At 40.3% G+C, this 66737-nt stretch overlaps 11 protein-coding genes across 29 annotated transcripts in view; 6 read left to right on the top strand and 5 right to left on the bottom strand.

Moving 5' to 3' along the window:
- Positions 1-44: 44 nt before the first annotated feature.
- Positions 45-2029, bottom strand: LOC122526800 (choline/ethanolamine kinase; the record flags this gene model as incomplete). The annotated part of the gene is made up of 3 exons (XM_043650342.1): positions 1917-2029; positions 411-890; positions 45-291 (listed from the first exon to the last, which is right to left on the bottom strand). Coding segments are annotated over exons 1-3 (840 nt in total), but the record flags the coding sequence as incomplete, so codon positions are not given.
- Positions 2030-6030: 4001 nt separating this feature from the next.
- Positions 6031-8846, top strand: LOC122539190 (galactose mutarotase). 2 transcript variants are annotated; one of them, XM_043673892.1, is made up of 6 exons: positions 6031-6449; positions 6690-6844; positions 7331-7539; positions 7673-8043; positions 8138-8563; positions 8684-8846. In XM_043673892.1, the coding sequence occupies exons 2-6, from the start codon at positions 6798-6800 to the stop codon at positions 8762-8764; spliced, it is 1134 nt and encodes a 377-aa protein (XP_043529827.1). In that variant the 5' UTR covers positions 6031-6449; positions 6690-6797; the 3' UTR covers positions 8765-8846. The 2 variants fall into 2 exon arrangements, with proteins under 2 accessions (XP_043529827.1, XP_043529828.1); XM_043673893.1 differs by lacking the exon at positions 6031-6449 and having other exon boundaries at positions 6797-6898.
- A 2948-nt stretch (positions 8847-11794) lies between these two features.
- Positions 11795-24699, bottom strand: LOC122539182 (tau-tubulin kinase homolog Asator). Of its 11 annotated transcripts, none has more exons than XM_043673870.1 (15): positions 24529-24699; positions 20464-20599; positions 20157-20304; positions 19801-20015; positions 19246-19515; positions 18956-19042; positions 18539-18820; positions 18259-18430; positions 17863-18173; positions 17459-17755; positions 16419-16706; positions 16065-16332; positions 15287-15664; positions 14026-14428; positions 11795-13890 (listed from the first exon to the last, which is right to left on the bottom strand). In XM_043673870.1, exons 1-15 carry the CDS (start codon positions 24534-24536, stop codon positions 13836-13838), a joined length of 3318 nt encoding a protein of 1105 aa, XP_043529805.1. In that variant the 5' UTR covers positions 24537-24699; the 3' UTR covers positions 11795-13835. The 11 variants fall into 11 exon arrangements, with proteins under 11 accessions (XP_043529805.1, XP_043529812.1, XP_043529814.1 ...); XM_043673877.1 differs by lacking the exon at positions 24529-24699 and adding an exon at positions 21868-22233; XM_043673879.1 differs by lacking the exon at positions 24529-24699 and adding an exon at positions 21734-21752.
- A 2338-nt stretch (positions 24700-27037) lies between these two features.
- LOC122539187 (phosphoglycerate kinase) lies at positions 27038-29375 on the top strand. The gene is made up of 5 exons (XM_043673889.1): positions 27038-27285; positions 27445-27793; positions 27886-28224; positions 28294-28513; positions 28627-29375. Exons 1-5 carry the CDS (start codon positions 27224-27226, stop codon positions 28902-28904), a joined length of 1248 nt encoding a protein of 415 aa, XP_043529824.1. The 5' UTR covers positions 27038-27223; the 3' UTR covers positions 28905-29375.
- A 591-nt stretch (positions 29376-29966) lies between these two features.
- On the bottom strand, positions 29967-31759 carry LOC122539195 (peroxisomal biogenesis factor 19). 2 transcript variants are annotated; one of them, XM_043673905.1, is made up of 5 exons: positions 31534-31759; positions 30986-31168; positions 30765-30922; positions 30448-30678; positions 29967-30370 (listed from the first exon to the last, which is right to left on the bottom strand). In XM_043673905.1, the coding sequence occupies exons 1-5, from the start codon at positions 31592-31594 to the stop codon at positions 30143-30145; spliced, it is 861 nt and encodes a 286-aa protein (XP_043529840.1). In that variant the 5' UTR covers positions 31595-31759; the 3' UTR covers positions 29967-30142. The 2 variants fall into 2 exon arrangements, with proteins under 2 accessions (XP_043529840.1, XP_043529839.1); XM_043673904.1 differs by having other exon boundaries at positions 30765-30928; positions 31534-31755.
- A 400-nt stretch (positions 31760-32159) lies between these two features.
- On the bottom strand, positions 32160-33875 carry LOC122539191 (hsp70-binding protein 1). Its single transcript, XM_043673895.1, has 5 exons — positions 33670-33875; positions 33343-33583; positions 32861-33263; positions 32528-32765; positions 32160-32468 (listed from the first exon to the last, which is right to left on the bottom strand). The coding sequence occupies exons 1-5, from the start codon at positions 33699-33701 to the stop codon at positions 32258-32260; spliced, it is 1125 nt and encodes a 374-aa protein (XP_043529830.1). The 5' UTR covers positions 33702-33875; the 3' UTR covers positions 32160-32257.
- Positions 33876-34252: 377 nt separating this feature from the next.
- On the bottom strand, positions 34253-35079 carry LOC122539196 (DNA-directed RNA polymerase II subunit RPB9). Its single transcript, XM_043673906.1, has 4 exons — positions 34957-35079; positions 34727-34874; positions 34576-34649; positions 34253-34459 (listed from the first exon to the last, which is right to left on the bottom strand). Exons 1-4 carry the CDS (start codon positions 34965-34967, stop codon positions 34270-34272), a joined length of 423 nt encoding a protein of 140 aa, XP_043529841.1. The 5' UTR covers positions 34968-35079; the 3' UTR covers positions 34253-34269.
- An 86-nt stretch (positions 35080-35165) lies between these two features.
- LOC122539193 (broad-complex core protein isoforms 1/2/3/4/5-like) lies at positions 35166-39958 on the top strand. Of its 4 annotated transcripts, XM_043673896.1 has the most exons (5): positions 35166-35881; positions 35972-36144; positions 37391-37791; positions 37907-38357; positions 38721-39957. In XM_043673896.1, the coding sequence occupies exons 3-5, from the start codon at positions 37417-37419 to the stop codon at positions 38996-38998; spliced, it is 1104 nt and encodes a 367-aa protein (XP_043529831.1). In that variant the 5' UTR covers positions 35166-35881; positions 35972-36144; positions 37391-37416; the 3' UTR covers positions 38999-39957. The 4 variants fall into 4 exon arrangements, with proteins under 4 accessions (XP_043529831.1, XP_043529833.1, XP_043529832.1 ...); XM_043673898.1 differs by lacking the exon at positions 35972-36144 and having other exon boundaries at positions 38721-39958; XM_043673897.1 differs by lacking the exon at positions 35166-35881 and having other exon boundaries at positions 35935-36144.
- Positions 39959-46156: 6198 nt separating this feature from the next.
- On the top strand, positions 46157-50097 carry LOC122539189 (ankyrin-3-like). Its single transcript, XM_043673891.1, has 5 exons — positions 46157-46395; positions 47153-47496; positions 48109-48349; positions 48457-48700; positions 48860-50097. Exons 1-5 carry the CDS (start codon positions 46369-46371, stop codon positions 49411-49413), a joined length of 1410 nt encoding a protein of 469 aa, XP_043529826.1. The 5' UTR covers positions 46157-46368; the 3' UTR covers positions 49414-50097.
- Positions 50098-51697: 1600 nt separating this feature from the next.
- LOC122539188 (NADH-ubiquinone oxidoreductase 49 kDa subunit) lies at positions 51698-53949 on the top strand. The gene is made up of 4 exons (XM_043673890.1): positions 51698-52053; positions 52182-52636; positions 52774-53245; positions 53368-53949. The coding sequence occupies exons 1-4, from the start codon at positions 51944-51946 to the stop codon at positions 53771-53773; spliced, it is 1443 nt and encodes a 480-aa protein (XP_043529825.1). The 5' UTR covers positions 51698-51943; the 3' UTR covers positions 53774-53949.
- A 1688-nt stretch (positions 53950-55637) lies between these two features.
- The window catches only part of LOC122539185 (scavenger receptor class B member 1), an 11908-nt gene continuing 808 nt past the window's right edge, over positions 55638-66737 (top strand). The window contains exons 1-7 of one of the 4 annotated variants that reach the window (XM_043673884.1): positions 55638-56003; positions 56204-56809; positions 60804-61141; positions 64074-64571; positions 64741-64939; positions 65876-66084; positions 66697-66737. The exon at positions 66697-66737 is cut by the window's right edge and continues 808 nt beyond it. In XM_043673884.1, the coding sequence (XP_043529819.1) occupies positions 56752-56809; positions 60804-61141; positions 64074-64571; positions 64741-64939; positions 65876-66084; positions 66697-66737 (1343 nt within the window). In that variant the 5' untranslated portion in view covers positions 55638-56003; positions 56204-56751. Of the gene's footprint in view, positions 56810-57679; positions 58008-60803; positions 61142-64073; positions 64572-64740; positions 64940-65875; positions 66085-66696 lie in introns of those variants that run through there. The other 3 variants (XM_043673885.1, XM_043673886.1, XM_043673887.1) reach the window with 3 other exon arrangements.

Genomic DNA, 66737 nt, shown 5'->3' with positions numbered 1-66737 from the left:
TTTTTTTGCAAATGTTTCGACAGATAGCATTCTCCAACACTTACCTTTTGCTCCTTCGTAGGACCAGATCCTGCACGTTCATGAAAGAAAGGATATTCCGCTGCTGTATAATCGTACTGCCATTCCACAAAATGATTTGCTATGTCAAAAGCTCGATAATTATAAGAGCAGTATTCAAAATCGATAAGAACTAGTTCTGGTTTCCGCGTATTTTGTCGTAGCAATATATTACCCTCTTGCATATCATTGTGACAGAAAACAACCGGATATTTATGTCGGGTTGCGAGAGATCTGAAAAAGAAAAAAGAAAAAAAGGTTTCTTGCCATAGAATGTACACAATGTACACATGTGTATGTATGCAAGTCGTGTACAGGACATGGCGATATTTTATTTCTCCGTCTTCTCTCACCTGAACCAGTTAATCTCGTGATCTAGGTCGATCGCTCGTACTATGTTGACGTTTTTCAAATGTCGAACATCAATGTCTTCGATATTTTCTAATATATCAGTAGCCGTGTCCAACCATTTGGCCATAGTATCCCAGAGCCAAGTTGGTTCTTTGCTTATCGGAACTTGCATGTTGTGTATCTGAGCCATTTTCTCGGCTATCATGGAGCTTAAAGTCGGATCGGCCAATTCTTTGGTAAGCAACGGTCTCGCAGGTATATATTCCTCTATTCGACCGCCAGGGAAGATGCCGTGTAACTTGGGTCCGAGTCGTCTTTCCGACAGTAACGTAAAGATGACCGACTCGGTGATTAGTCCTTCCAAAGCTCTCTCCCCGTGTATTTGACCGTACAGTCGCAACAAAACTTGCCGTGGTTCGCCTCGGATCGGAACAGTGCCGTCGGGCAACTGGACATTATATAACCAATTGCTCAATCCGCCGCTGTAAAATATCGAATAATATTTAATTCAGCTTACGTATGTTTTGTCATATCTCACTAATACGACATATCTCATATTTCGTCACAATATAGTTCGTTACAATGACATATACATACTATGCGATGTGATGATATATTCCGTCATCGCGAACTGTGTGACGACGTGTGTCACACATCTTGTGGAGAGTGTATATAGTGTACAATACAAACATAGCTACCTCGGAACGGAAAAATTAGGCGGTTGAGGAGTTAATTATTAAAATCAACTGTAATCAACTGTATGTGTACCAATGCTGTATGTAATTGTATTATGGAACCTCGAAGCGAGTTTCGAGCGTACTGAATGAAATAAAAATATATACCACTGTTATCACAAGGCATTTCTCGAAGTATTGATTAATATTTTCAGTTATGTACATCACATTTCAAATTACAGCCGCAAGTTACGTATTCTTACATTTTATATCTAGTTTAATTCCTATGAATTTTTGTAAACTGAGTACATCTGTGCACGTTTGATTATCCGAACAATTTCATCTTTCGAATCACTTTGGAATCCCAATTTCCCGATTCGGATAATGTATCGTATTTACAAATATACACGTGATTCGAGTAGGTACATATGTAGTATTTTGGAAAGATGCACATGTTACGCAACGATACGGTGAAATATGAAAAACAATTGGTCAACTTCATCGCGATGTTTAATTGCTCGACACTTCACGACCGATCAGAATCTCAATGTTTCCCTTTTGAGTTGTAAGTAGGGGAGCAGATTACAAATTACAAGAGGTCTGGTGCAGGCATCAGAGAATTAAGGCAACATTGCAATGCCAAAGTGATCGGAAAGTGAGAAGAGTGTCGTCGAAAGGTGATGCGGCAAAAAAAAAATATTGAGTTTAGGTCTCAATGGGCCGCGAAGTTTGCCCTGCGTCAAAGTGAAGAGAATGATCAATTCCGATTAAATCTGAAAAAGATTTGGGCAGGAGAGACTGAGAGACGTTGGAGCTATGTGAGTAATGACTAACCTGATACGTTTCAACGTGATGTTCTCCATGGTAACGTGCTTCCAAACTCCGTAAAGGTAATCGCGGCATATGCGCGCTGCCATTTCCCGCATCTCTGGATTCTCTTCGGACATCTGGTGTAAAAGACAAAGACGTTGAATCATTATCGGCGACGAATGTTTCTTTCCATAATTTGATAATAATTCGGAATACATACATACACACATACATATGTACATATGGAAATGACATTTCATGGGAACGAAATCGTGAATCCGTGAAATCGTGATCTAACCGACTGACTGATCGGATTTATGCTTAAACGTGGACATGATCACAATCGGGTTAATGATACGCCTATTACGCATATTACGTAAAAATACATATGTATACTACGTATATATATATATATATATATATATATATATATATATATATATATATATATGTACACGATATACATATGTATATCTTTGAGGGAACGTGATTCTTTTGTGCTTTATTCCGTTCATTCCTCGACAGATGATGCTCTGATAACCTGATTAATTATGAAAATACGTAATTAAAAACGTGAAAGATTCAGCCAGTTACCGTACCCACAACAAGGGTCGCCCTTTTTCCTTTCTCTTTCGTCGTTCTCCTTCCAAGGAAGAACACGCCCCCGGAAGGTCTAGATTCGTGAAACGCGACGTTTCGACGGGATACCGTCGCGGACGCGACACAATTTCGAAACTGTCGATACCTTCGGATGCAATTACTTATCGTCGTAAAACATCTAGTACAAAACTGGACGTGCAAACGCATCCAGCGCGGTGTATCACATCGTAATCACCATCGCCCACCGGCCGACCCAGTCCACGTTGATGCGAGACTTGCGCGAAAATAACGATCGATATTTCGTACTATATAGTATTTCGTACGTGTTATTTCGCCAAGTGATCGTTTTATCGTTTCTTCCCGACACGATTAACGTGCGAAACATCTATGCACATACGTACATTGAGTATAAACGCGTGAAACGAAAAAGAGAGACATGATAGATAAATAGATTACACATTTATTCGTGTTCGTTCGTCACATACATTTCAACATAAATATATACGTGCATACACACACACACGCGCGCGCGCGCGCGCGCGCATACATACACATATATTGACAAACAAACTATTCGATCGTGCTAAACAACTTGTTTTACGCGACGCGCTAAACTTCATCGAGCACGTTCTTTTCGTGTGAATCAACTTGTTTCGTAATGACTCATTGTCAAGATTATAGAAATTGGAAAAATACTGTGGTCGTACGTCATCGGGTCTACGGAACAGATTTTTCCTTAAAGAGAAAATCATTATAATTTTTATCTCACATCAACTAACCTTTCTCCATGTTAAACACGAGTGTACATCTAACGGAGATAATGTGATAACAAAATGTGATAATTCTGAGTAATTTTAAAATAGTAAAAGACGAGGGATGGATAACATCCAATTTTGGAAATTAACGCATTAGACGCTTTTCGTAAAAATTAAACACGTTTGTTTTATTGCTGCAGTGTACATAATTACCTACATGTACATATATTATTATGTTACCTACCGTTCCTGTTCCTACCATCTGTGGATAATTTTACTTTCATCGAGTTTCACGAATAGAAAAATTTATTTAAATTTCAAACATAACGATCATCGATGTATACCCATTTACGTAAATTTAATCAATTTAATCGTCCGATACAAAACTTTTGAAAACAGTTTTGCTGCAATTGGCAAGCAAATTTTCAATTATATAATGACTGAACGCAGTCAGTGAGTCGTTAAGATTCAAGATAAAGAGAATTATTGTTCGTTAGAAGCATCGCGGTAACTATTGTTCTAGATCAAACTAGTGTAAAGCTATAAAACTTTGAAACATGTAAAATTACAAACGTATCGAACAAAAATGATTGCTGGATTCCTTTTAAACGATCGTCGTCTGGAGAAATATCACGTTACAATGACATATTAATTAATCAACTGTTGCGTTGCAAGACAGAAAACAAAAGGGGGAACAATAGAAAGCAAATTTTTTGATTGCGCGTTCTGCACTGATCTACGGAAACAAATTTTTATCTTTGCATGTATTTTTTCTTTCCCTGTCTGTGTCCAATTATGGATTTTAATCAATTTTATTCTATTGTATTCAGTTTTCAAACAACTTGCTCCAACTCCTCGATAATATATATGTAAATACATACGTCTAGCTCGCTCCGTTTTTAAGAGTTATCTATCTTACCTCATAAGTTTTGCCAATTTACTAGTTTATATCTTTCATATATTTATTGAAAAATTGAAAACTAAACGTACTGATTGGATACATACGTGTGTATACTCCGTCTTTGTGCATAAAGTTTATCATCTACATCGCTGCAATTGCATTTATGCATTTAGAAAAAAAAAGATAAAATCGAGTTTGTGTCATTGCATTTCGACATACATATCGTGGTGCAATGAATACGCGAAGATACGTAAAAGCTTAACTACATAGCTTCAAATTCGGACATTATGGAAAATATAATGGCCAGTTATAAGAGACCAGAACAATCACATCTTGGCACAAACATAATTGTAGATATTATATACGCACCTTGTTTCCTAAACCCATCTTATCAATTGTTACTCGAAAAATTTGCAGTGTCAATAAATCTTGCGCAAATGGTTGATTCCCACTACTTTATTAACAGGCTAAATTTTGCTTGAAAGCTCAGCTAATCAACTCTCGATACTTTGGTGCTCGATACTTTGTGAACGTAGAACGAAACTGATGTTCGGATCGTGGTACACTATCGCACGAGTATCAAAAAAAAAAATAGATGGAAAAAAGGAGAGGACAGGCAGAGAGAGAGAGAGAAATTCACTGGCGCTCCGAACACTATTTTACAATTTCGACGATTGGTCGAGTTACCGTCGCTTATGTTGCCACGTATAAAACTTGAGGTGATGATCGATCGATCGGTTCGATTTACTTTGAAATTAATTATTATTGAAAAAAATTGCAATGGATAACAGTTATATTGACAAATTAAAAAATGCTACTAATATTTACTCCTGTTATATAGAAGAAAGTTTATAATTTTATCAACGTTGAACAAGCTTTGTACGCTACTTTGTACGCGTATCTTTCGTGATTTTTATTTTAAATACACTAAAACATAGAACAGTGAAGAAATAACTCGCTCGCGTATATTCCTGCACACAATCGACACAAATATGCGACACAGCTTAAGAAAAACGTTGCGGCACGTGATATACGCGACCAATACCATTCAGAGTTCCCCTACTTTTCTGTTACATTTAAACGATGACAGCGCCACTACGCGGTACAATTTCGTTCTTGTCGTCGCACTATGTATGCATGTACGATACGAAACATTTGTTTACACCAGTGATGCGTAGACTGAACATATTTCGGCTTTTAAACATATTTCTTCTCTAAGAACTCGATTATCTTGATTTAGAAAAATGTAGCCATGGAATAACTTCGACTTGCTGGTGGCAAGGCACGAAGAATTCGAATACACCGACCAAGGTCAATTCTGAATATGTACATGCGAAAAGTAGAAACAAATGTTAGTGATCAATCCAAGTAAGCTTTGAATTTTGTCAAGATTCTTCATTCCACTCCTCTGTTTCTAGATTAATATAATTTTGAAACATTATTTTAAACACCGCATTTTAAACAGCGAAAAGATGTATATTGTATAAGTATATACTATATAGTTTAGCATACGCTATTTTATCACATAGAAACGCACACAAAGAAATGATGCAAGAGACACTCCACCTGGCTGTACACAACGTCATTCGGTTATCATTAAACTGTTCTTGCTATAGATATGTAGAAATGTTAATATGAATACTAATACTTGAGATTAAGAAACAACAAACTTCTCTTGAACAAAGTTATTATATTTTCTATTTTTGTATTTCTTCCTTTCATAATTTTAATCGAATTTTCAATGATCTAAAATCTAAAGCCATCTTAAATTCTTTTCCACACGTATACAAAAACGTATCTACGTACATATACATATAGATACTTAGTATAGTGCATGCTACTCATAGTGTACTATATATAGATGCAACGTACGAGTCTGAATGTAGAAAGAACATGAAACTGTGATGACGTTTTGACAAATTATTTTCAGAAACTAGCGATAACCGATGAATTAATTATTAAAATATGTAAAATGTTTCCATTACTGCGACAACGGCCCGACTCTACTGTAATTAATCATGGAAAACAAAATAAACACATGTTATTTTAAATAACAATTTGAAGAAGCCACTGAAAATAAACCACGATAACGAGATGCTATGCGATACAACAAAAAAATATACCAGTTTTGTATAATCTACCTATTAAGATGTCTGATTTTTTTCCATAATTTCGACGAGCGTGATACAACTGGAATTTTAATTGCGAAAGGGATTTCAATGATGTAACAATTAAATTACCTATGAACAAGATTTTAGTATTTTAAAATGCAGATGGAAAGAATTATTACGTAAAGATATCGTAAGTACACGTCGATATTTCTCGATAAGATTAGATAAATTTTTTACTTTTCCACGATCATACAATCTGTACTCGATCGTGTATTGCGTCGAAATAATATAAATTACTACAATATTATATAAAAAGTAACACTTTCTAGTAATGTTGTTATAAATTTAACTACTGCAAATGTACTTTTATTCGCTTTTACATATTGAGTTTACAAGTAGAGAAAAATATTTAGTCATTTATTTCTTTCAGCCATGGCAATAATGTAGAAGGTTTATACAACGCAATGCATCACGAACATTGCGAGGAAGGAATAAGTTGATTACGGTGCTGCGATAGTATCGTGCCATTGCTATCATCATGCAGCTTTCTCATTACGTAGCCATAATAGCTTGTCTGTTATTCAAGTAAGATTACATACATTTACCCTTAAAAATAAAACAAAACTTGAGTCACGAATTGTAAGTAACTTGTATAATATTGAATCACGTTCTTTTTCCAACGAGCATACATTAAAAGTGTACATTTTGAATGAGAGAAATTCGCTCAATTAGTCTATGTACATCCTAGTTCTCTGGAAATAATTATGGGTGACAATTTGATCATTAACGAGATAGTCAAATTTTGAGACAAGACTGCTACTATAAATCTTTTCCTATTGAGCTTTGCTTGTGCACCTATCTGTTTGTTTTTTTCTTTCTTTCACTTCTATAATCTTTCCAATCAAGCAGCCTTACCAATCTTATCTGCTGTATACACGATTTGACGATCTACTTATATTCGTATATGGTATACATATACGTATATATATAGGAGCATAAATATCGTAGTCACTCTACTCGACAAACTTTATGTTTGGTAGGTATAATTTCATATAATTGTGTGTCCATTAGATCAATTATGGGTTCGGATGGTGAACAATTAATATCTGTTGTAAAATGGGGATCTATCAATGGCCAAAGCGTTGAAAAGTACACTTTGAAAAACAAATTGGGTCAAGAAGTGGACATCGTAACATATGGTGCAACGATAACATCTATCAGAATCCCAGACAAACACGGAAAAATAGCAGACATTGTATTAGGTTTTGATAACGTAGAAGGTACAATTAAATTTTTCCAACGGCCTTTGTACAAGCCATACTTTCAAATTATATATATATATACATATTCATCCTTTTGTCTTTCTCTCTCTTTTTTTTTTGAACAATTATGTTCGACTTGATCTTTTTGCAGATTATTCGTCCACTGTTTATAACCCGTATTTTGGTGCAACGATAGGAAGAGTAGCAAACCGTATAAAAAATGGACAGTTTACCCTGAACGGGAGAAAGTATCATTTAGCTAAAAATGTGGGGCAAAATACGCTTCACGGTGGTTTTAAAGGGTGGAATTCAAAAATATGGAATGCCGCTATTCAATGTAATCAACTTGTACTCTCTCTACTAAGCGAAGACGGTGACGAAGGTTTTCCTGGAGACGCGATAGCTTCGGTCATTTTTCAATTAACGACCGATGGCGAGTTACGCATCGAGATGAAAGTTTTCGTTACCAAAGCTACACCTGTTAACTTGACTAACCATAGTTACTTCAATCTAGCTGGTCATGTTCGTAAACCAATATTTAGAAATTTGTCATCTTCTTTATCTTTGGCAACGTTCGCGCAAAATGCGTAATTAACTCCGATCGGATGGGTTTCAGGATGGCAACGCAAAAGAACTATACAAGCATCAGTTTACTTTAAACGCAGATCGTTGGACTGTCACAGACGCAGAAAGTATTCCAACTGGAGAAATACGATCGGTTCTCGATACTGTGATGGACTTGAGAAACTCGACTATACTTGGAGATGTCATTGACAAAGTACCAGGTGGTGGTTACGACCATAATTTTTGTTTAAGGGTAAACGATACCACAAACGAAACAAACCTTGTTGCCAGGGTTTCACATCCTACTTCTGGAAGATATTTACAAGTCTTTTCAAATCAACCTGGAGTACAATTTTATACGGCTAACTTTTTGCCTGAACGCGACAGCGTGAGTGTTCGAGGAAAGAATGGAACCGCATATTTCAAACATGGTGCGTTCTGTTTAGAAACGCAAAATTACCCGGACGCAGTTAATCATGTAAGTATAAATTAAAATTTTAAACTAAATGACACTTTTCTGTTGTAAATGACTAAAATATAAATAATACATGCTTCTTTATATTATTTGAAGTTAATATCACTGCATTGATGCTTACAGGAAAATTTTCCTAATAGTATACTCGAACCTGGCCAAGTTTATTATCACATTGTTATATACAAGTTTGGAGTAGTTGCATAAAAATTATCCATCCTACTTTGCCGATACTACTGGTTTGGCAAATTATAATAATTTCATATTAATAAAATATGACATTACATTATTTTCTGTTTTATATTCTAATAGTTAAGCCAAACATCCTTGTGTACTACATTTTGCCCTAATACACACCTAAACAGTTATACAGATAAGGAGGGTGAAAGGTTCACTTCCAATGGAGAATGTTTCTTTTCATCAGGTATAGAATTTATATCAGCTAGTAGCCTTTCTTCACGTTGCTCCATTACTGGCGCAGTTGGGGGTGTATAACGGTTGGATATAAGTCCTTCTAAATAATATCCGACAGCGGCAAAAGGGATACATAACACTCGAAAAAAAAGTCTATTAAAAAGAATCATGATCTGAAATAAAAGCATACGTCGAATACATATTTCGCTATTTTATATAGTAAATATACAGATCAGAATCTAGCTGATTTTGATAACTTTCAAATATGCTGTAAAAATCAGTACTTTGAACAATTTTTTTCTTGTACATGAACACCCTGCTTTTGGATTTAGTTTCTGAGATATTCATGAAAAAGCTTTTGATATTTTTACTTTGAAATGGGCTATATGTCTCCTGAATTTGAGTTAAGTTTATCTGTGAGCACAATTATACTAGAAGCTCCCGAAACTTCTAAGAGTTTTTGTTTCATATTTCAGTTTGTAAATACAAGAGATGGAACTTGTCGCAAATAAAATTGATGGCCGACTGGTTTCACAGTGTTGGCGACTGGATTTAGAACAATATTGTCCCAAACCTTGTACATATATATAAAAACCATCGAGTTGGCTAAGAATTAAATAAGTTAGATTCGTGGTAATAGTAATTTCAATCCGCTCGCTCAACACTCAATCTGAGCCTGAGTTTACTGACTTGATTCAGATTCGGATTAGGTTAGGATCGGTAATAAATGAAAAAGCAATTTTACAATAAATTATTATTTGCACTAAGTGAGAAGATTTCAACCGTAGCATCGAAAAAGTGTAATTATTTGACTGTCGTACTAAACTAAACTAAATTGTGCAAGTTACATTTCATTCTGACTTGCTGTATTAAAATTTTAGCGAAACATATAAATTCATTGCGGCACGGGTACGCAACATTTTATGCTTTGAGATAAGTCTAATCTAAATCTACATAAGCGGTAAGTAACCTACATCAAAATAAAAATGTTACATTTTGACGAATATCTTGAAAACTAAAGCCCAGCAAGGGTTATGTATAGTATGTATAGGAAAGAGTTGTTCAAAAATTACTTTTTACAACGTATTTGAAAATCGTCGAAATCGATGAGCTCTCATCCATATAATTATTTTGCCACGTTACTTTTACTTTTCTCACCTTTTACACTTCCAATGAAAAAGGTTATGTTATTCTGTTTGACGTATACGTGTACTGATCAACTTGACGTTTCAAATACGAAACGTTTAATAACGTTCAACATTTAAGCACGCATCTCCGTCGCACTTCTACTCAAATTGCTGTAAATGTTTATACAAACTATCTACTTGTTACTGTTCTATCAGGTAATACGATGATAGACGAAATTTTAAGGTTATCACGTGTAAACTTGTAAACTTCAAAAAGAACGTGTATACGTATGTATATATCAACATATTTATATCGATGGAACATAAATCTCACTAACAGATGCTCTTAATGATTAGATGAATAGAAAGCAGTATTATATAAAAAGGATATATATACAGTTGTCATTTATAATACTAATAAATAAATAAAAAAAAAATATATATATATATATATATAAACTAAATGCATGATACAGACGATAAGAACACAATCAATAAAATAGGTAGTGTAATGTAACCGATTTTAGATTTCTCATCCGTTTAATTATCATCTAGTCTATTTAATATTATTCATCGACTAAACTTTGATATTAACTGTGAATTAATAGCTATCAGTCACTAAAAATAAAAAGTTGGTAGTTTTCCTTTTATTTGTACTTATTTCTCTGCTTTCAATTGTCGTTCTGTTATGTAATTAACGCAACAATCTCTGAAATATATTTACGTATTTATGTGGTGTGTGTTACGCATTTTACTTAGTTCCACCAGTTTATTTATTTCTCTTTGTAATTTATTGAGAGTTGCGAAGTAAATCAAAGAATCTGATTCGACATCTATGGAAAATATTTGTTTACACGGAACAAATATCCGTGGATATTACGCTCGAAATTCGTGGTTTTCCAATGCGTCCTGCAAGTTCTTCAACTTTCAATTAAATACAGTGAATCAAAAAACTATCGACACATCTAACTTTTTTGCGATACTTTGTGAAAACAAGTGATGTATTATCTGTTTTCATAAGTAGTTTACTACGTACAAACGTAATGTGCATAGTGGCAATTTCAGTAGTACAAGAAATATAAAAATTCGAGAGTCAAAAAAGTATTAACATCGCCTGTAATTCCTGAATCGACGTTATAATGGTACTATATTTAACGTTAGAAGAGCTGCGAAATATCCTTTTACAAGTACTGGAATGTTATCGAATGACATCACGTCAAAATCACGCGAAAGGAAGCGATTGTCTCTTCAATGAATCATTGGAAATATTTCATATCCTGCTCAAATAATAATAGTATAGCTGCAAGGAAATAAACATCTCGTAAATTATAAGAAATTTAATTCAATTGAAGCAAGATTTGTTCGTGCAAATTTTTTTTCCTTGCAGCTCTGCGATATCATTCCAGTACTTATAGAAGGATGTTTTGCAGCTTCTTTTTTTTTTAATAACATTTCGCCATTAAATGTAGATTAAGCAATGGAATTACAGGTGTGTTACAATATTTTCTTGATCCACTGTATATCGTGTTTGTTGCAAATAATGCGTCAATGATGAATTGCCAACTTTTATGTAGTTCTGAAAATACAGCAGACTGTTTCTTTATTTTTACGATAGTGCGAACTTTTAAAATAAATGGTGTAAGTAAATTACGGTACTTTCCTATTATAGATAAGAGATACATTCAAATATAGTAGATTAGAGATACATCCAATGAGCTGTATTATGCGTGTTTGTTTACATTCAAACGTACACTTGATCTTCGGTTACAGATTCATTATCAATTTACACACAGTATATTCATCGCTGGCGTTTTTTTCCGTTGTAAAGTTACGTACGTTCGCACAAAAAATTTTCGGATGAGTTTTATTTTAATTTTAAGTTTGGAAACACGAGTGCACGGACAGATGTGGCGTAACATATACACAGGCGTGTACGTATACATGTATGTATACGTAATCGCGTGTATACGTACACAGATTAATAAGCACTCGTACAGACTTATGTATGTATCACCCCGTTGCTCGTTTCGTCTACAGTCTACGATAGTTCCGTAGTTTTTGCTCGCGCATACTGCACACTTTTGTTTTTATATCGCAAGATTCATTCCCGCAATGTTAACTTAAAGCTATCGTTAACGTTATTTCGATCATTGCACAAAATAACCCTAAACTATTTTGTACAAGTATAATATATATATATATATATATATATATATATATATAATTCTATACGCAAATTTGGTTTCATTAGAATAGAATACTAAAGGATTCTACTTGACTAGTTTTATGCATCACTATGTTGGTTTCGATCGCGGATTTGCAACTGTTTGGAAAAATCGCGTTATCGAGAAGTGCAAGACAAATACGCGTGATTATATGTAATCTAGCTGTAACATTCTCTTCGAATACTTGTTCATTCGTACACGTTGTTTCGTCGCTTAAATCTTGATGATGAAAAATTTATCAACCAATCGAAGAAGGTTTGCTTATATTGACAAGTGGCATAAATCGCGATCTCTTCTATCTTTCTTCTATTCTTGATACAAGCGGTTCGCTAATACGTTACACATCCATGAAACGGTAATTCGGACAAGATATACAATTGCTCGAGAATATAATTGTTACTTTAATGTTTTACGATTCTCTCTTGCTATCTCTTGTTGATTTTAATGTGGTGGTTTTTCAAAGAGTAAATACCGTCACCTTGATAACTCATGAAAATTTGAATCTACGAAACTACTGTTTAAAACATGTACCATGTAATATTGATTTCAATCGTCTACGTACGTTTCTTTTGTACGAAAAATATCATGGAAATGTTTGCTCAATTGGTAAAAGTTACATATGTTATTGGCTTTATACATAAATTTCTCTTTACACTGGATGCATAATCGATAAGAGCGTACTTAAAACAGTCTCTTCTTAGATTGAAGAGAAACCAAAATTTTGCAATGTAGTTTCTTGCGAAGTGCAGATAATGAAAATTTGGGACAGCAGGAAATTAGGAAATAAGAAGAAGTGTCTGTAGAAATGACTGTACGTAAGACAACAAAAGGTGAGAAAAGTGGGAAGACGGTTAAGAGAAGAATGAGGGACAAGGAGGAGAAATAAGAATAGAGAAGAAACAGTGGTGAATGTAGAGGATAGGGAGAGCGACGGCAACGAGAGAAACTTCTTTTTGAAACAATAAGTCGTTCCGCGATCTCTAATTAATTGCATCTAACGTGCATCTATCCGATAAATATTTAGTGAGCTTTATCGTATCGTCTCGTACGTTTGTAGACTAGGAAGTATATTCTTTGAAGCACCACCAATGCGTATAATTTTTGTAACAGAGCCTTACAGCTGAATGAAATACACACTTGCGAATAATCTAGAAAAATTATTAACTTATTTGACGGAACTTGAAACATTCCATCGCGTTCCTTCTTCAAGATATATTCAGTTTTCCTTAGCATTTAACGTCTTTACCAAAATTGTTTTACCTAAGAAAGCAATGGTTTCTCGCGCGATACGATCTTTCCCACCTTTCCCTCTCTTTCCTTTCCTTTTCCCTATGGAAAAGTTAATAACCCTTACGCAACACCTTGGATCAAATCGTCGTACAATCAATATTCTTCCCTTCTCTCGCACAGAAAGAAAGAAAGATTCCACAGATTTGAACGAGCAGATCGCAAAGCTTCTATCGATCGTTGATACAAACAGATACCTGAATACGCCTTCGTAGATAGTATATCTCACCATTCTTTGCTGATTATTGTCCCGTCTGATATAGGTCGAAATCTACGGCATCTGCAACGAATTGAAACGAATTTGTAAACGAATTACAACTATATAATAATAATAATAATAGGACAATAAATAATAATCAAACACAATTTGTTGTATACACAATTATGTAAAGCATCACCGCAGTCGCTTAAATACCTAGCATTATTTTCTGCAACGTGAGGAGGCAGAGATGTAGGTGGTGGCGGAGGTTGAGCATTTGGTGGACCACTGTTGTCAGAGTCATTGTCGCTGCTCTCGTCGGTACGTTTAGCTGTCTCTCCTAAAAGATGCGAGGGCACTCCTCTAGGAGAAAATTTGGATAATACTTCAGAATGGGACCTGATCCTGCGCTGCGGTCTTTGAAATCGCAGGTTCAATTGGCTTGCGTCGGTCACGTATTTTTCGCTTTGCCTTCGGCGACGTAACGCAGGAGTACATCCAGTTAGATTTTCATCTTCTGTCGAATTAGCCGATGTTAAAGATGAAAAGATCGATGGTTCATCGGGTAATGCCAAGCAGCGTCTCAATACCTCCACTGTCAAGCGTTTGCCTTTGACAGCTAAAATTTGGCAATATTAGTATCGCTAAGAAGCTATACCCAATCTTAATCGCGATAAATTGCCGTCCAAAACACGAAAAATGCAATTTTTCATTCTCTTTCCCTCCCTTCTCGTCTCTCGATTACTCGAGACGATCAAAATCTGTTTTCATTTAATAGCGCGTATATATATATGTATGTATATACTCTTGGAATCTTCAACACATGATCTATCAAACAACAGATATGTGAGTGTGTGTGTGTGTCACATACACGCATACGTGCACGCACGCGCATGTCATAGAAGTGTTCAAAGAAAGGAGAGGAATATGTATGTAGTAGTTGAACGAAAGATGTGCGATTTTCCAACGATAGTGTGTCTCTGTAGACTGCGAGTGTCTTTAACCGGGGAGCTACTTTTGAGCGTAAGAGGGGAAGCAAAAAAGAGGCAATCAAACAATTCGCAACAAGTTGAGTACAACGATGACTTTTAAACTACGATTAAATACGATTATAAACATTTTTCCTTACGACCACTTACTTTTTTTCTTTTTTTTTTTTTTCATTGTAATCTCTTTGAATTGCTTTGAGATGCTTTTCGATCCTTTGTTGAAGTTGTGTGTTCAAAAAAATCACGTCACGTCGTATGTAAACTAAATACGAATCAGAAATTGAACGATGCCTTTTCCGTTTTAAGCAATTTTCACCGTTCGTTTATTATCAATCGCAAAAAGAATGTTAAACTCGTAAAGAGCGTTAGACTCGTCAGACTCATACTCAATCGAATCCATACAGTGTTAAACGTCGCACGTGAGGTCGGAAAGATAGGATCATAAATAAATACAGTGTAAGCTAAAAAAAAAAAAAAATCTTACTAACTAGCATCTTTTTCCCGGGTTATAGCCGCAGGTGTAGACGACTTTTCTACTTCGTTTCCCACGCCACTTCTGATATTTTGCGTATTTTGCGTATCTGGCGTCGACTCCGATAATGAACATCTCGGGCTTTTAACCGGAATTGGAATTTTACTGACGGTGTTGTAAGTCCTGTTGGATGCCTCCTTTTCTTTGTCCTCCTTATATTCACGAAGTGGTAGCACGTTCGGTATAGTAGTCGAGGCAGTGATAGGGCTGTTTTCCTTATGCACGGCATCATCGCCAGGCGCTCGATTTTCAACCGCATCATCGTATATTGACGGTTCTTCCCTTTCCGGATTGGGACTAGCCGGACTATCTACTGTACCGTTTGTCATTTTTCCTATAAAATCGCATTAAATGAAAATCAAAAAGACGGTAGCGATATGAAATGTATGATAATGGCTACAATAGAAACGTGTCACAATATCTCCATTACCACCGTCATCATCAACAGCAACACAACAGCAGTAGCGGTAGCAGCAGCAATAGCAATAACCACAATCAGCAGCAACAAGTAAAATACAACAACAGAAACAACAATGATGACAACGACGACGACGACGACGGCGACAACAACAAACAAACAAACAAACAAACAAACAAACAACAACGACGACGACGACGACGACGGCGACTAAGATGATGACGCCAATAACAACAACAGTGATCTCATTGAACTTGAATCTTTTAGAAATTTCGAGGCAAGATAGACTGTACTAAATTGAAGCGTTTGTATTTACTTTGCAATGGTTCTCTGTCCGCGGTGGTTTGTACAACTGTAGCACCACCTGTTGCATCAACTACTCTAATCTCTAGTCTTCCTGCCACTGCTTCTTCTTCTTCTTCACCGCCGGGTGTGCTGGGTATTGTGTTGGGTGGTGAGAAAGCGACTGCTGGTACACTAGCCCTTCGTGGCGGAGGGCTTTGCCTCGGTTCGTCGTGACGCGTTGCTACATTTCTCATGACGTCAACCTCGTACAACAAATCATCGAATGCAGCTTGCTGAACCTGTCGATGAAAAATGATACGTGTGCGATATTGTTCTCGAGGAAATGTTCCAAAGTTCGTAGTACAAAGATGAAGCAATTACCTACCAATGGTGCTTCGAGGTACGCGCGAACGTGCGACGCTAACGCAGGAACGCTCCAAGCTCGCGGAAGAGCGCCTTGAAGATCTGGATATTTCTCGATGCCAGCAATGTTTAAACACCTGTGAGGCGCCACGGGCTTGGTGGAATCCTCACTTATTCGCGAGAGGGCAGTTGGTATTATTGAATGTTGAGGTGCGATCGAATGAATGGTCGATTGAGCCACTGTCGTTTTCGCATCAATAGATGCAGGCACTGAAGTTGCGACGGTCACAGCGTCACTACCAACTGTTGACTGTGTATGGAAATTTTATGAAACCAAGTCAAAACTCGTGCGTCTTATCTCGTATTCGTTGCTCGAGTCAAATGAAGAAAAAAAAAAAAAAAATGTATAAGAGACAATGTGGACATAACGATTGAACACGCACATCATCTTTTCATCAACCGTATCTTTTAATCTATTCTAATACAACATATATAAAACATGCGTGTCTAATTGTCTAAAAAACGTGTGTGTCCCGTTAAGTTTTCTTGCCGATGCGCAGGGTAACATGTCGCAGATTCGACAGAACTAGGTGGCGATACAATAATTAATGTCTAATCAAAAGCACAAATTGAGGACAAAAATAGAAACAAGAACACGGAACATAGAAAGATATGTAAAGCTCGAAACGGTGATAGATAAAGAACTCTCGATTTGATTCTGTAGCAGGTAACAGGCGCATCAAAAGGGGACATCGCTACAGGCCAGACGTGGCTAGAATATCAATATACACGCGCATTTTTAAATGATTGAATTAACTTAAAAACAAAGAAATTATGCATATAACTGCTCTATATATATATATATATATATATATATATACACACACAGGTGAAAGAGAGATAAAAAGTTAAAGGTGAAAGACTATTAACGCAATAAAATTAAAGCAATATTGTAAATTGAAACTTTTTATCTTTATGATATAAAACTTGACGAAAAAAACTAGAGTGTCTGCTAGATTCGTAATTGATGATAGCACAATGATATATTTGAAATACGGTTACCTGTGCAACCATAACTGGCATGTTGGTGCCCTTATGCTCGGGGCTTTGTAAATTCTCTCCTTTCCATTCGTTGTCAGTCTCTTCGGAATCGTCAAATTGTGATTTCCACTGGGAAGCGAGAGTCAAACCACCACCACCTTTAGTTACTTGCTGCAATGCCGATACATTGTCGTCATCTATCTGCGCGAATTGAGTAATGGAACAGTCTCTTATCGCAGCGCGATTAGTTCTTGCCTGTTGGCGTCCATCCGTCCTTCTTCGCGGTTCTCTTTTCAGTGGTTCTCTTTGTTCCGTAACCTGTGTGTGCGTGTGCGTGTGCGTGTGCGTGTGTGTAAAGAAGTAGAAACAAGTTCTTTTTCGTTATTGTTCATTGTATGTAACGCACAATCGGACTTTATACATACGGGACTCTGATTGCCAACGTATTTCGGATTGGTAACGTCGTAGGAACAGTAAGAGGCATCGACTTCGGTTTGTACACGAGGACTAGGAGGTTCGCCAGCCGTTGCTTCCGGTCCAGACGTTACTCGTAATCGAGCAAATGTTGCGCCACTTGCAGATTTCCTTAATGGCGCTGCGGCATTAGCTCCAATTTTATTGCGAGGAACTTCTGAAGCAGAACGAGCGGATGCCATTAAAGCGTCTCCTTCGTTATCTACCACGCCTGTTTGCGGTTCTGCTGCCATCGAGACTGCACGCCTCTTTTTAGGCGAGTCTGTAGAAATAAATTGATAAAGGATACACGTGAACCGACATGACAAACTTTCCAAGAAGTTAAATCTCATTTTGAAACTAGTAACCTTGAGCTTGCTGCCCTTGAGTTTGTTGATGAGTATTGTCCACCGTAGGTATCGTGGCGTTGCAATTTTTATCTCGACCATGATTGCTGATTGCTGATGTAAACGGCACCGAGGATCCTTCTACTCCGCGTTGTTTGTTTCTTCTACATATACTGTCATAATCCATTTGTGCCTGCAAAAGATACGACAGATATACATTTGAAATATACATTTGAACGTGAGTTGTCTAACGTGGCCTGATAGTAACGTCCGATAATACGTTACGTATCCAGTTCCTTACGTCTAATTCCTTTCTGTTGTCGGGCTCAACGTTCTCCTGATTATTCGTATCGACATTTGGCGTGGTTGGCGCTTGATTGATCGTAGTAGCTGTGGTCAGTACAGGAGGCATGGCAACCTGATAGTTACTAGGTAGAGATCTGGTGGTTGGTAAACTTTCGTTCGTTATAAACGGTCTCTCCCAATCGTAGGGATCAGTAGCTTTCACTCCTCTACGTTTCAAGCAACGTTCGAATAAACCTGCCAGCATTGCGTAATCCGGTTTGTCCGAGTATCCCAAACTCTGAAAACAATGTTCCATTGGTTGTCGTTGTATCATTTAACGAGCATTGGATTATCACTGGACATGATTCAAACAGAATGGAAATAGACTGCAGTTTGTTAGGGCAAAAACGTGTAATAGATGAGAGCCGCGTACCTGAATATGTTCCAAAAAGACACGGAGATCCGCTGGAAGATGTTTTAAAAGCAAACGATGATCGTACTTTTCTTTCATGAGACCCACCTAGACGAAGAAACGAGAGATGGATGAAACGTGGAAGGGAGGAAGGGAAGGAAGGAAGGAAGAAGGGAGGACGGGAGAAAGACAAGGAGGAAAAGAGAGAAAAGGGAAAACGATACATTAAAGTTTAGGCGAGATCACTTTTTCACGATGAAGAAGACGCATATCGGACGATTAAACCAAGAATACTTGCAACATCTGTGTACCTGTTCTTTATCCTTTATTTTTCGCCATGGAAGTTGTCCGTTAACAAATTCTACCAGCATGTAAAACAACGACCACAAATCGTCGTGCCTGCCCATCTCTTTATTTTTGTGCGCATTCACTGATGCGTACCGGACGGTTCCTCTGAATCCTGCCGCGCTACGAGGTGGTCTAACTTCACCGGTGCCCGTTGTAAATTGCCGAGCCAGGCCAAAGTCTAACATGTAAACCAACTTGGATGTATGCGGAAGTCGTCCCATTGAAAAGTTTGACTGCAAATACAATATCGGTTGTAAAGAAACAATATTAAACAGGACAAGAGGAAAAGCACGTTTGTCCATGTGCAACGGGAAAGGAGAAGGAAAAGGAGATGGAAATCACTGCGTACATACACATACAGTTTGGAAATTCTCAATCTCGAAAGCGAAACGAAAAGAGTTGAAGGTAAGGAAGGAACGGTGAGAGTAGCCTCTTTGAGAATAGAGTAGCTCGCTGTTCTCGGAATGTACTGTACAGAGAATGTAAATGTCGGAAAATAAAAATGAAGACAAACTTACAGGTTTGATATCTCTGTGAAGGAAGCCTACTTGATGTATGCTTTCGATCGCTTTGAGAATTTGGAGTCCTAAACGCAGAGTGGTGGACAATGAGAAAGCACCTCGTGGCTGAGCGCGCCGTAATTCTGCCAAATTTTTTCCTTGTAACTGCATTACGACATAGTTGAATCTGTCGTTACGGCCACAACCTATAAACCTGCACACATGTTCTCGGCCTGCAATGGGGAATGGCAAGCGTTCATCGACAAAAATAAGAGTGATATTTACCTTGAATATTATAGTTTCATGGGGGAAAGGGTGGAACCCTGCATTTACGCTAAATCATTTGCTACGTGATATAAGATTATGGAACGAACCCTGAAGTTTTTTCAATACCGCTACTTCCATCTTAAGAACCTGCTTCGACTGACGTGCCGACTCAACTTTCAATGCGACTTGCTCTCTGGTCATCAAGTCTAGTCCTTCGTAAATTTCACCAAATCCACCGCCTCCTATTCTCCTGACCTGTGGAAAGTATACGACACCTGACCTGAGCGGTTGCAGGAGTGATTGTTTGAAACATTAACACAAAGGGGCAGAATAGCGGAAGAATAGATGTGAAAGATGAGATAATGAGCTTGAGAGAGAGACAGAAAATGTGAAAGAGAGAGACTGGAAACTCACGACTTTCCACCGTTCTTTGACCACATGGCCAGGTTGCAGCAAATCCTCGCTCATCATAGTTATATTGTTGTTCTGATCTGTGCTTTCGTCGCCTACATTCCTTGGCTGCAACGTCGTCGAATGATCGTCGGGATGCCTAGAAATCGCAAGCGAATCCTGTTACGAGATTCGTTAAAAATTAAAAAGAATATTCGCATGCTGCTGGTCGATGTTTCGGTGGCCTTCTGTATTAGCCACTGGCCGATAACGCGAGAAGCACGACGATGCGAATCGAGCAAGCACGATAATAGGTACGAAAATAGGTGAGACTGAAGGAAAATCAAGATGAATCGCGGTGTGATGCGAGTAAGCTGAATGCGAAACGAACGATTCGACGTAGCGAACTTTACAGCTGTCAATGCGAGACAAACGACACACCCTGTGGCTGTAACAGGTTAGGTTTTTAACCTAAGGCATATTGTAGTATAAAATTGGTCGATACTGAGCGCCCCGTGCTAGGCAGCCATGATTACGCGCGAGCGAAGGGTGCAGCGGGTATGAAGGGGGCGATTGTCTGCTGTCTCTACCTATCACGGTTTTTCAACCACGTTTTCAATCGCGTTCGACCCGTCACACCTACTGTCACCTACTGTTCGGTTCCTTCTCTCTGCTTATCCTTGTCCCGAATTGCTCCTCCGTTTTATATTATGTATTTGCCACCGCGTTGCAACGCGTCGGCCGCCGCCAGTCGATTCTCTCCGAGTCGAATCTTTTACTCTATTCTAAGTTGGATTGACTATTATTACGAACGGAGCCGAACGAGGCCGAGGCTAGCGATCATAAACCAAAGAGAGAGGAGGCGCAGCTAAGGGGAAAAAGAAATACGTCTAAAATCTAGCTTTGCCTCCTTCATTTTGGAGAACTGTGGCCGCGCGGAATATGCTCTGTCCTGTACCATTGGCATTGTCGTTTATCATTTTCTACGATTCAACGCGCGATCTGTCTAACAACGCGCACCGACTAATCCACCAACCAATCCAAAAGAGTACTTTATTTATCGGTACTTTATTTAATTCCACTAACAATCGTCGTCGTTTTCCGACAAATCGTAGACGACGTTTTTTCTGCACAATCCAAACTCGGTTCTCGGTCAGTGCGCCGTTTCACACGCTCCCGCACTTCCCGTTTCCATCCTCCCTCCTTTCCCCCTTTTTCTCTACTGCTTCTATCTCCTCCCCTTCCCACTTTCTGTCTCTCCCTCTTTCTCCGGCTCCTATATTTTCCACCTCACCCTTTCTCCTATTCACCCCCTTTCTTTCTCTCTTTCCTTCTTTCTTTCTTTCTTTCTTTCTTTCTTTCTTTCCCTCGTTCCTTCGTTCCTTCCTTCACCCTCACTCTCACCCTCCTCCCTCGCTCTCACCCTACCCCGCCCCGCTAATCCTTCCTCCTGGCTCTTCCTCCGGCACTCGAACGCGGCTCTTCGATCCTTCCTAATTCTCCTTCGTCCCTCCTTTCTCCTATTCCACTGCTCCCTTTACCCTTGCGATCACTTTCTTTCACCACCAATGTCAAACACATCGGATATGTTCATCAATGCTCTACTACTAGATCCCGTCAAACACCGATGGAACGGCCATTTTTCGATTTCGTACCACGGCATTCGTAATGCTTGTAAACGCCGCGAGATAGCGACCTGAATGCTCGATCGATCTTGGCCGTTCTATCTTTTCCCTCTATGATTTCAAACTATGGTTTCGCGTTTCGCCTGTTTCGCCTGTTTCGCCTGTTTCGCGTGTTTCGCGTGTTTCGCCGTTCAATCATTCGCAACTGAATCCGAATCCTTGTCTTCTTCTTCTTCTTCTTCTTCTTCTTCTCTCTCTCTCTTTCTCTGCTTCCTTTCTTTCTTTTTTCTTTTCCCCCCTCCTTTCTTTCGCTCTTTCGTAAAAATTCACCGTTTCCTATTCTATTCTACGCACGTTCTATTTTTATTGTACACCGTGTGTTACAAAACAGCGCCCACCGTAAAGAGTTATCGTTAACATTTTCGCGTGTCCAACACGTTACACATGTACGCGTATCGTAGCTAGCTGCGATTATTTATTCATCGCTCCGCGTTTTTACGGCTGCGCACATTACTACGGCAAACGGCATCTATCTATTAGAGTGCTTCGAATCTCTTTGAATGGCGTGCAAAACGAATAACGAATAATGAATAATGAAGGTACAAAGATATTTCTACAGTAGTAAAAAAAAAAAAAAAAAAGAAAAGGTAAATGCCTCCTCCATTTATTTAAACAAATGTCAACGAATCCATGAAATTTTCATGTCTTTTTTTTTTTTTTTGTATAGCACGATGCTTGCTAGCATACTCGTGCATACTTTGTATTTCATCATTATTATTGTACTGTTAAATTAAACGTACACGACGTGTACATCTTCTGGAACGATCCCAACGAAACAAAAGCACTTGTTAGACGTAGGAACTTTAAACGTACGAGAACAATTTTCAGCGACAATGTAGTTGAAAAAAAAAGAAAAGAAAAGAAAAGAAAAGAAAAGAAAGAAGAAACGAAAGCAGTTACACAGTCGTCGTCGTTGTTACACGTGAATTGCAACAAAACACTTACACTTCGTATCGATCGCCCATTATTTTCGAGTTTTTTCGAAAACTATCCAAGTATTTTCCACCTTTCGAAATAAGCCTGCCTCTTCCGCCGACTATATGTCTACTTGTACATGTATACGTATATTTATGAACGTTTGCGAACGTTTACGTTTACACAAACAAAGTGTATGGAAGTAAATATTTGCTTCGTTACACATTGTTAATACTCTTTTCGCGACATGTAATGACAAATTCAAATTCCTCTCGGCAACCACGTTTTTGGGGGTGAACCACGTTTAGCGTGTGAAAGCGGTTAACCAATCGACGTCCATTTGTAGCCGTAAATCGGCCGATCGAGTCAACTACTGCTGCCACCATTTATATTTGAAAACGATAACGAAAAAGAAATTATTCTCGTCTGTAAATCGTCTGTAAGAGCTTAAACATGATACAAGTCAGTTGGCGGCATTGATTGATGTAATGACACGACACATGTATATAGTTAAGAATTGGTCCAGATAACATACCTGAACAACGACACGATCGAACCGCGCGCGTGCGAATTTATTGTTAGTCACGCAGAAGCCGTGCATTTCTCGCATGTTTGCGAACGAATGTCATGCTCAAGGTAAAAATTCTTCTTTCATTCGGGTCGAGTGTTAAAATGTCTGCCGTTTAAAAAAAAAAAAAAAAAAAAAAAAAACGGCAACACGTGCGTATGTTGTTGGAAATTGAGAAATTTCGTCGGCAGAAGGATTTTAAATTTTAGGAGGGGTAAACACGGCACGCGCGAGGAATTCGCCTGATCAACGTTCGACCGTATTCTTCGTGCGTGTTTAATAAAAATCGAGCAATGAAATTTCGAAATGCTCAAATTATACTAACTCCATTCGCCAGAGGGCATAATTTAAGTTTAAACATCTATTTTTAAACGACCCCACTCTGCATGTATATGAAACGCGATGTAGCATCTTTCAACGCGCCAAGATATTTTTTTTGCAAGCGGCTTTGCTTATAAATTTCAGTCAATGTCAGCCTCGAGCATTTCTTTCGCTTGCGATCGCTCCTCTTTGTCGCTTCTTCTTACGACGAACGTGTTTCAGTTTTAAAAAACTTGCGCATTTTGTTTTGTTCAGGTGCGTACGCGCGTACTCGTGTATGTGCTACGCAAGTATACATATAGACGTATGCGTAATACAAATATACGTTCGTGTGTATATATATATATTTGTTCAAAAATTCAAAAAGTATGTATGGTAATTTGCATGTAAGGTTGTTTTCGCATGCACGCACGCACGCACGCACATGCATACGTACAAAAAGGTGAAATTAAGTGGCGGATTACATGTGTATATGTATAGAATAGGAACATACAGGTTCCCCAGCTCCTGCTGGAAACAAGAAACAAAGAAAGGACAGAGGATCGAGCGTGTGAGGTCGAATCGAATTGGGGTGCATCTCGTAGAGAGATAATCACATACCACTTCATAGTTTCAAGTAACGACAAAGCGCATAAAGATCGTTGGAATGTTGGTTACACAAAGACGCCGGCGACGTCGAGTAGCAGAATGATTACGATGATGTTTGCCCGTAACGGACGGTGGTGGCAACGATAACGGCAGATATGGCAAATAAGCGGCAGATAATGGCAAATCGGTATGGTCGGTCGGTATGCGAGATTCGAACACTAGAAACGAACGTGAGATTCAATCGACTCCTCGGATGGAATCGGCGAGAACGTGACGCGATTTCTGGTAAATTGCTCCGCGATGTTCTTTCATCTAGGGCACGAGTCAGCGAACGAATGAAATTCGCCGCCGCGATCTAGATAACGCCGTGAGATTCGTTGGCGAACCGGTGGCTCAAGTTCTCCGACTAGCGAGTTAGAGCCAGAAAGCGAATCGTCGCGTTCCACTGGCATTGGACGCACACACACACACACACACACACATACACACACTCTGACACGACCACGCATGATGTTCCTTTTCTTCCATCATCGCCTCCTTCTCTTCTCGATCTTCCCTACCTTTCATCTCCTACCGTTCACCCTGGTCACCGTGTCTTACCTACTTTACACGCACACGTATGTATCTACCTAGTACCTAACCAACTACCTACACACGTATGTACATATGCATATTTCCCGTGCGGTGGCCCCCTACGTAACCGCGCGCTTTGAACCGAACCGACTGCCGATGCTGGACGCTGTCGTCTCCACTGTTACATGCCCATTTTGCCCTATCCCGTATATATTCTATACCCTCTTTCTTCTTCTTCTTCTTCTTCTTCTTCTTCTTCTTTTTTTTTCTTTTCTTTTTCTAATCACAATTTTATATCTATACTTGCGAAACATTCCATGTCACGAATTCCATAATATCGAATGATACGTAATTTTAATTTATTTTTAATCAGTTCCCGATATGTATGCTATAAACTGTGCACATTTACATACATACATACATACTGAGGCTGGACGCTGTTTATGCTTATTCCTTTATTCTCTTAAATAAGTAAGCGACAACGATCGTAGAAAAAATAGTTAATTTGCAAAAGTGAACGTAACGCGACACTGCCGATCCACTACTTTGTTCGTTTCACTTGCCGTGACAAATTGGAATAGATTTTAGTCGGGAAAATGAGTCGACTTTGCGAGAAAATATACACGGCTATATGTATTTCGCATATTTCGCCTTCACATTTAGAAACGTTGTGTTATTTCGGGTACAGCACTTCGGTACCGAACACGCTCACACGAAATTCACACGATTCTTATATCCAACGAATATTATAACAACCAAGCTTTGCTAGATGTGACCGTCAATGACGATCAACTTGACTCGTCGTGTTTCGTGCACAAAACACGCGTTTTATCTTTTTTTTTTTTTTTTTTCGTCGAAATACGATCCGTTGGAATGATAATTCCATCCCACAATTAGAATCCCATAATTAGAACTTGGAACCGAAAAGAACTACGAGAAAGAAAAAACGGAAAAGATGTCGATCGAGTCTAACGATCATATGTACGTACATTACTGTAAACATATAAGCGCATATACACACGCACACGCGCGTGTACGCGTGCATCAACGAGACGACAATTTCTTCATTTTCTCTACGCAGTTTAATTGTTCTATTATATATATATATATATATATCTTTGAAATCAAGTAAACGAACTAGGCGCGACTATGTTACTATGCCAGAAACGAGAATAGCAACGCGGTCGAACAAAATACCGGAATACCAGACGTTGATTACGGAGAACACCGTTTATGGAACATGCATGGGTTCATACTTGTATCAGCGGTGGTACAATCCGTCAAACCGAATAACGATTTTTACCGTTTCACCTACGTACTTGTATAGTACTTAACGTTTAATGTAAAATGATTCGTGTTACTGTTGTATAGTTACTGTTGTAAGTAGTTCTTCAATCTCTATGTTAATATAAACATAAATTTTACTAAATTTCATTATCTTCCGTTAACTCTTTAACGCTTTTCATTGATTACGAGTGATTACGAATAATTCGCATGTCTAGTTCACGCATTGTCACGTGACGTACATACATATATATATATATATATATATATACGTAATGTGCGAATATAATCTACCTTCTATGTAGAACGATATTTATTGCTCAAAAATTAGTCACTTTCGTTCTTTTTTAATAATATTTTACAAAAGCTGTCAGAGAAATGTCATCTTACCAGCGGCATGTTAATCTGATGCGTGTTCGTTTAGATAAGTTCAATGTAATGTTATGACGGGTGTGTATATTTGACTTTTCGTGTTTTGTTCCTTTTCCTTTGTTTCCGTACAAAATAACTCGTATGATTTCCTAAAGACGTAGATCTGTGCGACGTATACGTTGCAAGATAAGTTCAAACGAATTAAACTTCAACGATTGGAACCTTTCTTATTGCCAGACGAATAATTATTATAATGCGCCTAGTTCACAAGGTTCTCAGAGGTCGCTGTGTTCGCCGACCTTGCTTTGACTTTGCCAAGCCAAAGCACGACGACGTCAGGGGATACTCGAAAACTGTTCAGAGTTTTGTCAGTAACTACAGCGCTAAACAAAGTGGATTAAAATTGAAAAACGATAATAACGGTTTCCCTGTTATATGTAACATTGTATCAAATTCAACGTGCTCAAAATTCAAAGGCATGGCACTAAACAAGCTCAGTATCGATAAAGTGGATCTTACGGATAAACGAGTTCTCATACGGTATAACATTCCTTTCAGCGTTTAAGTAAAGCGTTTCATTTTTCCTGTGGACTGGCATTTACACGAAATGCGTAACTTTATCGAATAACGTGTCGAGGTTAAATTACTGTTTAATCGTGCTTAACAGTACTTGTAAAGAGTAATTTTATTTCCTTGCAGCGTGGATTTCAATGTACCTTTGAAGGAAGGTAAAATCACCAACAACCAGAGAATTGTTGCTGCTCTGGACACGGTCAAATATGCTCTTGAAAAGAAAGCAAAATCTGTTGTTTTAATGTCACATTTGGGACGTCCTGATGGTAAACGGGAAACAAAGTACACTCTGAAGCCTGTTGCGGAAGAATTAAAGTCTTTGCTTGGAAAGGAGATTATATTCTTGAACGACTGTGTCGGACCAGAGGTGGAAACTGCGTGTGCCAATCCAGCATCTGGTTCTATTATCTTACTTGAAAATTTAAGATTTCACATAGAAGAAGAGGGTAAAGGGGTAGGAGCAGATGGAAGCAAAGTAAGTAAATTATATGCTGTTATTGTTCATCTAATAATTTTTATGAGCCAAGGACTATAAACTTTTTCTTTTTTTTGTTTTCCTTGTTCTAGGTAAAAGCAGACAAAGAAAAGGTAGAGGAGTTTAGAAAATCGTTGAGAAAATTGGGAGACGTTTATATTAATGATGCCTTTGGTACAGCCCATCGAGCTCATAGTTCCATGCTTGGTGAAGGATATGAAACGAGAGCAAGTGGTTTTCTTTTAAAAAAAGAGTTAGAATATTTTGCCAAAGCACTGGACAATCCTGAAAGACCATTTTTGGCTATATTAGGCGGTGCCAAAGTTGCAGATAAAATACAATTGATTAATAACTTGCTGGACAAAGTTAATGAGATGATTATAGGTGGTGGAATGGCATATACTTTCCTAAAGATATCGAAAAATATGAAGGTAATTACAGCGTCGTATATAACCTATCGTCCGAAATGTCTAATTTCGAAATGTATAATGTTCTTTCAGATTGGTAATTCATTATTTGACGAAGAAGGCGCAAAAATTGTTAATGATATATTATCGAAAGCTGAGAAAAATAAAGTTCAAATACATTTGCCGATTGATTTCGTTACTGCAGACAAATTTGCAGAAAATGCAGCTGTTGGTGCAGCTGACGTAGAAAATGGTATACCTGATGGCTGGATGGGACTTGATGTTGGACCAAAATCAAGAGACTTATTTAGTGGTAAAGTCTCAATTTAATCTCTACTCATCGTTATCAATACGTATCTTGAAGTTTAGTATATAGTAACAGTGTAAAAAAACTATTCGTCTAACTTTATTTAATTTAATGTACAGAACCTATCAAAAGAGCAAAGACAATCGTATGGAATGGCCCGGCAGGTGTCTTTGAATTTGAAAATTTCAGTAAAGGCACAAAGAATTTAATGGACAATGTTGTAGAAGCAACATCACGAGGTGCTATTACTATAATTGGTGGTGGTGATACAGCCACGTGCGCTGCTAAATGGAAAACTGAAGACAAAGTAAGCCACGTGAGCACCGGTGGTGGTGCAAGCTTAGAACTTCTTGAAGGAAAAGTTTTACCGGGAGTTGCGGCCCTTTCTTCGTTGTAATTTCTAGTCCATTTGATGTCATTTACATCTTTAGATTTTAGTTAGCAACCACACTTGAAAACATGTTGATTTTATCTAATTATCAAATTTTTAGCGTTATAAAGTAAAATAGAATATTTATCGTTCCATATAGATTACCTTTATAATTTATACCGTATCGGTATAATTTACGTATAAAAAATGTTTATGTTACTCTTCTTTTCGTATATGAAATATGCGTATATCGATATTCCTGAATATAAAAAAACATAAAATGTATCTACAATCGAATGAAAACAATAATATTCTAGGAAAATTGTTCCAACACTGTTATTAAAATTGTTAAATTTATCATGTTATCTTTTCGTGCGATGATTTTTCTAATAAAAGCGGTAAACAATATTTAATGAAAATGTGGTAATGTCAAATCATCTGATTGCGAGATTTATACAATGTGTAATTGTATGAAATTGTATAAAATATCGCTTTCAGTATTTAATGATGAAATTGTAAAAGAAAGAAGAATACATATAAAAGAATATAAATGATATAAAACAAAGATTATACACTTGTCATAAACTTCATGTACAAATAATAAAAAATAATATCAATAATAAAATTATACGCATCTTTGCAAATGGAATGGTGTCGTATTATTTTTAAACGCATACAAAAAGTATCTAACGTTGGCGGCAATAGATTATGTATCTATACATGTGTACACGTACGTACAAGCATTACACGAGTAATATATTGTATTAAATATGTATTTCCTATTTTGTGAACCGTTAGCGTTGTAGGTAAGGTAACCAATTTTTCGATACCGAAAGGCCCCAAGTTCAAATCCTGTCCTTCCTTTTGAATCTTCACGAAATTGGTAGAAAGTTGATCCAAAAAAAGATCGACTTTTACGATCAAATCCCAAATAAGAACAAGGAAAGACATAATTCTGCATTACCGGGGGGAGGATCATCTTCAGAGGGACAAAAATAATAATGTTCTCTCCAGAGAGAGAGAGAGAGAGAGAGAGAGAGAGAGAGAGAGAGAAACACTATGCACGTGTGGAGAAATCGTGGAGAATAATTAAAGAGATATCATATATTGCACATAATAGGCGACAATTAAGACAGCATAAATGAGCGAAAAAAAGTACTATCTACAAAATACACTTATATATCCTAACTTCTCTATTACCCCTCAACTTTTTATTTTAAGTAACAATCTCTCGTATTATTGGAAGGATAATTATTAGAATTCATTTACATTAGGCAACAATTTTGCGGAGATTCCATGCTACGTAGTAACGTTGGAATCATAGTTTCGCCTTCAGCACCACTTTGAAAAAGTGTTGTCTGTTCTCCTATCAATTCTTCAGGTAATTGTCCACAAGCTTGTACTTCTTGCATAAGCGATATTATTGTTTCAAAACGCTTCTTTTTCACTTCTTCAGTATCAGAGTCTTTTTCTTTATCGAGTTCGACACACACCTAAAATGAATAATCGTTGAATGAAAATACGATAAAGATACTTTTCCTCCATAGTTATTCCCATTGAAGATAATCACCTGCTGCATTAATTCTAGCTGTTTTGTAAACCTCTGAAGGTCAGTCGACGATATCGTCGTCTTCTTTTCTTCTAACCATTCAGGATATTTATCTACTAATTCTTTCAGTGATGGATAGAAAATTTCTTTTGATAATAATTGCTGTAGCATTTCTTGCACAAATGGTGGAATGGCACCAGGTCCATCTTCCAAGGACGTCAGTCCAAACATTTCAGATAAATCAGCCTCACTCTACAATGTGTTTTCACGAAAGAACGTATTTCAAGATACAAAAGCTTAAATAAAAGAAAGATCCACATGATTTCTGAAACAACTACCTGTAAATTTTCGGATGTTGCAGACAAGTCATTTAACGCTTGTGCAATGGCAGATTGAAAGTCTGTACTCACACTATCTTTATCAAAGATGTCTCCGTCATTTATCGCATTAACATCTCCATGTGCCGTTTTTTGAGAAGAGACTCCTAATTCGCTATCTGTTTCTAATGAGAAAATTTGTTAATAATATCTTTTTTGCGCTTCTCATTCTCAACTATTACCATTTTGAATAAAATTTCGTAGACTTTCCACAAATTGTTCTGCTGCTTGTTTAACAAAATCTGTAGTCCAAGCATCTTCTGAAATATTAGCTGTGTTCTCAGCTGTCGTGGATTCAAAAGCATCTACTTTGCACACATCCTCTTTATCTGACTTTTGTTCTTTGTTGAAGTCTTTCAAAGCACCTGAGTCAATTATACAATGACCACTTTCTAACTTTAATGTAAAACAAATATTTGATACATATTTTTGATAGTTTTTTTTTTTACGTTTAATGTAAAAAGTCTTGCAAAAAGTTGTGTAATAATAGAAACTCAGCATTTTGTCATTGATATCATCATAAAAAAAAACACTTCTCCCGTTTGCTTTCTTTTTTTAACTTGGTCAACAAAATTTACACTTTTCTACGTAAAGTTGTAAGAAAATTTATCCAATGAACGTGTCAAATAAACGGAAAAAGGTAAAAGTAGACATTTACGTAATTGGGGTTAGAATTTTTTAATTATGTTTACTCCTATCATAAATCCTTTGTAACGTTGTAATTACTCACTCTCTAATAAATCGTTTAATTCTTGATCTTCTGTTTGTTTTGTTGAGTTTTCGTCAGCCATGTCTATCGTTTTGCAAACCTTCAAATCGCTATATCATATGACAGTACGTCCAACGGAACGTTACGCTTTATCATCCTTGATGTCCCATTTATGTATCTTGCGTCAATGTGCACGAGCATAAATGAATTCTTTAATCTTTGAAATAATCAAAGGTCGATTGCGATCTTAAAACAACGATCTATTCTTTTTTATTCTTTCTTTTCTACTTATTTACAGCTAAATTTATAAAAAAAAAAAAAAATATGTAACATTCCTTATATACGATAATTTTTACGATCTATTATTAAAAGTCTTAAAAGTAGAAGTTTGAACAATAGAAACTACCAACTTTATTAACTTTATTACGTATTGCGTTTGTTTTTCTCAATAGCATTGATAGCTAACTAGGTTTTAATGCTTAGCGATTCTTATTTTTCATACGTTATAAAAGACATAATGTAACAATCTTCTCGGTCGTTTATAATAATTTTTTCAAGAGGGCAACATATTTACATTCAAATCAAAAGAATTTCATTCTCGAAATAGAAAATAAAAATATATATATATATAAAAAATATGAGTAATATAAACAAAATACATTTATTTTATTTGTGACTCTCATAATGTTTGTTAATATACAAATTTAATATAAATAAAGGAAATCTGGCGTTATACAAACTACAATTATCTTTCTTGATTTGTATCTTGATCAGAGAAAACTTTCTTCAATACCCGATAACATACATCTATCTGATCGAAATTTTCTTCTTGTTTTAAATCCTTTATGTAACGCTCGAGCGTGGATCGTAAGCCAAGTTCTGATCGTCGACATTCTTTTAAAGCGGGAGCGAAATCATCATTGGTCAGACCATCGAGAATATTTAGTAGTTGATCCCTGAAAGATAATTGAAATTTGATTAAGTTAGACAAAAAATGATGAATATAAAACAATACCTTATCTCTGGAAGCAAATCACCGATGGCCAGTAAACCTGTTGCTTGCTCGATCAAGCCCATATTTACTAAGCTCAATTTTAAATTATTTACATTCTCTTTGTTACACAGAGATGACAAGAGAAATGCAGATTTGATTTGTAGTTTTTTTATTGGGCTCTGCATAGCTCTTAAGAGGACAGAATATCCATCGTTTAAATCCATGTATGTCAATGATATTGGATGCTCTCGAACTATACCTATATCATATTTGTTATAAATGAATATGAGTATATACAAGTATCAATAGAACAAATAAATATGGCTGCTATTTAAATAAAAGTTTGTTACTTACAGGAAACGGCATATAGAGCTTTGATTCTAACAGTTTCTACCGAATCTGTGTCTATCATATTCAATAATGTAGGAAACAAGCCAGTTTCTAGAAACCTCTCTTGGCAAAAAGGATTATTTTGAGCTAGTTCTGCAATCAAATCTGCTGCTCTCCATCTGATGCTGCTATGAGGAGAGTTTAAGCACGGACCAAATATAGAAAAACCTCCTATTTTATAAAAGTCATTAGCAATGTCTATATTATCTACAAAATCTGCAATTCTCTCTAACGCCGATTCTTGTTCTGATGTATCGTCGTCTGGCCGAAGGTCAATTACGTTTGACAAAAGTTTAATACTTTTCTGTAATTCTTCGATTACATTACACGATAACGAGCTAAGTGTTTGCTTCAAAAATTCTTGCCTCTGCAAACAATCGTTTAACTCTAATCAATTTTCTATGGGAATTATTTAGATAATGTTAAAACACATTTATGTTACCAACTTCTTCATCCACAGGTTGAAACTGGGTATTACTGGTTACGTTCTGAGAACTGGTCGCTTCCATGGCAAATCTAAGCAATCCTTGTAAATTTGTTGGTTGCCTAGGTTGGTTTTGTAACGGTTCAAATACTTGCGGATGGGCATTATTCATATCTGATGGTCCTTCAATTGATAGTGGCCGCATGCTGCTGTTCACACGCGGTTGTCCATCTGTATTTTCTCGACTGTCTGAACGTTGAGAACTGAAATAATAACCAAAAATAATCCATAATTACTTTCAGATATAAATTACAAATAAATACGACAGTTTGTAAGAAATCAGTTTTACTTGTCCATTTTGGTCGTGTGCGATGCACCCATTAATCAATTAAATCTGTCTGACACACGTAAACGTTTCGTCGATAAAACAAACGCAAAAGAGCATTATAAAATTCAATTTATATCGATATTAACTGCCTTTCAGATGCAAACTCTAGGAATAAAAATTTTTAAGATACGTGACTCACGTCGAAAACAATTTTGTAACTAGACTGACGGGAATAGGCGCAAATAACTTTGATACACGCGTGAGCGCAAGCGCGTCGAAATTTCAAAAATAAAATATAAATCCTAGAATTGTCAGTTTTTTTATCAATTTATTATGCAACTATTATTATCAGCTTATTAAAATATTGACGATTGTAATTGCAGATTATCAAAAAAAAGTTATACTTCTTCATTGAAACATGTGTATATGGGGTTGAATGTACATGGATATATTCATCTGCTACAATATGGTTGCAACATATATGTACATGTACGTTATTATTTAGAATCAAGTTCAATTTATCAATCGGGAAAGAAAAATTTTATACACTTTATTACATTTTTTTTTCTCTTTTTACACGTTTGTTTCAAAAATATATATTATCGATATGTACAAATTACTTCATTCCGTCCATCTGTGAGAACAATGCTGATTAGTGCACACATAATACAATCTCATTTCTTCTTCTGCACGTCTAGTTTGTGCTTGAAAAAATACAGCTTCTCTGTGGCTACACTTTGGACATGGATGTTCTTCGGTCTTTGGTAAAGTAGGATCTGATATGACATCTGCGACAATGTGCGTCAACTCGCTGAAACCATATAAAAAGAAAGTATGAGTTTGTTTTTATTAAGATTTTACAAACATCAGTCTGTAATCAGTCTGTTAGTGTGTACGTGCATATACGAGTATAAAAATTTCACTTACTCAATTTCGTGCATAATCTTATTTACGTAAATGCAATTGCTGTCAGCAAGTTGTTTGAAATCACAGTTTCTGCACTGGAAAGAATTGGTAGAATTGAAAAAGTCATAGTTTGAACAAGTGAAAAACAAATCACGTACATTTTAATACTTACTGCGTACATTAATACTTTATTCTCTTTATCTTCTTTCGGATACAGCATGTTATTACATTCCTGGCAGAATCTAATCCCGACGAAACCTGGACCATCGTCGTGTGTATCGTAACCGGCTATTTTAGACATGTTTTGCGCGTCCCGTTTCCTTCGTGCAACAAGAGGAACAAAGAAAACAATTAAACGAAAAAAATGTTTATCCAATGTTGTATAGTAGAAAGGACAGTTACCTTTCAATCATAGTATATAGAGTTGAGATCACGCGATCAATCAAAGTATCAGCAAATAATGTCAATTTGTGCGTGTGGTGAGATTTTTTAACGCGTCGCAATGAATGACTAATACAAAGCACTGTATCAAAAATAACTTTGTTACCAGAAAAAGAAAATGTGCGAATAAATCCTGGAGTATTCTTCTGAACCAATTAAAATTCGCGGACGAAAGTAACTAGATAGCAACTTATTTTGATTGGTTACGATGAAATTGGTGATTTTGGTATGAAATATATGATTCAATTATATAGGCGACAATTACACATATATATTGTGGGAATGTATAAATTACACGTTAAAGAAGAAAAAAAAAGACGAAGAATTTAAAAACATGAAGACGTGTATTTGGATATCCCGACTCGGAATTTCGAAGAATATTTCAGCCAATCGTCGTTTGAATGTATTTTAATATTTTGTCGTTGTGCGTTGGGAGTTTGAATCGATGAAGTTGTTGATAACCTAATTTCGTTAAAGTTTATGGAGCGTTCTCATGCGATGGCGCGAACGTGCATAGAGTATAGAGTTTAATTTGGTGGAATGGTGTCTTGTTTTCTAAACTGCTTCGACGGATATGTGACAGTTTGGCTTGTAAAAAATTTTAGCGCCAAGGAAAAACGTAAAGGTTAAGAAAGAAACGAATTTTCCGAGAACGATTACTTCCGATTAGGTTAAAAAGCAACGAACACGTGGTGTCGTTCTTGGAATCATCGGAACAGAATGAGAGACTTTAGATGAAATGAAAAATATTCAGTGATCGAATATGGGGAAGGGTAAAATATAAATATTGGACAGAGATTGTACGGAATGATGAAATTATTGAAATAAATAATTCAGAGAGTGAGCGAGCGAGCAAACGAATATATAGCAAAGGACATATACATAGGTATGTAGTTAAATAATGTATAGGTATATCTAGAGTGTAGGAGAGTTTTAGCAGAGACTCGGGGAGTTTAACGTTCGTAAGAGTTTTCAGGAAAGGCGAGAGATGCGCTAGTGTTCCACTAAGCTACCCCCAGCCTTACTACCCCCACCCTTTCGTTCCAGCTCCCCTAGCTAGTGCAAATCTCGGCGGATGAATGTTTTCTTAAGGGATTCTTCCCGAAAGCGACGCGAAAATCTGAGAGAAATCGAGGGAGCTAAAAATTCGTGAGTGAAATCATTTATTGGGAAATTCGTATTACATTTCGTTGTTTAGATGCGGAAGGTTGATCGGATTTGGTATCGGAAATTAAAAAGAAAGACGAAACTTGTGTTCAAGGCGTTCCTGGGGGGTGATGGCACTCACGCCGACAGCGTCTCCCACAAAGATTTCACCATTTTTCTATTGACAAAAAAATCTTGTAGTTGATCGCGTACATCGGATATTTTTTGGTTAACCTGTCGGCTAGTGTGCTTTGAGCACGTGATTACGATAAACGCCGCGTAACTAAAGTTTGTATTTAAACATTTTTCCTAAGGAATTCGTTTATGTGCTTCCGACGACAGATTTGTTTTGTTACACATTCGTTCTCGGCTAGTGCCATGGATTTTCCTTGAAAGTTTCTCGATGTTAATCTCCTCGTTCGTAATTCCGCTAAGCTATAGTAGAATTACTAATTTCAATAACCGATCGTACGTGTATCTTTTACATTTTTCAATTATATTATGTATTTATATATATAATTATTTATAGTGGTAGTCGAATGTGTGCAATTGATACTAAAGTTTCTTTGGCAATACAGCCATATTGTACATTGTTTTAAACAAATTTTCCAAAGTAAATCTATCTTTTGTGTTTATTTTTGGTTTTTTTTTCTTATTCTATTTACAATTATTCAGCAAGCATATAAATATTTCTTAGTTTTATGGATGGAATTTATTGCCAATAGTTATTGTTTGATCACCATATCAGAATATAATGTGTAGTAAAAGAAATGTGATAATTAATTTGCCTCTTGAACTCGTATATGTATATAATAATTCTTGCTGATTATGAATGCTAGATTATGGTTCAACTATAGATTATAAAGCTTGAGCTATAAAGTTCAACAAATTTGCGTTAATGGTTTTCTCTAAAATATACACATCGACACATGGATTGACTAAGAAGTTAGGATAACAGATAATATTGTTTGGTTATATACATACAGCAAAAAAAGACAGAGATTTAGTAATGAAATCATAATGAGCAATATCTATGATACGACAGACAGAATTTGACATAAAATGTAAAGGCATTATTATTTTCATTGAGTTGTTATTCAAGACAATTATCTCATAGTGATCAGCAAAAATACACTCTTTACCGTTGGATTGCTTGTAGCGTTTTTCCTAATAATATATAGAATGTTTTAAATTGTAGTTAAATGTAAAATATGTAATGTATAAAAGAAACATTTCTTGATATTGACAGGGAAATTGTTCTAAATCAACGGAATAATGGAAGGTGGAAGCAATTTGCATAATCCGGGTAATTATCCTGGTGGTGACCGTCAACAATTTTGTGTTTCATGGAATTCTCATCAATCAAATATGCACAGTGCATTTCCCAAACTTTTAAGTTCTGAACAATTTGTCGATGTCACTTTAGCTTGCGATGGTGGCTCAATAAAATGTCACAAAGTGGTATTATCCGCTTGTAGCGATTATTTGGAACGTTTGTTGTTAGAAATACCATGTACCCATCCTATTATATTTTTGAGAGATATGAGAATGTGGGAACTGCAAGCTTTAGTGGAATTCATGTATCGTGGTGAGGTATATGTGGAACAACAACAACTTGGCAAATTAATGCAAGCCGCTGAAGTTTTGCAGGTAAATATATGAAAATATTGTTCAAGCTATTAGCAATCTTGGAAATAATGTTTTAGAATAAATATAGATACATGTACATTCTATTAATTCTTGTGGCAATGATATCATCATATAGGTTCGTGGTTTATTCACTCAAGGGAATGATAATTCTTCAAGCGAAAGTAGTTCTCAACAATGTGACTCTAATATCGCTGTTGCACCATCCACGACCACGCAGCAGGATGGCTCTGATTATAAAGGCGAGGAAACTCCATCAGATGACGGAACTTCGAGCGCTAATTTTTTAGAGACGACATCGATTGCTGCGTCTAGCACGGCAAGCGCTCCATCTGTCAGCACTACGCCAGTTCCACAGAATTCGAATTCATCAAATTTTATGGAACACAGTGAGGCGTTACAACACTTGGAGAAAGCACTTAGTGCTTGTGAAGCGACTTTAACCGAGACTCAGGGCATGGTTAAAATGGAGCCAGACGAGCAGTTTACTCAACATGACAAACCATATTCTATTAGCATGGTACCGAGCAGTAATTGTAACCCGAGCAGTCCGTTTCCTGCGATTGAAGGTAAGAAACAGGAACAGTGCAGTGATTAAGATTGTTCAATGATTGAAACAAGAAAGATAGATAATTAATGAAAACAGAATTGAAAAAAGAAGCGTCGAGGAATATTTAAATAATATTGATAATTACAACATGAACTTGCGTGTAAAATTATGCATGTTTGTTATTCTGTAACATTTTCATATTAAACAATGTAAATAATTATAAACAATGTAATAATTGTGAAGTAGTAGCGATCGCTACTGTGGTTATGCATACGCGGTATACATATATTAAAATACGCGCTGTGAATATATTAAGAATGCATACGTTAAAATCGTATGCGTTTTCTCGTCGCCTTTACTGCATATCGCTGTCAATTTTCAGGTTATCAGAGACGACAGAGACGTTCGGAAGAAGAATTGAAGCAAGCTTCGGATATGGTAGCACGCGGTATGACGTTTCAAGTCGCTTCGGAAAAGTACAAAATTCCGATAAGTACGATTCGATTCTATATGGTTAGAAAGGGTATATTGCAAAGGCGAAAACGCGGTCGTGGTTCAAGCAATCTTGGCATGAACAGTCAACCGGGAAGTCCTGCAAGTCCGCCATATCATATGATGAACTATCGTTTGCCAGAAAGCCTAAACTCCAGCCTACCGTAGTGCTGTACAAAAGATAGCCAGTTTTTAGACTTGAGTTGAATCGAACAAATTTTTTATTGCCACGTCGGAGCTGTTCCAGACTGTCACTCTTCCCATCTTTATATATAACTCAACTCACACTGAGTTATTCGTTTCTCGTTTAAACATTCACGACCCGTGATCACGCATGTACCAGTGCGAGTGCGTTTTCGCCGAACTACTCGTTATTCTATACACATTTATTGCATTTACAGAAGATAGTAATTTAATAGAAAATAATTGACAACGTGTACGTATCGTACATAATAGATACGATTTTAGTCTCGAACAGCTCAGCTCTGTGTACATAAGCACTATGTGCGAGTTTTCGAACGCTCGTCGAAACGTAAGAAGCGAGAGTGAGAGAGGGAGAGAGAGAGAGAGAGAGAGAGAGAGAGAGAGAGAGAGAGAGAGAGGCGAAAAAGAGCCATGTGAAGGATGCATAAGAAAATAATACGTTTGTACGAAAACGGTTGATTTTTCGTTGGCTTTGTACTGATTCAGTTGGAAATGTTTGATTTACCATTGATTGTACATAGCAAAAGATTTCATCTCTTCTGGTGTTTCATAAATAATATTGTAATAATCAAAGGAAGTAACGTGTCTCGATGCAGCGTTCGAAAACTATCCGTACGGTTCAGTTTTGGGCCGTGTTCCGTTCTTCTACTTAGTGACACATACACCTTACGTGCATGGATAACGTAAGAGGTATTTTTTTGAGTCCTATATACAGATTGCTACAACAGGTTTACAAAATATGGTTCATGGGAAAGTTTAAACGTGTCACGAAAATCATATTTTTACGATCACTCGAAATCTTTTGATAATACGTATCTGTAGAATAGGTTATTTTTTATTACGTCCTATTTATACATACATACATACATGCACACACACGCGCGCGCGCGCGCGCCCACACACACACACACTCTCACACACACGTACATACGTACATACATACATACATACATACATACATACAACATGCATATATGCATACATACATACATGCATACATACATACATACATATGTATACGTGTATGTATATACGTAGGCGTGCGCGTACGTAATGTTTCGCCTGCGTGCCTGCCTAATGTATGTTCGTGTCCGTGCCCATGTCCGTGTTCGTGTCCGTGTCCGTGTTTACGTCTGCATCTGCGTTGAGCATATATGATGTGCGCGCGTACGTAGATGTGTACATGCATACACACTTATGTGTATATATATATATATATATATATATATATATATATATATATAAAAATATAGATGTACACGAACGCATATACACATATACATACACATACTTACGTATATATTTATATGTGTTCATGTATAATACACACATACGTGTATTATACGTACACACACGTTCATATATATGTGTGTATGTGTGTACGTACGTACGTACGTATGTGTGTATGTATTTATGTATGTATGTATGTATTACGAGTAAAATGTACATGTACTCCATTAAGTTGCTCTTTTCGAATCTGAATAACAAATAAGATTAACTCGAGATTCTACGCGTTAAATAATTGGTATTATTACAGAACGAGCAGGATGAAACAAGTCGTTCGAATAATGTCGTTTACTTGCTTGCTTTTGCGTAGCGCGAAGTTAAATCGGAGTCGAAGCTCGCTGTTGTAACGAGACGGTGTACGTTACACTGTAGTTATCAGAAAATCGCAAGCGAATTAGTCACTACGTTCAAGACTGGCAACACGTGGCTGATCCGCATCCACGTCGAATCTTCTTATACGGCAAATCTGGATCTACTACATAATATTTTTGTAGACACTGCGCGTGGAAAGTGTCTTCTTTCTGCCTTTGTATATGAGTGTGTTTATATATTTATATATATGCATATATATATACACATACATGTACACATACAAACACGTATATGCATACATCTATAAATATACAGTTATGAGAGCGGGATCGTTGTTGCATCGATGCATATACATGAACATATATGTACAGACACAGTATACATATGGACATGAATATACAAGTCGATAGCTGTACATCCAGATGCTCGATGAACAGGTATCTGTTAAAGAAGTTTATGATTTAGCTTTTGTCGAAATGAAAATGGAAAAACGATCATGACGTACGTAGCGTAATGCTTTTTTCATGCTAGTGTACAAATAACATTTATAATCAATCGTCAAAAAATCCAGCAGTTTTCATAGAGGCGATCGAGTGTACGTTGTACGATCCTTTTATGAATACTGGATCTGCCTTTTTGAAAGATTACAATGATTACATACACTTGAAATTGTGCATACACGCCCAATGCGCATGCACGTATATCATAACATATAATACACAATATAATCGTACAGTGTATTGCCTTTGTTAAATAGCATTCGGATAAAGCCATATTTTTCCATGCAATGCAATAATCCAGCAAAGTAAATTACCGAAACAGCCTAAATAGAAGAGTGCCAGATATAAGAGAAAAGGAAAGAGGGAATGCAGAAGAAAAAGCAAGACGAAGAAGAAAAAGAAAAAAATAGAAGAAGAAGGAGAAGACGGCGATGATGATGATGATGATGATGATGATGATGATGATGATGATGATGATGATGATGATGATGATGATGGTGGTGGTGGTGGTGATGGTGGTGGTGATTGTGGATATAATAATGATATTGACGATGATAATTGATGATAAAAGATGATGATGATGATGATGATGAAAATGATGTTGATGGTGATGATGATGACTATGACGACGATAACGGTGATCATTATGATGATGCCGATAATGATAATGATGATGTCGACGACGACAACGGCGACGACAATGATGATGATGATGATTATGATGATGATGATGATGATGATGATGATGATGATGATGATGATGATGATAACAATGATGATAATAAAGGAAGTAAAAAACAGAGAAAAAAAAGGAGAAGGAATAAGAGAAGGAAAGTAAGAAAAGTATTTGGAGTAAAAAGCTATACAGACAATTTCCTACCATTCAGAACGTATCTGCCTTTTATTCTGGCCTCGTGATAAATCCTGACTTTATTTATACTTGACAATATGCGGAATACCGTGTGAAAAACAACTAAAAATTAGGTTAGGAAACTTTGTGAACATTTGGTTACTCGCGGTACATGGAAAAGCCCTATTCATTCAATCTCGTTCGTGCGAATTCGAGTTGGAAACAGATTAGAAAAGTCTACAAGCTTATCGTATACGGGAAATTTTTCAATTTTCCTCTTTCGTCATTTTCTCCCTTAACTTTCCTTATTTTTTGGGCGCGTAAAAAGTTTTTTATAGTTATATAGAACTACACAAAGGAAGGAAGGGAGGGAAGAGATAGAGAGAGAGAGAGAGAGAGAGAGAGAGAGAGAGAGAGAGAGAGAGAGAGAGAGAAGCGCTTGCGACAATTTACAATTTTTATATTTATCTATATTTCCTCTGTGTTTTGTCTGCCCTTTCCGAAATGAATGATTTCGTTTCTTTCTTCCCCTAATGATCTGTTACATTGACACCGGTTGGTCGTTGGGATACGATTCGATCCCAGATGTTAATCGAAAAAGGGCGAAGAGAGAGACAAAGGATACAACGTATGTGCGAGTGTTGTACGGTTAAAATCGGACGTTGGAATAACGAATATCGAATAAGTAACGGAGAATAGTTTTTTATGGAGATGCATAGTATCGTTGCTTGTATCGCGCGGATCATCGTTCAAAGAGTTCCAGTTGACAAAGGTTTTATACAGATCTATTAAAAACCAGTATTTCAAACCAATGAAAAATAATTAGTTTTCTAATAATAACGATACATTTTACGTAAATTTAGTACAGTGCTTAAGTCAGTAATGCTCAGCGTATCTAACAAATATTTTTAGTGGAAAGCCGTGTCATACTCACGTGTATTATAATACCCTTAAACTATGTAACTAAACAACAATCAAAGAAGCGTGAACGATACTTGACGACTATTATTATTATTATTATTATTATTATTGTTATTATTACTATTAGTACTACTACTACTACTACTACTACTACTATTATTATGATTATTATTATTATGATTATTATTATTATTATTATTATTAATTATTAATTATTAATTATTATAGTTTCCTTAGGAGTACCTTAGATCGTAGCCATTTCGAGGCAGTTTGCGTTATATTTAATTAGATCATCGCTTCGGAATACATTTTTTATGGCGGTATTATTATTTGTAGATAGAATACGGCGATTATATTTCTTACGCTAATTAGTGGATTGCTACATTAAGATTTCATTTTACAGTTACCGAGATCAATGTCCTGCGAATAGCGGAGAATGCGATCGATCGGTCTTCAACATTGGTCTTGTTCCACACCTATCGTTTCTTCTCTTTTTTACTACTCTTTTTTTTTTTGCTTGATCCATATTTACATAAATATNACACACACACACACACACACACACACACACACACACACACACACACACACACACACACACACACACACACACACACACACATATATATATTTTTTATTACATTATCTTCCATTGAGACGACAAAATACTTGAATTTTACCTTGAGAAACATGCTTTTTCGAGATTTTTCGGCATTGTTCGGTAGAGGAGAGAAAGAAGAAGAGGAAAAAGTGGAAACAAAGAGAGAACGAGAAGAAAGAGAAAACAGAGAACGAGCGAGCGAGCGAGCGAGCGAGCGAGCGAGCATGCGTGTGAACGAGTGAACGTGCGAGCGAGTGAGCGAGGAAAGGAGAATGTGCATGTGCGTGCGCGTGTATGTGCGAGCTGACGACGACAATGATGATGAGAAATTGCAGTTTCTCTGACAATGTGTCCGATGTGAAAACGGCGAGAAAATTCTCTGTGAGAAAATTTGGTCCGCCAGGTGAAACTCTCGGTCGATCTTCCCGTCCCGAAAGCATGACAGACAGACAGACCGACCGACCGATCGATCGATTCCTTGCTCGAGTTACAATCGTGAAGAACGTTCTATAGATATTTTTCGATGAAAAACACAAGCCTATAAAAAAGTCCAATTTTCTAAACGTAGGTTCCTTAAGAATAACAAATTTAGCGTAACCGTTAAGAAAGCGTAGCGTGTATACGTTATAGTAGACGTTGTAACGATTGCGTCGTATCGAACGAGATCCGTCTTTGAGAACGTTCGTCGTTTTTATGATCCAGAAGGGAACGAAGCACGCTCGAACGATGATTCGTTTCCGATGGAAGAAAAAAGGGGGAAAAGAAAAAAAAAAAAAAAGAAGAAAGAAAACGGGATCGTCCGATGTGACAAGTGCGTTGGAATGTACACGCACGCATGCACGCGCGCACGCACTCACGCACGCCGCACGCACGCACGCACGTACGTACGTTTCGGGCGCGAGTACGCGTCGCAGATAGACGGATAAATTAGCGATTAGCGGCAGAAATATAGATAACATGGTATTCTCGTGCAAAGCCCTGAACTGTTCAGTTGTTCGGATTTCGCGTTCCCGCGAAAGTGTGTGTGTTGCACTCGTCGTATATGATGAACAAAATTGAAACAAACAGTAAAAACGAGAGAGATTACGAGAGGCGAGTAGGAAGAAAAAGAGAGAGAAACGTACGAAAACGTGGACATTGCATTTTGTTTTTCTTGCTTGTTTCTTGAAAGTTTCGAAATGTCTTCGAAAGTCGTGGCCCTTGGAGGATGCGAGAAAACACACTGTGAACCGGCGATGGACAGCGACGGCAGAGCCGATGGTAGTAAAAAAGGGCGACGACGCCGATCACGCGATTACCAAAACTATTTTTCGAAAGAGGAAACTTCCTTGACGAGTCGATATTGTCCAGCAACAGGATTACGCCAGCGATGTCCATTGCGCGTACAAAACGCAAACAATCTATCATTCGACATGGTGAGGAGATTTGAAAAAAGAAAGAAAGAAAGAAAAAAAAAGAAAAGAAATGGCGCCAACGCCGTGAGAGCGGGAGAAAGAATTCGAAGTTTCCTCGAGTCGCAACACATAGGCACTTGTGTACAGAATTTTTCGTAGGTTGCGAAGATTTCCATTAATAAACTCTGCACTTGTCGGCTTTGTGAAATTAAAGTATTGTTGTTTGATTTACGCATAAGCTGTACGTTAAGGACAAAAAAAATTGCTTATAATTTAGGATCGTGTAACGTGTGTTAGCGAAGCATGCTTCTAAGTAGAAAGATAGGACAATGCTATAACAATAATTATATTATAATTAAAATGAATTAAGAATATAAGGCATTTAATAAGTGCAAAGTATTTCTTAATAAAAGTACTTCCAAAAATAAGAGTGCGTCCAGTTATTTCACGTTTCAGTTTTTGTTCAAATGCTTGTTGAAAATATCGCCGCGTGATTTATTGGTGGTGATACGCCGCGTTATACGCATCTTGTTTGTATAATCACGTTGTCCCACGGTGTACCGCTGTTACCGCTGTTACCGCTGTTACCGCTGTTACACTGACGACGAGCAGCTTCGTTGTTTCTCCGTACCGGTGATTAAGAACGTCGTTGCGTATGCGTCGCGCCAATACCAGAGCGTATTCGACAGACAAGGGAAAAATGCAACTGTATATTTCGTACACAAGTATACATGTGTCTCGCGAGCCCCCGAGAGTCTTTTCTTAGTGCGTTTCCCCCTTTTCACTGAAAGACAACTCTGCACGCACGGTATATATCGACATGTCGACATGTCTTCCGCGTTTAGTTATCTGAGAGAGAACGCGCAACACATGCAAATTCGTTTGACGACGAACTCGCAGCTCGGTTGGGTCAACTTGGGCCCAAGCCGTGCGAAGAGATGCTCGTCCAGCGAACCGAGACGATTGGGCAGTTTGTCTGAATACACGTGCACGCTATACTATAGGACGTACGTGTTCAGACGAACAATGTCCATTCGCAAAAATCGCAAAAATCGTTGATTCACTTTCAGTAGGCAAACGTTGGAGAGGATGCGTAGCAAGCTGTGAAGAAAAAGAGAGGGGGGAGAGAGAGAGACTCGACGATGTTTCGATTGGAAAGATTTGATCGAAACGCGAATGTAAAAACCGGGGGATCGAAGAAGAAGAAGAAGAAGAAGAAGAAGAAGAAGAAGAAGAAGAAGAGGAAGAGGAAGAGGAAGAAGAAAGAGGAAGGTGCAGCAGGAGAGTAAGTACCTCGACTTGGAATCGAGTTCTTCGAAACGAAAATTGCGTAGTTGTCGCGAGCGGATGATTTGATGCGCACACTCCCGCGCGTTCCCTTTGTGTTATTTTCGGGCGGAATCACCGTCCGAAGCTTTAAATAGGACCGTCTTTCCGACAAAGAAGGCAGTTTAAAACATCAATTCTACATGCTGGAGCATCGCAGAGCATTCACCGTGAGTAAATAGAATCATGAGACAGGATTTGCGAGGGGAAACGTCAAACGCGACACAGTTTTTACGATCACGTGGAATTGGAAAGACTGTCGCATCGGTCGTGTTTCTTTTTTCCACCTCGAGCGGTCGTATCGCGTCGCAACGCATCGCATCGCTTCGCTTCGGTTCGCTTCGAACCGCGTCACAATCCGCGTCGGCGTCTCGATCGAATAATCGATGAATCAACCAAATTTCCATTGACGATAAGCGGTACGTTTCGATGTAGGTAGGACGGTCGAGGGAGAGAAAGAAAGAGGAACAAAGCATACATACATACATACATGCATACGTACGTACGTACGTATGCATGTGCATAGACATGTGTGTGTGTGTGTGTGTGTACGCAGGTAGAATTTGGTTGTTGGATGACACGAAGGGAACGTGGAGCGGTGAAAAAAGTAGGTTAAGAAAGACGGTTCTCGATCGAGTCGATCGACGCGCTTCCGATATCATCGCCAAAATTGTATCACCGCTTTGGCACGGTTTCGGACGCGGTGCGCGGAGCGACAGCGACAGCGACAGCGTTAGCGACGCGACGTTTGAAACTGTCGAGATCTCGAGAGCGCGGCCGAACGAACCGTTGAAGAAGAATGGCTCGAAAGAAGAAGATCGGTAAAGGCAGCCCGGTTTTTTTTCCCTCTAGAGAAAACGATTGTACGAAGCTGCCAAAGTTAACCTTGGTTAATCGATTCTTGCTTTTTGTCGATTCGTACGGCAGATGCCTTCCGAGTGCATCGCCAATCCGTTGCAGCGGGAGCTGGCCGACGCTATAATTCGATTGCAACCGCTCGACGAGATTCGAATCCTGCTGGCCTGCGGGGCAAAGGCAAACGAGCCGGTGACGCAGGGCTTGAGGCCGTTGCATTACGCGGTGTGGCAGAGGTATACGGAAGCGGCCCAGCTGTTGTTGGTGCGTGGCGCGGACATCGACGCGACCGACGAATGCGGCTATTCGGCGTTGCACCTAGCCGCCGAGCACGGTTACTTCGATTTGGTCAAACTGTTGCTCGAGCACGGTGCCAAAGTCGATCATAGACGAGAAACCGGAGAACTCTTTCCAAGGTATTTCTACTTTCTCTTTTTCTTTCTCTCGTTTTCTCTTTTCTCTTCTCGTCCTTTATCCTTACCTGTCTCTTTTCTTCCTGTCATCCTCTGCTGTCTCCTCTCCTCTCCTCTCCTCTCCTCTCCTCTCTTTTCTGCGTTTCTTCGATCTATGCGAGCCACGATCGGAATTACACCGGTAGTAAATAAATAGTATCTATAGCCGATGCGTCGATGCGCGATCTCTTAACGAGAAATTAATCGCTACGACCGTCCTTGGAACGCGAGCCAGAGATCAATCCATAGCCTTCCATGCTACGAATTTCTGTCTAGAATGATTTAATTGCACCTCTCTGTGTATACTGTTGGCCATTTATTTTTATCGATACGTTGAGAGATACGCGGCGGGGTGGGAGTAAGCGTGGAAAAGAGACGGACGACGAGCGAGAGAGAGGGAAAGAAATGAAAGGCGAGAGGCGAGACGACATTGAATGGAATAAAATTTCGGAGTATGAAAGGTATGAGAAAGTAGGGATGAAAGGATGAACAAAGTTTTACGCGCGTAAAATGACGACGCGATGGACACGTTGGAGAAGAGAGACAAAATGACGCGTGCGATGATAATTTGCGCAGGACGACGCTGTGCGACGAACCGTTGCGACTCGCTTTGAGAAATCGTCACGTCGAGGTGGCCAGGATACTGCTGGAGGCTGGCGCCAATCCGAACAAAAGGTACTTCTTCGGGTCGGAGATCAATCTGGTGTCGCCGTTGGATCTGCAATGCATGGAGTTGTTGTTAGCGTTCGGGGCGCAGCCGAACACGCGGGACCGCGCGGGCCTCACACCGTTGATGAAAGCAGCGAGGCTGCCACAGGTAAATCGGTCGAGAGAGAAACGAAACGAAACGAAACGAAACGAAAACCAAGCAAAACAAGCTACATTTGCCGGATGAGAACAACGGATAATGTTGGATGATGGCAGGGCATAGCTTCGGTACTGCTTCTGCTGAGCTACGGGGCGGACGTGAATTCGATGGCGGACGCGCGACACGACTACCGGACCGTTCTGCATTACGCGATTCTCGGCGGTGATCCGACGGTGATCGATCTGCTGTTAAAGCAAGGGGCACGGCTCGATCTTGGTCCTGAATATCAGAAACCCACGGCTCTCGATCTGGCCATTTTGAAAGGAGATCCGTCGATCGTTCAAATGCTGTTGGAATCCGGTAAGTTTATGCTCGTAAGTTCGTTTATGCTTGTCTCTCATAGTCGATACCACGTGCCTGTACGTACATACATACATGTCGTGCCTATAGCTTTAAAGTTTTGACTTTTTAAGCCAACGACTGATGGCGATTAGATTAAAATTTCGATTTCAAATTTAGGTGCCGACGTGAACGCTACCTCGCCGATCATCGGATCGCCGCTTCACGTTGCCTGCGCGGATAACATTCCAAACCGACTGGAGATTCTGTCGATGTTGCTGGAACGTGGAGCGGATCCAAACTTGGTGATACGAAGCGACGAAGGTCCCGCGTTGCGGCCAGTACTCGCCGAGTACGTCGCTTCGAACGAGAATCCCTCGGTCGAGGTGGTGGCCCTGTTACTCAAATACGGGGCACGAGTCGTCATTAAGACGCAGTTCCGCGACCCCCACGGCATATTGAACTCCCTTCAAAACACCGCGGACAAGCCACGGCTGCTCAAGGCGTTGCTCGAAGCGGCAGAGAGTTTCGATCCTTGCATGATAAGAAGATCGAGCAGCTTGACAGACGCGCAGAAAGCTCTTGTGATGGAAGCGGCACGGACACCGTTGCCCTTGACTCATCAGGCCAGGCTGATTGTTCGCAAACTATGCGGCACCAAGTTGCCCAAGATTGTTCGTAAACTACAGTTGCCTCAATCGCTGCATCGTTATCTTCTCTATGATTTCCACTGATTGTCATCTTGGCTGTCTTTGGCCGTCTTGACCGTCGTTGGTGTCATCCAGTTAATGTCGTCTCGCTGTGGCTTTTTGGTTCGCAACGTGAACCAAATCGGATGGCACATGGCGCAAACGTAGCGGTGTTATTTCTCCTTCGTGTTTGATCCGCCACCGTTGTCGCTTCCTTCGTCAAATGCTCTGTTTCGGCACAGAGATTTCTTTAGTATCGCCGTTTCGATGTCTCTGATCTGGCACATTTCACAGCGAACGTGTGCGTTTCGTTCAAACGTGTCATTGTCCTGGCAATCGTCGTGCTTGACAATCGCTTCCAGCGTACACGCCAATGATCGTTAGTCGATCACGTTGCCCTTTTAGTCAAAATTGCGAAAAATTATTTTCTTACTACCAATTTTCATTTGAGATCAACTTTTGTTTCAAAGTATATTATATATATCTATATATTTTTTTTTTTACTTACTCTCAATTGTCCTGTTCCCATCAGCGACTCGTCCACGACATAAATTTCCAAGTAAAATAACTGCGTTTACGTGAATAATGCAACTGACTTTGTGTATACGCGTATATGTACGCAGGCGTTTTTATCCATATACGTACATCTGTTATAATATATATATATACATACGTACACGTATTTTGTATACTTGTAATGCTGGATAAAATTCAATAGATTCTCTAAAATATTACTTCTCTACGAATGTTCCACATTTCCATATTATCCGCGTTATGACTAAAGAATCCAACGTGTTTCAACGATAAATACACACATGATGCAATATATTTGCGCGTAAATGCCTTGCGAGTAAAAGTAAAAAGCATGGCGAAGCTACAATTCGAAAAATGGAACGGAACGGAATGGAACGAAACGGAACGGAACGGAACGGAACGGAACGGAACGAAATGGGATTTGAACTAGAGTATAGAGAAAGGACGTCAGGCGAAAAATGGTTGAGAGAGGGCCAACAAAATACCATATCTGATCGAGAAAAGACAGATACAGAGATGCAACGATTAAGCATTGAAATGCGCGGAATTTGGCTAGTGGTAATGTAACGTCGACTCGTTCTCAGCTGCCTCATCTTACCCTTTCTTGTTTCATCCTAGAAATAGTAACCTCGATACGCGGCGAGGTTGACCGACGTCAAAGCATTGGCAATCGTTGCGTCAGTGTGGAAATTAAGAGTACAAACGCGCGCAATTAATGAATTAATGCCAATATTCAATATATATACTTTTTCTTTTTTTTTTTTCTCTCTTGCAACTTTCTCAATAGGTATACGTATGTATCACGCACACATACGTATCAACCTGTATGTAATTACTTGTTAAATTAACGAACGAAAGATTGCAATTATTTGGCATAATTTTGCTCCCGTCAAATGTTTCGAAAATGTTGGGAAAACAGGAGAATGATGTATACGTGCTTGCAATATGTATTAAACATGTGCATATTACAGTAATATCGTAAAGCACGTTAAAAAAGGTGCTACAGTTTAAAACTATGTGTAAGCGTACGCAAGTTTGACAAATTTGTCTTCATATTGATCGTGCACGACTTTAAATAATGTGTATTTCAATTCGATCACGATTTAAATCCGAGACTTTATCGATTGTCAAGACTAAAATTGTATTTAAATACAGTATAATACATAATACATAATTCACTTTAATTGCGATTCATTTATATTTTATGTCTTTTGTATAATACATAATTCACTTTAATTGCGATTCATTTATATTTTATGTCTTTTATATAATACATAATTCACTTTAATTGCGATTCATTTATATTTTATGTCTTTGTTTTGTTTCACATTACATTACGATACGAATTTACGCAATACACGATGCACGTGTACGTACGATACATATATCGGAATTAATCGAAAGATAATTGCTGGTCAAACGAGAAAAATATTTATTCTATCTATACATGTAAATTTTTTTCATCCTCCTCTTCCGTACGTACGTATACATGTACTTGAATCTATAAATTTGTAGAATTTTTTGCACGAATCTACATTTCCTGCAGCCACATAACATAACGTGTACGTTATGTAAATGTATGCACATTTAATGATACAAATTGTTAAATGCATCGTTATAATTCATCATCGTCGTCGTATAAAAGGAAGTGCAGACTGTACATACAAGTATATACGTAATTTGAATAGGCACGTGTAAAGTAAATAAAAAAATTGCAGAAATGAAATCGACGAAGACGACGCGTGATTTACTGATGCGAGCGACTGTGCCGAATCGAGATATCGATTCACGCCGGATCGAGTCGAGTCAAAGTCGAATCACCGTATAATCGAAACGAAAGCGTAGAGGCTGGCAGGAATGCTGTCAAGAATATGGTGGATGAGTCGTAACATGGTTAACGACAAATAGTTATAACAACGAGAGGAATAACGTTATATGTAAGGGAAGAAAATAAGAAAGAAAGAGGGGTGGAAAACGGAGCAGAGGGGAGTGCGCTTTGAATGGTAGACGGTGGGACAGAGTGATAGAACTAGGCACGAGAATGGCTGTCAGGGCGCTGCTTGGACCTTCTCTACGCTTGAACAGATTATCAACTGGACTGTGGAACGAGAGAGCTGGCAACAGAATAGCTGTTTTGATCAACGTCGAGAGGTGAGGTCGTCAGCATGATTAGATTTTAACTGTTACCAAAGACGTTTCTATGTTTGGTTACATAATGATATCATAACCTATAAGAAACATCTTCCAACACGTAAACTTGTACACTGGAAATATTGTAGCCAACGACGAGATGCGCATAAATGGTATCCAGACCAATCCGATTGGGAGCACGTACGACAAAGAGAGAAGACCACCAAAGTGTTTGCACCTGATAACTTGTGGCCTTACTTAAAGGCAGAGAAGTTTAATCAACCTTTGGATGACCGGAAACCTCCACCGCCGCCAGAATTGCGAAATGTAATGATCAACTTTGGCCCTCAGCATCCAGCTGCACACGGAGTATTACGACTAATACTTGAAATGGATGCCGAGTACGTAGTGCGTGCAGATCCCCACATAGGTCTTTTGCATCGAGGCACGGAGAAGTTGATCGAATACAAAACGTACATGCAAGCTTTACCTTACTTTGATCGTTTGGACTATGTTTCCATGATGTGCAACGAACAGTGTTTCTCCATTGCTATTGAAAAATTGTTGAACATAGAAGTGCCCTTACGAGCAAAATATATCAGAAGTAAGTATTTATGGAATGTAGAATGTATGTGTAGAGTCGATGAAAAATTACAGAGAGAGAGAGAGAGAGAGAGAGAGAGAGAGAGAGAGAGTGAGAGAGTAAGTAAATGTTTAAAATCGAATGTTTGTGTATTTTAGCTTTATTTGCCGAGATTACAAGAATCCTGAACCATCTGATGAACATTGGAACGCATGCCCTCGACATAGGAGCTATGACACCATTTTTCTGGTTGTTTGAAGAACGAGAAAAGCTGATGGAATTTTACGAACGCGTGAGCGGCGCTCGCATGCACGCGGCTTACATTCGTCCGGGCGGTGTTTCTTTGGACATGCCGTTGGGTTTGATGGACGATATATACCACTGGGCCTCGCACTTTGCAGAACGATTGGACGAAGTGGAGGACATGTTGACGGAAAACAGAATATGGGTGGCACGTACGAAAGATATTGGGGTAGTAACGATACCACAGGCGTACGATTGGGGATTCAGCGGCGTAATGTTGAGGGGTTCCGGAATAAAGTGGGATTTGAGGAAAGAACAGCCTTACGATGCGTACGATTTGGTCGAGTTTGACGTTCCAATCGGTGAAGCCGGAGATTGTTACGATCGGTAATGAGAGAATGGCAATAGGACAGCACGAGGATTGCTCGACGCGGCAAACCTTTCTGTTCTTTCTTTTACCGTGTGAACGACGGATCGTTGATCGTGACCATTTCGCTTCTCGTTTTTAGATATCTGTGCCGTATGGAGGAAATGCGTCAATCGTTGCGAATCATTTACCAGTGCTTGAACCAAATGCCAGAGGGCGAAGTAAGGGTCGACGATGCGAAAATCGTACCTCCTAGAAGGGAGGAGATGAAAACCAGCATGGAAGCGTTGATACATCACTTTAAGCTGTACACGCAGGGATTCCAAGTACCTCCTGGAGCTACATTTACCGCGATCGAGGCGCCAAAGGGAGAATTTGCCGTCTATCTCGTTAGCGACGGTAGCAGCAGACCTTACAGATGCAAAATCAAAGCACCGGGATTTCCTCATTTGGCAGCTCTGCGCCACATGGGTCCACGGTGCCTGCTCGCCGATGTTGTAGCCATTATCGGTACTTTGGACGTGGTATTCGGTGAAATTGACAGATAAATTGTAAATACAGTATATTTATTGTTAGATGTATCTCGTACGTAGAAAATTTCGCTGATACTGTCGTGCTATCTGTTCCCGTTTGTGGGCAACGTGGAAAATGAGCGCGTATTTGCACGCCCACGTGAGAGAAGAGGAAGAGAAATAAAGTGTACTCGTTGCCGTTTAGGTCGAAACGTTTGGTGGTATGTCGATCCCTAACCGTTACCTATTCACACATACACACTTGTAGTTTGTTTTAGCAAAAATTAAAGTGAAAAGGACGCGAATGGGCGAGGAGTTGAACGACGGTTCGAAAAGGCAGAGGTTGGAGAATCTACTCCGTAGCACGAGCACACGGACGAAGCAGTAACGCTTATTTATCATAGTTATTATTTGTAGCGTGGACGACGTCGTTTGTCATTTACGTAATATATTTGAAGAAGCACGATTTTACGAACAATCTAACATTATCACGGTCATTTGCAGGTTGCAAAGAGATGTCCGGAAATGTCTTTCCATTCCCACGAAATTACAGAGATTAGTTTCCAATCAAAGGGTCAAGGCGTTCGTTATTCGTGATCCCGAGCAAGGGCGGAACGTTCGCTACGCAATTATTCGATGGCAGTTGCATACTCTTTCGCACCGATGAATCTAACGCTGTTTCGTTTCTTCTCTCGCTTGCGCGTTCTTTTTTTTCTTCTTTTTTTTCCTCCCATTTATTGGCTCGAACTCGCTCGTAATAAGATTCCAGTTTTTTCTTTTTTTTTTTTTTTATTCGTTGATGACATGAAAATGCATTATTAATATTCAGAATTATTCTTACGATACGTATAATTAATATTAAGAGTTATTTTTTTCGTTGCACGCAATTATCGATTAGATTACGAAACGATCGCTTTCCGGGAATAAGTGTAATTAAAATTAAAAATAAATAACATGTTTACGGACGTTGTCGTCGTCGATGATAGGTGCTACGCGTGGATCGATAAAGCACGACTTTTTAATGAAAATGTGCAAATCTTTTTTTTTTTTTTGTAACGTACCGGATGTGGAGGAAAAAGCCAATTATCTAAGCGAGCGATCGATATTGGATACAATGGTACAAACATTGGCATCGAATATACTTGCAAATAGATGGATCAAACGTAATAGGCAGAGGTGACAAATGGTATTGATGGCTAGAACAATATGGAACGTGGAGGAGCGAAGAGGAGAAACAAAGATGATACGATAACGTGAAATGTCAAAGACGAAACGAGAGGCGAGAAGAGGAAAAAAAAAAAAAAGAATAGCGAACGAGAGGGAGAAAAATGAATTAGTATAATCGAGTATCGTGAGAGAGACGGGAGAGTATGGATGGACGTGTAGCAGAAAGGTGGAAACGGCGGGCGCGAGTGAGCGTGTGATGGATGAAGGGAGAGGGAGAGAGAGAGAGAGTGAGAGTGAGCGAGCCAGGGGTAGAAGGAGAGGGAAATGGAGGCAAAGGTGATGTGGAGACAAGGTAGAGTGAGAAAGAGTAGAGCGGAACGGAAAGAGAAACGAAGGAAAGAGCCGATGAACGGAGAAGAAACAAAGAAGGAAGGAGGAGAGCGGAGAAGTGGAAAAGGAGGTGGGGCAATGATAAATCGTTCACCTGAACTGCGTGCCTGCCGTTCCAGGATCCAGTGGGATGGTAAAGGGAGTAGTACGTGGTAAACGTTGGTCGAGTGTCGAGTCGCTGCTGGTTATCGCAGCGCAGTGTATCTGCTGACCTCGTAGCGAGCGAGCGTGCGTGCGTGCGTGCGTGCGTGCGTTTCGATTCGAACGGCGTAACACAGATTTCCGCTCGATTTCGCCCGAGATTCCATAGATGCGCATTAACTGTGCACTCTCTCAGGTTTGTTCGCGATTATCACCGCACGCGAGCACGTGCGTGCGTGTGCGTGCGTGCGCGTGTGCGTGTAGTCGTCGGTCGTTGTTTCAAGCTTGATCGAAGCTCGATCGAAGCTCTATCCGCGTTCGCGTGCGGCCGTTTTGATCTCGAGCGCGCGCACGCGCGCGCTCTCCCGCGTTTTTCGACGCAAAGACTCGATCGAACACACATGTCGAGAGCAGATTGAAAAAAGAGCGGTTCGCACAGCTCGAACAGCGTGAAGAAGGAAAAGAATCGCGGCCGATGGTGGCGTACCGTTGGTCGCGCGTTGATCCTAGGTATCGGCAGCGTAATGACATCGTATTGACTGGCGTGGCTAGAGAAAGGTGAATCGTAGTAAGTAACAGTCTGACCGCGTACTTGGCGGTGTAGATCGTCTCGGCCCCGTGCAACGGACGAAGCGGTATCGTTAGTTGGCTGGCGTTCGTTGACGCACCGCCAGTGGCACACTTGTCGCTTGGAAAGGAGAATAGACTTTCTCCTTCTCGTCGTTCCTCCGTCGTACCACCGCCACCTTTCGTCTCTCTCTTCCATAGGAAGGATCTACAGCTCTCGAGCTCGGGACTTGCACGTCGGCGACGAACGAGTGACAGCGACGACGAAGACGAAGACGAAGACGAAGACGACGACGACAACGACGAAGACGAAGACGAAGACGACGTGGGTGCCGAGAGCGAGGACGAGGACGAGGACGAGAACGAGGACAAGGAGTAAAGCTAGAAGGAAAGTCCGGCCGAGGAGGAAAACTAGAACGTGAACAGGTGAAAAAAGACATCCACGCACGTGAGTAGATCGCGGTCGCGGACAAAACGAAAACAAAAAGGGAGGAAACGTGAAAAACGATCGGGAGAAAAGAAGAGAGAGAGAGAGAGAGAGACTAAAGTCGTGCAGTGAGTCGATCGATTGGTTGCGGTTATTCCTTCGATAATAGACGAATAATTCACCGAGGATCGGCGAAGAAGATATTTGTGGTGTATAGGGAACCGGGAAGCCCAATCGAGAACGAGAAAGAAGAGAAGAGAAGAGAAGAGAAGAGAAGAGAAGAGAATACGAGAGAAGAGTGGTAATCGGTCGTAAAGTCAAGATGAGAGTACATCGTGGAATTTGCGCGAAACTTCAAGGAGGATTCCTGAGGCGATGGTGTAAGTAATCGCGCGGCGATGTTTTAAGATTTGAAAGAAGGTCGAAAATTGAAACCGAAGGAGAAACGGTTTGTCCGCTAGTTGGTGGCGGTCGCGCGTTGCCGTTTCGTACGACACGAGCTTGGTTAGGGGGGGCGAGAAAGAGGCGGAGGAGAAGGAAGAAGAAGAAGGAGGAGGAGGAGGAGAGATTACGTTAACGAGATGGTTAAAGACGTTACCGGCGCCATGAACGTGACGCCCGATACGTTTTTTAATTTCATTTGGTGAACGTGTCGACTTGTACGCTTGCTTAGCTAGCGTGATGATTCATCACGCGCCCCGCGTCTCGAATCGGGTCGAATTAAATTGGATCGAGTCGCGTGGAGTTGGCTAGTTTGAATGAAATTTCCGGAGAGAGAGAGAGAGAGAGAGAGAGAGAGAGAAAGAGGGACAAAGACGAGAAAGAAGGAGCAGAAAGAGAGTCGAGTCGATCGCAAGGGGAAAAAAAAAAGAAAGAAAAAAAAAAACTCGATCGCGACAATGAAAATTTCGCAGATGCGAGCACGAGTCAATTCGTCGCCGTTTTACTTTCACTCAAAGACCGCGAGTTTCGAACGCGAGCGTCCTGCGAGCGGCGGCGGTTTATTTACCCACGTTCGGGCACGCGTACAATGCAACGCGGGCCGACGAGCGCCGCGGCGAGAGAAACGGAGAGAAGAATAGGAAGGTTGGCGAGGGAAAAAGATCCGTATCATCGACGCGTGTCGTTTTCGTCAGAATCAGAAAGCAAATTATAGCAATAGAGAGAGAGAGAGAGAGAGAGAGAGAGAAAGGTAGAGCAATCAACGGCAATGACGTCGAAGGATACGTCGTTATACTAAGGCGTTCGATAATTTCCGCGTCTCGATCTGCTTCTTCCGTCGTCGTTCCACTGGTTACGCAATTTTCTGACACAGTTTCTGTTCACATACACACAGCGCGGGTTTTTTTTCGATGAGAATTTTCCGACGTGTCGACGATATTCGACGACGGCGATGAAACGAGAGCCGGTAGTTGAGAAATCGAGTCGAGTCGAATCGAATCGAATCGAATCGAATCGAATCGATCGGACGAACAAATTTGCTAGTTGGTCTCGTCCGTTGGGCGCAAAGTCTTCCGAGTAAGAGCAGGAAGCATACGAGCTTATATAATAAGCGCAAGTAGCGGTCGGTGGGTACAGGTAAGTGCGTTATATATGTATGTACGTGGATTCGGAATTTTCGAGGAGGGGGGGGGGGGGTGGGCATTACGTGAGTTTACCGATCGCGGACGAGACTCTCTTCGGCTGGATAGGTAATCCGAGTTTTCGCTCAGCGGGGGAGGACAGCCGTCAACCAGTTGACGAACCGTTCAAGCGCGAGTACCTGTTTCATCGATCGATTTGCTCGTGACGCGATACACGTTGGACTTGGGGTTAAAAAAAAAAAAAAAAAACGAGAGGGGAAGAGAGAAAGAGAGGGGAGAATGGAATAAAGCAAAAGGAAAGAAAGAGGATGCGACGTTGGCACGTAGAACAAACGAGAGGAACGAGGGTTCCATCAACGCTCGTTACACCGTTGCCGGTGAGGCGAGCGCGTTGCATTCCTTCTGATTTACTGAATTAGTATCGACATCGCGGACGATGGCGAGGGGAGGGGGCTGGACGAGTTGGATGCGTGAGCGGGTAATCAATGGTTGGATAATGGCTGGTCGATGATCGATGGTCGATGAGAGCGTTTGCTCGATAAGGTGGCTCGAAAGATGGATGGAAAATTTAGAGGACGTGACACCGCGGTACATATACATATATTTATATATATATAGACACATTTTCCGATGTTACGACGTGCGGTACATATATATAGACACATTTTCCGATGTTACGACGTGCGCAAACACTGGCACGTTGCATTGGAAATTGGTGCGATCGGTCGCCGATTGATCGAAAAGGGAGCGGCCGAGTCCGCGGCAACACGCTCGAAGTACGTTTACTCGCGTCGAAGGTGAACCGCTCTCGCAGGAACGCGCGACCTACGAAATTATTACATTCTCGCCTCGATTTTGCTTCTCGACGTTGCGTAAAACGAACGAGCTTTTGCGCTGCGCAACGGTGCGCTGTGCACCGGTGGACGCACTCGGATTTGCCGATCAGCCGGATCGCGCTTTCACCCGAGCGCAATTTCTTCGACGTTACGCACAGGACGTTCGTGCGCAACCTCGCGCGCGCCGCTTGTCGAAGCGACGAGGTATGCGAGCTAGATAGCTCGCGATCGATGCAATGAAAAATAAAACGCGTGTACGATTTCGAACAGAGTAAATAGAGCTGCGGTTTCCGCGGCTCTTGGCGACGAAGACGAAGGGACGAGGACGAAGATTTTCCAAATCTTCTTTTGCCTTTCTCTCTCTATCGCAGTCCGTACGATCGGATTTTTCCACCGTTCGTATTTGTTCCATGTTACCGAGTCAACAATGTTGCGCAAGGAGATTCGTGACGCGTGAAAAACCGGCAACTCGCGTCCCGCATATTTTCCCAATACTCTAGAGAGAGAGAGAGAGAGAGAGAGAGAGACTACTCGTGTCTCTCTCGATTGACGATGGTTGATTTCTCGAGATTAGTTTCAGGTAATAATGTACTCTCGCGGTAGCAAAAGTACGCAGGTACGTACGTGTGCCGTACACGTACGTATGGATGCCACGATGGCCCCGGAAAAAAAAAACATTGTCCGTGAGCGCAAGGTTGCGTCGCTGGAGAGACGAAATGGCCGCTGGGAAGACGTTTAACGAGGATCTTCACGGCCGGTGAATCGTCGTTTTTAGATGGTCGGAAGCCGGTAACACGGTAATGAGAGCATCAAGTGGACGATCGCGTCGCGCCGCGTCCGTGTGTGAGTACGACGGTACACGCGAGCCGTGTGTCGTCCGCCTTGGACATTTCCACATTGGCGCGATGACCGCCAACTCGCGCGCCAACCAAGAATTTGTCGACGACGATTCAAGGCTCCTGGGGAGGAGAAGAGAGGAGAGAAGGGGAGGCGCGAACGTGCGTCGCCTTTTGAAATTTAAAAAACGTCGAAAAGTCTGAGAGTTTTATCTAGTGACGATGATGAGAGCGGCGACGGGTCCGGTCTCTCTCTCTCTCTCTCTCTCTCTCTCTCTCTCTCTCTCTCTCTCTTTCTCTTTGTAACTTCGTCTCGAAAGTTCGACTCCGCGAGGTCACACGATGCTCCTAAACCACGAGACGCGATGGATTCTCCAAGGATTTTGCAAGGTCGGAACGCGTGACGTCCGTAAATCGTGCCTGGCATAATCCGATGCGTGTCTCCTCCGCTTTCGGTCGAGACACTGTTTGACGTTTCCTTTTGCTCGACGATCCGGGCGACAAATCGATCGAGTTGAACCGGTCGCCGTCGGTTCGAGGTCAAACTTCTCGTCACAAACTTCTCCTCCGATCGAACGAAGAAGAAGAGAAAAAGAGAAGAAAAAAAAAATAAAAGTAGGACCGAGCAGTAGCAGCGAGCGTTTCGAAGGTCGTGGTACCCGCTCGTGTGCCACTTGGCTTCGCGCTACGTGGATTGAAAAATTAACGTGGCAATGGGCGCGTTTCGCAATCGCCGCGAAAGATCGCGTTTCGCAAAATCGTTTCTCGTTTCGAGAGCTCGAACGATCGCGCGACGCGTTTCAGCGCGATGGATACAATTGGCGGAACGAGGAACGAGAAGTCCGCGAATCCGACAGATTCGTCGGTCGGAATCGGTATTGAGGATATCCGGGATATCGTCCGACAACGGTGATGAGCGGTAAGTGTCGGCGATATTTTTTCGTTCAAGCGCGACAAAAATTGTGATGTAAAAAAATCGCGACTGGAGTCGATTATTTTCACACGGTCCGGACGAACGATCGCGATTTCTAAGCGGCTTTCTTCTCCCTTCGTTTCTTTTTTTTCCCTTTCCTCGATGCTTGCTTCCGTCTACTCGTCTGATCGTTCTTGATCGTTCAGGGGCAGCGGTGGCCATCGGGGCATTGATGATCATCGTGGCGGCGATTTTGGCGGCAGTTTTCCCAAAGCTGGTCGACGTGCTGCTCAACAGAGAGATCGCCCTTCGAGACGGTGGCCGTACGTTCAACTGGTGGCGGGAGCCGCCGGTGTCTCCTCGACTCAGCATCTACATCTACAACGTGACGAACGCCGACGAATTTTTAAACGATGGCGAGAAACCGGCGTTGCAGGAGCTCGGCCCGTACGTCTACGTGCAGCACTGGGAGAAGGTCGACGTGCAGTTCCACGACAACGACACGTTGTCGTACAAGTTGAGGAAGGAGTTTACATTCGCACCGGTGAGTTCTTCTCTTCTTTCCCCTTGTGTCGTTCCGAATCGCGCACTCTCCGATTCATACGAGAGAAAGACAGAAGAGCGTACGAGAGAGAAGGAGAGAGAGTGCGTGAAACTGGTGGTGATGAATTCTCCCTGAAAAACTGCGTGAAAAATATAGAGTAAAATTTTTTCATACCAAGCCTCGTTCCCCCGAGAAAAATGGCTTTGAATGTTTACCGAGTACGCGCGTACACTTGATCAAGATTCAACTCGATTATCGAAAGTTTCATTCCTCTTGAAATTTAATTTACCAACAAGATGGACCAACCATCGTGTTTCAGTCGTGAAGTTGGGAAATTTTTTAAATTAACGAAAACTACCAATGTTGGATCGGTCGCGTTGAAAGAGAATACCTCGTCACCGCTGGACTTTTACTTTACGGGGTCGTGTTAAATCTATGGTGTGTTCCACCAGCGACGTAAAGCGAACGTTGAACGAACGAAAGAAGAAAAGTTATTACGGCGTTTGCAACTACGAAATAACGCATTAGGAAATGTTTGTAGAAATTTAGTAAGAAGAGCACAGTTATGCGCGCAACAACGTGGGACGTCACTTTCAACAATTTTTGAACTAGAAAAAAAAAAAAATTGGTGAAGAGTAGACTCTTTTTCTGTGCCCTCGCGTACGAACATTGGGAATACATATTTACAAATGTTATATGTATAAATTTTATTTCCAGCCTCTTTGGCGTTGAAATTGACTTTGGTTTTTGCATTTATCCTAAATTTTACACAATATTTTTGTATCCTATTTTGCTTTATCCTATACTTATATTTATCTTAACTATGCTATTCTTTTGTCTACTTGAGTATCTTAACCTAAGTTTCTTTCATTTTATTTGTTGCTCTCTTCTTTTTAGACCTGCCTGGTCTCTTCTTTCTCTTCTCCCTTCTTTCTTTCTTTCTTTCTTTATCTTTCTTTCTCCTTTCTATTCGCCTAGGCGCCACTTTTACCACTTCTTTCCCACCCTTCTTCACTCAGTATCTCTTCCAGACTTGCATTTGTTGTCTCCACCTCTCTACAGTTTCTCCAATGCTCTAACGTTCCCTCCCCATCCTCGCACAATTGACATTTCCGTTCTTCTTTGCTCGCCCAAAATTTACTTCCCACATTTTTTCTACGGTGCCGCATCTTGCTCTGGCTATCACCTTCTGCTCTCCACTTTTCCTTGTCTCCTTCAGGTATTTTGGTAGTTCTCCAGATACTTACACTTTTGTATTTTTTTTGGGGGCTGTTACCAGATACTTATACTTCCAATTGCATCTCCTTCTTCTGAATTCTATTCCACTGTCTTTGCCTTTGTATTTTTGCTTCTCTTTTCCTTGGTATTCTACTCCCATCTGGCTAACACCATATATTTTGGGGCGATCTTGTCTTTCCCTTGTTCTTTCTTGGTTCCCTTTTCCTGCTTTCCTTTCTTTCATGGATTCTTTGGCTATTCCTTTCTCTCTTTCTCTTTCTATCCTTCTTTCACACTCTACCGCTCTTTTTGCCAATCTAATCTTCAGTTTCTCTCTCCATGACTATATAGTCTGGTGTCCTGATGTCCACCAGACCAACCGCCGTCCATTCAGTATATTTTCTCTGTATTCTCTGTAATTCCGCTTTTTCCGTCCATCCCCATACTTCTGCTCCATAGGCCAGGATTCCCACGACTAGACTGCGTCGAATATCTTCATTCTCCTCCGATAATCGTCTCTAAACATTCTCTCTCTCGTATTCCCCATGCATGCCTCATTACCACATTCGCTTTCTTTGCCACGTATTTTGTGTGTTCATTGTACTTGCCGTTACTCTCAAGTCGGTACCCCAGATATGTGAATTCTGTAACCTGTTCTCTATTCCCTTACCTTTCCAATTCCATGTCTCTTTCATTTTCCTTCCCCCTCCTTTCCCAAACACCATCATCTTAGACTTGCTCTCATTTAGCTTTTCCTGTCTAGATATTCCTCCAGCCTTCTCGTCCATTTCCTTCGTCTCTTTTTCTTCCTCGTTTGCCAGCAGGATCGTGTCGTCGTCTGCGTGTGACAGCGTCCAAAGACGCTTCCTTTCCCTAGAATGTTTACAAATGTTGGTAGAGCGTAACGAACGAAATCCGTCGAGTTGAAGCTTGATCGAGTGCACGCGTACTCGATAAACGTTCAAAGTCAGAGTTTTCCTCGGGAACGGCGCTTGGTGTGAGGAAATTTTACTCTACATTTTTTTTACTCAGTTTCTCATGTCAGTAATCGCCACCTTGCCGCTCGTTCACCACCAGTTACGCGACATGACCTGTACATGTGCACATGTACCGCGTAGGGCACGTTGGCGGAGGGGGGGAGCTCGTTGCGTCGTAGTTTCTCGTTTGGAGCTGAGGAGATTGCCGCGGAGAGTGAGTTTGCTCGCGCGGTGTGACGTAACTCGCGTCGCTGTGCACAGGTAACGCGGTGGGTAACGGTGTGTTGGTAACGATCAACGCGCAAAGTTGAGCAAGACGCGGCGATATAGCGGAGCAACGCGTTTCCGCGAATTATAAAAGCAAAGGCAGCACGTACAAAAGCGGTGGAGGGGGGGGGGGGGGGACGCGAGCGATAGATGCTGCGAAAGATGCTTTGCCGGCGCGCACGAGGCGACCTTCTTTCTCAGTATTGTTGTTTGTTGCGGGCAACGCAATGTAGGTCGGCAACAGTAACCGAGCGTTGCGAACGATCGAACAATACGTTTGTCGTACAGGCACGCATGAAACGACGGAGGTAACGTTCGCACGAGAAAGGAAGCGGCCGCTGTCAGCTTCGTCCGTAGCGTTTCACCGTTTTCCGATCTTTAACGAGCGTTCCGCGGTGCGAAAGAAAGTCGACTCGTTCGCAACGCACAGAGAGAGAGAGAGAGAGAGATTCTGGAAAATGATTTTGCAGGAGTTGTCGGTCGGCATGGAGGAGGATCTGGTGGTGGTGCCGAACGTGCCGATGCTCTCGGCGACCAGCCAGTCGAAGCACGCGGCGCGTTTCCTCAGGCTGGCGATGGCCTCGATCATGGACATACTACGGATAAAGCCGTTCGTCGAGGTGTCGATCGGCCAGCTGCTCTGGGGCTACGAGGACCCGTTGCTCAAGCTGGCCAAGGACGTGGTCCCGAAGGAGCAGAAGCTGCCGTACGATCAATTCGGCCTGCTCTACGGGAAGAACGGAACGATGCCCGACTGGTTCACCATCTTCACCGGTCAGCGAGACATCGGCAAATACGGGATCCTGGACAAGTGGAACGGAAAGAGCAGCCTCGGCCACTGGACCGCGCCGGAGTGCGACAGCGTGGCCGGCAGCGACGGCAGTATCTTTCCGCCGCCCATCACCAAGCAGACGGTGCTCAAAGTGTTTGACAAGGATCTTTGCAGGGCGTTGCCCCTGGTCTTTAAGGTGAGGCAACCTTTGCTTCTACGACGTCAGCAAAAACGAGGGAGGAGGAGGAGGGGGGAGGGGGGGGAATGCATCATCGTCCCCTTCCAACGTCCAACGACCGAACAAAGTCGCGCACGTACGCACGATACGATACGATATGAAATTTTTCGTGGACGATTGGTTTCAGGAAGAGGTGACCACCGCCGGTGGCGTTCCCGGGTACAGGTTCGTCCCGGCCAAGGACGCGTTCGCCTCTCCGAGCAGATTGGAATCGCAGCGATGCTTCTGCCCGGCGGGTCCACCATGCGCTCCCGAGGGAACTTTCAACGCCTCCCTCTGCCTCTACGATTCCCCGGTGTTGCTCAGTTTTCCGCATTTTTATCTTGGTAAAAAGACCATGCGGCGCCAAATACCTACCCCTTTACCTATATACTCGTACACTCGTCCGTTTATATTTATATTTATAGTACAGTTGCGTGTACGTACGTGTATACACTCTTGTCCGTAAGTCACCGGACGCTACGACAAATTGACGTACGGTCAATTACGTTCGATGAAATATCCTCCTATTTTATGAAACGAAACTACTACTTATTACACTACTGAATATTACATGTGTGTGTCGTACAGTTTATGCGTGAAAAATCTTACTTAAGAAGTATATAACGTATCTTTGTTACAACGTGGCATTCTTTCCATTAATTCTATCAATATTTCGGGACGAATTTCTTTCCGCGAGTCTTTCTTTCGATGTTCGACACGTTTTCCCAAGTCCTCGGTCCAATTCTTCGATTCGATTCTTTAAATGTACATTTTAGTATATATTTTTTGAAATATTCATTCAGACACTATCAAATCCAGAAAAGTATATCTGTGTTCTAGTAACTATTCAGCTCGAATTAAGCAAGTGTCCGGTGACATATATAGAGGGAAGTGTGTGTATATATACTCGTTACACACGCGAGCACGTACATATCTCCGGCTTTTATCTCGTTACATCAATTTCCCCCACGCTCGTCGTCGTCGTCGTCGTCGTCGTCGTCGTCGTCGTCGTCGTCGTCGTCGCCGCGGTGCTCTCGCTTCACACGCGAATTGGCCCGACGCGGCCGGGCGAGAGCGCGCGTGGGAATTTTTCACCGCTGGGAAAATCACGTTGAATACACCGGTTTTCGATACGCCGGTTGACGAAATTCTCTCTTCCACTTTCGCGTCGTCCTACAACGCACACGCTTTCATCATTTCGGAGAACGCAATGTCTCTCGAGATGATTGTATGTTCGAACGACGACGATCGTTTTTTTTTTGTTTCTTTTCTTTTTTCAGCGGACCCGGCTCTTCGGGACGCGGTGACCGGTATATCACCGCCGATCGAGGACAAGCATCAATTCTACATCGACGTCCAACCGATGATGGGCGCGTCGCTGAGAGCCAAGGCGAGAGTTCAGATAAATCTGGCGGTCAGTCAGGTGCGCGACATCAAACAGGTCGCCTCGTTTCCTGACATTGTCTTCCCGATCCTCTGGTTCGAAGACGTGAGTATCTGCGCGCTCGATCGCCACTCGTTCGTGCGCGAGCAAACGATCGGACGTGGCTGACGCGTTGGCGACGCGTTGGCCGATGATTCGATCGTGCCGAGATTTCCAATTCGAGATTCGAGATTCGAGGGAATGGACGGCAGAACGTGGTGCGACGACACGATGACGCGCGGTGCTAATGAAAGCCAAGCGCCGCGCGACCGCCGTGATTCACTCGCGTGGAATGACACGTTACGTGTCGATAATTCACCGGGCTGTCTACGTTCGTTCCCTGCCTCTCGTCGCGTTCTGTCGCCTCCTTTATTGCCATCTTCTATCCCAGATGGGGGACAGATGGGAGCCAATTATTTATACGAGTTACGAGTCTAAGCTCGGGTTCCAGCTAAAGTAACAAAGTGAAGCGATAAAACGAAACGTTTACAGCTCTGACTCTCGCTCTAAAAAAATTTCGATCGGTCTTTGTTCGAACGCGTCGTGCGGCCTACCACCTTCAAGTGTCGAACTGCACGCACGTTCGTGACTTTGGCATGACGCTTGGATCGATTGTCCAGCTCAAGTGACAACGATTGTTCATTGTCGGTTTCTTCTTTTGTTTCGTTCGACCAACAGGGTATCGACGAGCTTCCGGCCGAGATGCGAGGCCTGATGAA

The sequence above is a fragment of the Frieseomelitta varia genome, unplaced genomic scaffold, assembly GCF_011392965.1.
Source record: "Frieseomelitta varia isolate USP_RPSP 00005682 unplaced genomic scaffold, Fvar_1.2 scaffold_192, whole genome shotgun sequence".
In the NCBI taxonomy this organism is placed as follows: domain Eukaryota; kingdom Metazoa; phylum Arthropoda; class Insecta; order Hymenoptera; family Apidae; genus Frieseomelitta; species Frieseomelitta varia.
This window is presented reverse-complemented; position numbering and strand designations above follow the sequence as displayed.

Excerpts from the sequence above, each read along its gene's own strand:
- LOC122539190 (XM_043673892.1), top strand. The coding sequence starts at position 6,798 with ATGCAGCTTTCTCATTACGTAGCCATAATAGCTTGTCTGTTATTCAA. Across the intron at positions 8,044-8,137 it reads ACTTCAATCTAGCTGGTCAT|GATGGCAACGCAAAAGAACT; the intron begins GTTCGTAAACCA and ends GATGGGTTTCAG. Across the intron at positions 8,564-8,683 it reads ACCCGGACGCAGTTAATCAT|GAAAATTTTCCTAATAGTAT; the intron begins GTAAGTATAAAT and ends TGATGCTTACAG.
- LOC122539182 (XM_043673870.1), bottom strand. Across the intron at positions 20,016-20,156 it reads GGTATTGAAAAAACTTCAGG|GCCGAGAACATGTGTGCAGG; the intron begins GTTCGTTCCATA and ends TCCCCATTGCAG. Across the intron at positions 18,431-18,538 it reads ACAACAGAAAGGAATTAGAC|GCACAAATGGATTATGACAG; the intron begins GTAAGGAACTGG and ends TATCTTTTGCAG.
- LOC122539187 (XM_043673889.1), top strand. The coding sequence starts at position 27,224 with ATGGCACTAAACAAGCTCAGTATCGATAAAGTGGATCTTACGGATAAA. Across the intron at positions 27,286-27,444 it reads GATAAACGAGTTCTCATACG|CGTGGATTTCAATGTACCTT; the intron begins GTATAACATTCC and ends ATTTCCTTGCAG. Across the intron at positions 28,225-28,293 it reads AGATATCGAAAAATATGAAG|ATTGGTAATTCATTATTTGA; the intron begins GTAATTACAGCG and ends ATGTTCTTTCAG.
- LOC122539195 (XM_043673904.1), bottom strand. The coding sequence starts at position 31,594 with ATGGCTGACGAAAACTCAACAAAACAAACAGAAGATCAAGAATTAAAC. Across the intron at positions 31,169-31,533 it reads ATTAAACGATTTATTAGAGA|GTGCTTTGAAAGACTTCAAC; the intron begins GTGAGTAATTAC and ends TAATTGACTCAG. Across the intron at positions 30,679-30,764 it reads CAACATCCGAAAATTTACAG|AGTGAGGCTGATTTATCTGA; the intron begins GTAGTTGTTTCA and ends AACACATTGTAG.
- LOC122539191 (XM_043673895.1), bottom strand. The coding sequence starts at position 33,701 with ATGGGTGCATCGCACACGACCAAAATGGACAA. Across the intron at positions 33,264-33,342 it reads TTCAACCTGTGGATGAAGAA|AGGCAAGAATTTTTGAAGCA; the intron begins GTTGGTAACATA and ends GATTGTTTGCAG. Across the intron at positions 32,766-32,860 it reads AGCTCTATATGCCGTTTCCT|GTATAGTTCGAGAGCATCCA; the intron begins GTAAGTAACAAA and ends AATATGATATAG.
- LOC122539196 (XM_043673906.1), bottom strand. Across the intron at positions 34,650-34,726 it reads ATAAAGTATTAATGTACGCA|TGCAGAAACTGTGATTTCAA; the intron begins GTAAGTATTAAA and ends AATTCTTTCCAG. Across the intron at positions 34,460-34,575 it reads AAGATTATGCACGAAATTGA|CGAGTTGACGCACATTGTCG; the intron begins GTAAGTGAAATT and ends ATATGGTTTCAG.
- LOC122539193 (XM_043673898.1), top strand. The coding sequence starts at position 37,417 with ATGGAAGGTGGAAGCAATTTGCATAATCCGGGTAATTATCCTGGTGGT. Across the intron at positions 37,792-37,906 it reads AAGCCGCTGAAGTTTTGCAG|GTTCGTGGTTTATTCACTCA; the intron begins GTAAATATATGA and ends ATCATCATATAG. Across the intron at positions 38,358-38,720 it reads TCCGTTTCCTGCGATTGAAG|GTTATCAGAGACGACAGAGA; the intron begins GTAAGAAACAGG and ends GTCAATTTTCAG.
- LOC122539189 (XM_043673891.1), top strand. The coding sequence starts at position 46,369 with ATGCTGGAGCATCGCAGAGCATTCACC. Across the intron at positions 46,396-47,152 it reads AGCATCGCAGAGCATTCACC|ATGCCTTCCGAGTGCATCGC; the intron begins GTGAGTAAATAG and ends TTCGTACGGCAG. Across the intron at positions 47,497-48,108 it reads ACCGGAGAACTCTTTCCAAG|GACGACGCTGTGCGACGAAC; the intron begins GTATTTCTACTT and ends TAATTTGCGCAG.
- LOC122539188 (XM_043673890.1), top strand. The coding sequence starts at position 51,944 with ATGGCTGTCAGGGCGCTGCTTGGACCTTCTCTACGCTTGAACAGATTA. Across the intron at positions 52,054-52,181 it reads GTTTTGATCAACGTCGAGAG|CCAACGACGAGATGCGCATA; the intron begins GTGAGGTCGTCA and ends GAAATATTGTAG. Across the intron at positions 52,637-52,773 it reads ACGAGCAAAATATATCAGAA|CTTTATTTGCCGAGATTACA; the intron begins GTAAGTATTTAT and ends TGTGTATTTTAG.